This window comes from Lichenostomus cassidix, chromosome 3 (assembly GCF_008360975.1).
Source record: "Lichenostomus cassidix isolate B80296 chromosome 3, HeHo_3.0, whole genome shotgun sequence".
NCBI lineage: Eukaryota > Metazoa > Chordata > Aves > Passeriformes > Meliphagidae > Lichenostomus > Lichenostomus cassidix.
In genome coordinates, this window is record NC_139483.1 from 102,472,048 (window position 1) to 102,544,136 (window position 72,089).

Sequence of the window (72,089 nt, forward strand, 5' to 3'; positions counted from 1 at the left end):
GGTGGTAACATTCTGATCCATTTACCCCCTTAGATAAGGATGTGCCCCAGGTGTCAGGCTGAGTTGGGACTAATCTGTCTTGCTCAGTTTCTCCCTGGAACTTGGGTGACTCTTCACACATCCATCTTTCTTCACATGGAGACAAACAAGCATTCACTAAGCCATTAATAGCACCATTCCTATAAAAAGTCAGGATAGAAAAACATTAAAATTCCTCTGTCCTTCCCACACCTTTTCTTTAACACTCCCCCCCAGCCAGCAGTTTTTCATTGCAGTCAATATCAAAGAGTTTCAGCTACCTAATCTGTAAAGAGCAAGTTCCCTGGTTTTCCTTCTTGTCCAGGCCAATGGGGGTAGGTCAGGTGGAATATCCTGAAAAACTACATGAAAAACTACTACCAGCTTATTTAGGAATCAGCCATGGCTGTACCATGAGCATAAGCACTTTGCTGCTTTCCCCAGAGGCATCTCACTAGACTGACTCAGTTGTAATGTAGCTCCTGCTCCTCTGCACCAATCCACAGCAGTCCTGTACCTGGCACAGGTTATTTCCACTCCCATGGGCAGGCTCTGTTTTGCTGGCTGGGGCAGCATGGGAATCAGATGCAGAGCTCAGAGCAGTCCCACTTACACAGACCAGGATTAACACCACAGAAATTGTTCTACCCAGAATAATCAGCTGAAAGAAAGAGATGGATACTCCTTAAAAGAGAAAATTTCCAAGCCCTTTCTGCCTTAGTCATGTAGTGAATTCCAACCACTCTGAGTTTATAAGCATGATTCTTCCCCCAGCCTACTTTTGAATGTGGGAACACTGAAGAGACAATGTTCATACAATATTAAAGGCGTAATATTCAGAGTCATATTGCATTTGGGTATTTTTCATTGCATTCAATACCATTTATTCAATGACAGGTCTTCTACAGGTAGAGAATTGTTAAAGTTAATAGGGGTTTCTCCATGAAGATGTCTTCATCTTCACCATAAAAAAAAAAACAACCCTGAAATATTCATATAGAACCAAAATGCTGATATAGTAGTCTAGTACTATAGGCTATACAAATTTGATGTAATTCTGTACAGTGCATATGTTGTTAAACATAGCTAGGTTTAAATAACCTAACCTAATAAACCCTCCTAAATAACTGCATAAAATCATAATTAAATAAATACCACTTGATAGTTTAGCTTTTACATAGCTGACAACATGTTTGTGGGGAAGCAGCAGGCAAAATCTTAATTATAAAAGTATGATTGTTTTTAAATAGTTTACATAAAGAAGGTAAGTTTACAAAACTTTGCAGAAGTCACTAAAGCCACTATGGAAAAGAAAAAAGGGAAGAAAGGAAGAAAGAACTTAGCTAAAAATAAACATAACAGACTAAGTTTTGAAAATGCAGGGTAGTACATCTAAATCGTTGCACTGTAATTTGCAATTAGTTTTTGAACCTACTTTCTATCATCAAATGAAAAAAAATAAGCAAATAAAATAAGCAACGTAGATTTTTGGAAGATGAGAACACATCATATAGAAAGTCTGTGGGTGAAAATCTGGCTCCTCTGGAGCCAAAGGGAAAATTCCTATTGACTGTAGCACTGTTGGAGTTTTCTCTATACATGTAAACTCCCACTGACCTGGAGTACAGAAGCTAGCCTTTATTCCCTTTTCCCTTTCAGATTTTTTTCTTTCATAATGTTTGTCATTATTAGAACTTAGATTGTATGTTGAATGGTAACTTAGACAACACACACCAAAACAGTGTGCAACACATGAGTATTCAGCAGTTGACCAGCATTCACTGAGATGAAACAATCTCCTGCCAAGAGCTGCAACTGGGCAACTTCAAGGTTTGCTCATGTTTTGAGCAAGGAGAGAATTTGATCTTTATGCTGACACATCTTTATAACCTGGCAGAAGTAAAGAAAGGGAGTGCTAATCTGAACATGGGGCAAGGTATTTGAAGCATTTAGTTTGGCCTGGGATACTACTTAAATTATTTTGGCACTGCTGTTCAGTGCATCAGCGGAAGGAAATGGACTACTCGAGAGGTTTGAGTTAGATAGAGGTAGATGATTCAAGATACACAAGGTGACTACACCTACCCTGGACTTTCTCTGGGACCATAGATATGTCACTTAATGCTTTTGTGCTTCAATTACTCATTTGTAGATACTAATAGGGTTCTCTGCCCAAAGGGGAAGTTGGGTTGGTGTAAATGCAGCAAAATGTGTGAGGTTTTCAGAAAAAGGAAGGAAGGAAGGAAGGAAGGAAGGAAGGAAGGAAGGAAGGAAGGAAGGAAGGAAGGAAGGAAGGAAGGAAGGAAGGAAGGAAGGAAGGAAGGAAGGAAGGAAGGAAGGAAGGAAGGAAGGAAGGAAGGAAGATCAGAGAAGTACAAAATGCAAAGAAATCCCAGTCATATTGGTGGAGATATGCAAGAGTTCAATCCAGGGACAACCCCACGGGTTTGCAAAGCTCATCACTGCATTTATGCAGAGCTGCATCAAGAGAAAAAGCTCTCAAGCAGCTTAAAGAAGCATGGTCACAGCAAGGCATGAGTATGATTGTCCTCTTTATGGATTCCTGTCAATGTGTCTGCAGGGTGCTGATGCACACAGATACTTTACTCACTTCCATTTCCAGGAGCACAGGCATATTTGCTTCACTCCACTGCAAATGTTGACATGTTTCTAGGTTTAAGAAATGAGTGATCAGCGATTCTGGGTGTAAAGTACTGTGAAACAGAGGGCTTGAGAATTTTGGGGAGTACTTGTAAATACTGCAAGATGGGGTTTTTTCAGCTTCATTTTAAGTGCATTGTGACAAAAATCAACTTTCCTTTTCCTACAGCAGTAAGAGTTGACATAGGGCACAAATACAAAGCTTGGTTTGTTGTTATTTAAAGTTCTTTAATCCTGATTACTGGTGCTTTTGGAGAAGGGAGGCATAGTTGGAGAGAAGCCATACTTTTTCAAATTGATTAAAAACACCTTTTGAACAATAAATAACTTTAGCTGGCTGACCTCTAAAGCAAATGATACTGCAAAGCTCTGCAGTATAAAATAAGATTCCTTTTCCCAGCACTTTTAAATGTTGGCTTGTCAAGTATTCCTTTTGACAAGCTTCCGGCTAAAAGTTCTGTTGTCAAACAAGTATGATTTTACAGGTTAAAAATATTCAAGAGAAAACAACATATCTTTGCTCAGTGTGGGTAATTTCAGTGCTGTTTGATCACATATAGATAACAGTGGAGAAATTGCTGGCATTGTTTCATGTCATCTGATAAAACAAGGCAATAAATTTTACTGCAAGTTGGCAGCAGGAAGAGCTGCTGCAGGTCAGGTCTGAGGTGAGCACTGCTTTTATAAGTATTGAAGGAGACAGTGAAATTAAGTCAAATTGCAGGAGTTGGAGAAAGCAGAGAACATTAAGCCAAGGATTTGGACCCAGGTTTTTTTTCTTTCTTTTCTTTTGGTCTGTCATTTTTGGGGGTTTTTTGTTTTCTTCTGCAGAACTGACTGGCTTATAGACTGGTGCCATAGACATTCAATCCACAACATCTGTCAGTCATTTTAAAAAAATGTAAAAGCTCAGAAAAGCTCAAAAAAGTACACAGGGTAGCAAGAAAGTGACATAAATGAGCAAGGAAAAAGGCATCTGGTATGAAGATACATTAGTTTACCCTTTGAAAGGATCTCACTCTGCAGGGATCTCACTTGCTTGTAAAGCTTGGCTGCCTAAATGAGGAGTCTACAAATGAAAAATATTGTTATTTTCACAAATGTCACCAGGCTGCAAGTGCTTGCCTACTGTTAACCCAGCTGTCTACCCAGCTCTTCTTGCTTCTTTTTTTTTCCCCAGCTAAACATAAACTGATATAAAAGGTCTCCTCAGAAAAAAAAAAGATTTTATGTTATTTCCTCTCAGTCCTAATGTATCAAGTTTCTAACTGTTTTCCCCCAGGTCTGAGAGGACAGGATAGCTCAGCTCTTCTCCAGCAAAAAGTCTGCTGAAGCCTTTGTATTTCACTTTGGATACTCCTTTAGCAAACAGTTTCCACCATCAAATCCACTTCAATTTAGCGTGAAGGAAGGAAGGTCCATTTATGCTTTTTAATAATTTCACATTGCATATGAAAGCATCAATCTCAAGCTCTAAGTGTTGAGTTCATTGCAACCTCCTGTCTCTCAGCTATAGCTGAAAACTTTGGAGCTGCAAATGTCTTCCACGGGTTACCAGGTTCCATTGCAGCTTACAAAGAAAACACAAACATCATTAAAGCAAAGCATTTTCTTCAAAACTGTTTATTCAAGCTCCCAAGAGTCCTTTACAAGATGTGACAGAGAATCTAAATTTCAAAGTCGAAGCATATGAATTCTAACCTACGCATTCAAGTGCTGAAATAGGCCCATTGCTTCTCGTAAGAAATACTATTTCACAGATATTGGAAAGTTTATTTTGCCTTTTAAAAGGATGTAACCCTTATTAAAAGTCAGCTAGAATCCTAAATTTGGTGTCAGCTTTTCCTGTGATACATGAGGCAGTATTGAATCAAGTCCAGAATGCTTAAAAGATAATTCATTATTGCACAGATGCTGCATCTTCATATCTTGCAGTGAAAGAGATCATTTACAGAGAAAAACTAACTAAAAAGGAGGCATATCTGAAATTGTAACAAACTGTTTGAATTTATCTTCTTTTCATGATACCAGAGAATGAGTAACCTCAAGCAAATGTGATGCATCTTGGAGTGCTACACTTCAGAAACTTGGGCATCCTTTTACTTGCCTCTCATGTGGACACTGAAACTTTTCAATACTTGACATAAACACAAACTTCTTTTAAGTTATGTGACTTCTTTTGTAACAAAAGTCACTGTAGCATTTGAGATAGACACTTTGAAGACTTCTAACTGAATTAACAATTAATTTATTTTATTGTATTAATTGTAGTAAACTTTCAGCAGAACATAATTATCATCTACATAAAGTTTTATACCATCGTAGTAATTTTTAATAAACAGGTGAAAGTTCAAGAAGGTTTAAAAACCACCATGGTAACTCATAATTATATCTAACTTTACACAGGCTTCACATACCTCCCTCTTAATAGAATGCAAAAGACCAGGATCCTGGAGGTTCAGGTGTCCAGTTTATTACACTGAGAATATCCACTACTTAAGAACAGTCTTCTAAAAGTTTCCTACAACTACTTTAGATTTTGCAATATGAAAAGAAAGGAAAAGATAAAAATTAAAAAAAAAAAGTAAGATCTTACTAATTTTGTTTTTCATACAATGCTCAAAAAATTAAAGTAGGAATTATTTCTACTTTTTCAATATTATGATTTTTAGTGAATTCTCCGTTCTCTTTAAAGACTTACATTACAATCCACAACATTTAAATTCTTGACTTTAGTTTTAATTTCTTGGTTTCTTGGTTTTTTGTCACCAAAGCAAATTTCAGTGAAAAATAGGAAGACTTTTTGTTTTATTTTTTTTCTAAATTAAAACATTTCAGACCATTATTTCTAGAGTGTTTGTGTTTAGATAGAAATTCTGTGTCTCTAAAAAAGTGACATCTACTTGTGTCTGAACACTTGCAAAGCTAGTCAAAGTTCTGATATTGTGGCCAATTAAAAACTTTAATATAAAGGGATATTTTTTGGAAAATATCATATAAATCACGCTATTTCAGCCAATTTAAATGTGCTCTTCTTGAGCTAGAATCTGTTTCATAGTACAGGTGAAGTTATTCCTTCAGCCATGACTCATGTATCACCATCAGAATAAAACAAGTTCAGACATCATTTGAAGAAGCAAATCACTTTTCTTTATTCTTCAGTGTTAATTTCAGTTAGCTCTAATTTGAATGTGAGAAAAATAGTCATTGTAATAGCTACAGAGAGCATTCACATCCATCTCCACTAGTGTTGTCATGTACAAGGCCTGACAGAAGTAAACAAATTATTTATTAAGATGGGTTTATTCAGTGGTTTTGTCCCCTTTTCCATTTTCAAACTGTGACTCAGCCGCTTTAAAAAATGAGATTGGACTTTTTTTTCATAGTTAGTTTTAACGACTGGAGGTTGTTTGTGTAACCCTTGAGAAGCTGGCACTTTCAGGGTGATCAATCTGTTGTCCAGTGACCCCGCAGTGAAGCGTCAGCCCAAGGTCAGTGGGGACCAGGAGAGCTGCCAAGAGCTCTCAGCCATTTTCCATGGGATGTGGGAAGCATCCAGAGGCAGCCCAGCTTCTCAGCAGCAAAGACAGTAGAGTTTCCATCTTTGCCTCAGTGTTGTTTTAGTATTACCAACAGCAAGGAAAAAAGGGTTGCTTCAGTCTTTGGGGGTGTCGCTGCTCCCTGCTCAAAGGCTTTTCTGGGTGACACAGTGATGTTTTAGATGACACAAGAGGCACTCCTTTTCTGACTGATCTATAAGCACAAACTGTACCACTTTAGGACAGTGAAACTGACCTTTCTAGTTAAACAGAGTTCAACCTGTATAAAAATAATTATACTGAAAAAATTGTTATCAGCATATGGACTTTTCAATATTAAAACTGTAATTTTGTAAATGTATACTTTTTTCTTTTTAAGTATACTGCCCTCCCCCCAAAAAAACCAAAAAACACCTGCCTGAATTAGACAAATTCCCTAACTTCACCATTCTTTAAATATCAATAGCATGACTATTGTAACCAAAGATATAAAAAATAGAAATATTTACTTTCAGGAAGGAAGAAAGGAAGGAATTACACTTAATTAACACTTTAATTAACACTTTAAATTAGCTCCCAATGAAATTAAATTCTGTAGGCCAGTAACTATGCCTTCCAAACCAAAACTTTAAGAAGGCTTCATAATTAAAAAGAAATTTTGAAATAAGTAGCATCAAAAATATTTATATTCTTTTGGAAAATAACAAAATTAATGAGTTTGATCTTATCAAAATAGTTCTGTATATTTCCTTTAAAAGCAATTTCACTAAGACCTTCCCCGCTGTAGAAGAAGTTTTTTGTAAATCAGCAATTTACCAGTGAAAATAGATTCTGTGAGAAATCTCAAGAAAAGCTCTGGCAGTAAATATTATCAATTTTATGGTACCTGTCAAAATAGCAAGCAGTAAGTGAGAGTATATGTATAAAGACAAGTAATATACAACTTACTTGTCTTGCTTCAACCAGGATTTTGAGAGAAAATTATTTTGCTTTTTTTTTTTTTCTTCCTAGAGTATATGTGCTGAATTCATGTAGACTGTATTCTGTTATCTACTAACATTTTTACATACATCTATTTTTAATAAAAATTATTTATGCATTTCTGGGCCCCACATTCTGCTTATTGTTTATAAAATTTTTATCAAAATATTGGTCCACATTCCCTGTGTTATGAGGTTGGGACTCCTCTGTTCACACAAACATACACGTGCACAATGGTGAGTTCAGTAGTGAACCTCTGACAGCAAGTATAGAATGAGAACTGAAAGCACACTGAGGTTTACTTAGGCAAAGTTTTATGTGAGACCTAGCAGGAATCATAACAGTGTTGGTCAAAATAAACAGCCCACATGAAAAATAAATGGCTTGAAATGTATTTGCATGCCAATTCTTTTTTTTTTTTTGTAGTACCTTAGCCTGAAAAAAAGAAGCAATGCATCAAATTTTCCCACACACATTGACCATCCAATTACAAGAACACCACCACATTTCTTTCCAAAGACCCTTGTATGCCCTGCACAGAGCAGTGAGCAAATTCAGTTCTCTACCAAACTGGAAGTACCTGGCCAGCTCTCTCCCATACCTCCAGTCCCAGGAGATTTCTGGTGTCTCTATTTTCTCCATTTTGTAAATCCGTTAAACATAAAAATAGAAATGAGGAAACAAGCCTAAAGATTTCAGGAGAACACAGAGGGGAAGGGGGGTTTTACCAGGTTTTTGAGTCAGGCACATGTTAGCACATGGTTCACATTACAGGCAGTGCGTTCAGAGTAGACCACCACACCACGCAGGTGGAAGTGTGAGTCTGGGAGCCATTGAAGTTGGAACACTGAGAATTTTCCCAGTGTATCACAATTACAGAAACATCTGTGCTAAACAACTTTGTGCCAATCTGCTGTGAAAATTTGGTGTTCGACAGCCCCCAAGATTTCTAATTTCTTACTTGCTGTGGGGTGGTCTCATGTGACACATTTGATCACTGGATTCAGAGCTATGAAATGGGTCCTTTTTTCACACCTTCCTTTTATGTGTGTTCTTACCAATTCAGAAAGCCTTCTGTTTTCATACATAGCATGATGTGTACTTAAAGATAAGTAAAAATCAGATTTAAAAAATATATGGAAGGGAAAGGTCTTGTACTGGATTAAACTAGTTTTAGACCAGCTGAAAACATTAATTCCAGGGTTAGAAGCAAAAACGTAGTTCAAAGCTGATCTAGTATTGCCTAAGGAAGTGAATATGGGAATGAAGATAAAAACCAACCATTTTTTAAAGATAATATTCCTTATGTTATAAAAGATCGGAAAGTGGCCTCTTTGTCAGCTAGGGCACTTTTAGGTATACAATAATAACACTTATAGGACTGCATCAATTCCCATCTGGAATGAGGCAGAAATGAGAATAAAGTGTCTCTGAGACTCAGTATTCATAGAAGTTGCTCCAAAATGTGTGAAGCACACACAGCTCACTTGTCACCTCTCCCGTCTCACTCCTGTTAAGTGACATGGCCAAGTCTTGCTACTATTATAATTGAAAAAGGGTCATTCAATAAACTTCTGGATTCGAGCAATCAATTATGCCTGACTGTTGCTGATATTAGAGAATCTCTGGGATTTCCCTCATTGACTTTAGCATTTTAAGGGTTAGGTGCCTGCAATATATAAACATCTCTCCAAATCTCAGGGAATCAGAAAGACACCCTCAGAGGACAGTCTGTCTTGTATCACCACCATTGACTGAAAGCTGCGATGCATCACCATCCAAAAAGACTCCTATCTATTTCTCCATTGCCTACACAATGGACCATAGTGACCAATTCAAACCAAATGCCTAACATTTGAATGGTTAAACTCAGAGGATTTAGCTGTCAATAATGTTGAGTCAGAAGTTACCTTGGAGGTATTTTTCAGCTTTTCCTCCAAACCTGTTCTTTACAGCTAGTCCTTAGCTGACAGGTGGTTAACAAAGCCCACAATCTACTTTTGGGATTATCCCTCGTCTTTTCCTACTACAGACAACCAGTACAATTTTGTTCAATGATAGATGCGTGAAGGCAGGAACAGCTTTTCTAAAAAGCTTTATTTTTTTAAAATAAGAAATGCTGAGAATATATCTCGGGCAAAATCAAACTATTTGGCTTGCTTGCTTGACATTCCTTTCAAAAAGGGGATCTGATTATTTGCACTGTATTTACAATTACATATTCAGTCAAATTGAATCCAGATGTCAATAAATGGCCAAATATAGAGTAAAGAAGAAAAAGGTAGCAGAAGTGGAAAATTCTACTCATGCTGATCATTGATCATTCAATCAAGATTTAAGCTAAATTTCTGTTCTTAGTTTAGAGTATATGCAAAATCCATGTAACAATTAAACTCTGAAAGATCTAAAATGTGATATACTAAGACAAATTCATCCATTCTTTTCAGAAAGGTGTTTTATTTATGCTGGATGCTCTGTGCATGAAAGACTTGTTTACCTTACAAGTTTTGGGAAGGCAAAACATGTATTTAACCCAAATTTTTGAACTGTTTCTCACTCACTGCACAATTGGTTCCCTGAGTAACAGCTCATAGCTACATACAAGAAATATACTGCATGAAAACAGAGCTGAGTTGCCCAAGATTCCCACTCTGGTCAAAATGCAGCCAATGTTTACCAAAGCACTTCATCTCAAGAAAGGCCATTTCCATAGCAAGTTATGTGCCAGATTTTCTGCACATGAGAATGACCACATGTCCCATTTTTCCTATCGACATTTGCCCATTTATAACAACAAGGCTCTTCCTCCTCCTCCTCAAGCTATCTTAAAGAAGGCTGTTCTTAAAAGACAGACTTTTTTAGTTATTCTTTTTATGGGAAAAATAATAGCTTTGTGGGATTGTTTTGATTTTTGAGTTTCAGAGTTTTGTTATTCTCAAGAATTGCTGGAACATTTTTTTACATTGATTTTCACCCAAAAAAAATCACTTACAGACAGAAACTATGAATACAAATGTTGGGAATGGATAGTGATCAATTAAGAAAACTATGAGCGAATTAAAAAGAGGATAGAATAGAAGAGTTATGCAACTTTAATTATATTTGCCATTGCTCTTCCAGCTATCAGCATCACTATGTAAAAGTAAATTATGAATCCTTTTAACATTAATTTGTATTATTGCTTCACATTATTATTGTTTAACTCAATTATATAAATAATAAATACAGAAGAATCAGCTTTTGTTTGAAATATTGGTTATTTCAAACCAGCATATTACTAACCCAAGAATATTGGGCCAATAAGGAAATTAATTTGATATTTAGCATCATTAGATTCACAATATTCATTTCGGCTAATAAATATTCTGGAAATATTCTACAGGACTGTTAGGATACAAAATACAAAAGGGGACATAGCAGCATATTGAATGAATAATGGTAGGACGATGCACAAAAGGACAAATTAAATCTAACTATGCTTTAAGGCAAACTTTTCATCCCCTTGTATCTTACATTCTAATTTATAAGATTAACTTGAAGGAAAAAACCAGCATGAAATGCACATCCTCATATTCCCTGCCCATAGCAATGAGGTTGAAACTAGATGGTCTTTAAGGTCCATTCCAACCCAAAACATTCTCTAATTCAATGATTATGTGAAATGTAAATTCTAGATAGAAGAAAAGAAAAACTATTTTAAGAAATATGGAAGCAAAACAAATAATTATAAAGGAGATCAAAAAGACCAGGTTTTTTATCCTTTCCCTACATAAGAATATGGTTGGGTTTCTGTCTATAGTTTCAAGGACAGCAAGCGCTGTAGAGCACTGTAGGGTGTTCCCTCACCTTCCTCAGTGTAAGCACAGGGTCAGGAAAATTGCTGTAGGATAAAAACAGGGTTGTAAGCAGATGAGAAAGAACCAAAGCTGCAGAAAAAAATATTCATGCAACCTTCAGTGCAGAATCAGAGCTTAAAACAATAGTAATCCAAGTTGGTTTTGGGAAGGGAAAAAAGAAAAAAAAAAAAAGGAAGGGAAAAAGAAACTAATAAAAAAAGAAGGAAAAACAAGGAAAACAAAGAAAGAGAAGAAAAAGAAAAAAATAAAATGGGGGGAAAAAGGCAGATAATGTGATTGTATCTCCTCCAGTAAATACTGGAGGCCAGTGTGTGGCAGGAGGCCAAAGGGACGTGGCATGACTCACACTCTCACCACATCAGCATTGCTGCTGCCAGATCACTCAGGCAGCTCCCCAGACCCTGCCAGGCACCGTGCAGGAGCTGCTTGCTGGCCAGGGCCAAAACCATGCCCAAAACCGTGCCCAAAATTGTACTCACAATTTAACAGCACACCCTGGCCATGCTTCACTCAACAGCACTGACTGCCACAGGGAACTCATTTGAGGAGGAGTGTTGGAGGAAGGCTTGCACAGAGAAAACCAATGCTGTGACTGTATGGGGAGCTTTGCCTGTGAGTTTTTGTTATTCAGCTGAAAGGCCAACTTCCAGGGCAAAGCTGAACACATTTCAATAGAAGATCAAGTCTCACAAAGGGTTGCCCGAGTTCTTACTGTCTAATAAAGAGTCAGCAAATTTATGTTGTAGTAAAAACAATTGGGAGTAAAATTCCTTTAAAAAAATACTCCATTCATCTGACTACAAAGTGAGTTGCAATAAATACAGTATTGAGAAACAGAGCAGCTTAGCAGGGTTTTAAGTAGTCTCTGCATTCTCGCTGCTGCTCCCACACATGCACACACACCCAGGCTGCTGCACTCTCTCGTCGTGCTGCTAAAAGCAAACAGTGGATATGACAGACAAACACTGCAAGCACAGATGTGTCCATTATAACCAGCGTGAGCCATGCTCATGAGGAGCGCTGTCACTTCTGAAAATCCAAGTGTGTCCGGCTGCGAAAAAGCAGTGGGGTGTGAGAACAAAAGAAAGAGATGTTGTGATTAAGGCAGGGCTAATGGTTCATTAACAATATCCAAGGCCTGGCTCTACAGCTTAGAAGTTAAGGATATATTTCAAAATTACCTTTTTCCTTTCTTTTCTTGTTGATGCTGCTCATTTCTTTTCTCTGCCTTTTGAAAAGGATTTGTAGCTTCCTTTCTTGCCCTTTTGTCTGATGGCTCCTAAAATATGAAGCAAATGAAAACATAGCTCTAGTGAAAACAATATTTCTTTCTTTCTGATCTCTTTTCAACTCCCTCTGATGTGTGAGTCTAAGGCCAGAAGGAGGGGAGACACTGCATTCCTTGGTTCAGTGCTGGTCCTACCCCAGCTTTTGGGGGTCCTGCTTGGCAATCTGAGGGTTTGTGTCTATGCTGATAAATGAAGAAAGCCAGTGAGTGGGCTTTGGTGCAGTTCAGCTGCTGTCAGATGTCCAGGGACTGTTCACAAATTAGCACGTGCCAAAAACCTTTTGGCAACTAGGTTCTGGAATAAGTTGCCCAGACAAGTTGTGCAGTCTCCATTCTTGGGATTTTCAGTCCTATTGCAGAATCATAAAAGGATATGTATTGAAAGGGACCTTAAAGATCATCTCATTCCAAACCCCTGCTCTAGACAGGTACAACTTTCACTAGACCAGGTTGCTCAGAGCTCCATCCAACATGGCCTTGCACACTTCCAGGGATGGGGCATTCACAACTCCTCTGGGCACCCTGTCCCCATGCCTCACCATCCTCACAGAAAAGAATTTTTCCTAAAATATAAACTAAACCTGCCCTCTGTCAGTTATTACCCCCTGTCCAATCAGTTATTACCCCCTGTCCAATCATTATACATGCCTTTGTAAAAAGTCCCTCTCCAGACTTCTTGTAAGCCCCCTGTAGGTACTGGAAATTTATATAAGGTTTTCCTGGAGCTTTCTCTTCTTCAGACTGAACAACCCCAACTTCCTCAGCCTCTCTGCACAGCAGAGGTGCTCCATCCCTCTGATAATCTTCATGGACTCCTCTGCATTTGCTTCAACAGGTCCATGTTCTTCTCATGCTGAACTTAGTACTCTAGCTGGGGTCTCACAAGAGCAGAGCAGAGAGGAAGAATCATCTTCCTCTACCTACTGGCCACACTTCTTTCAATGCAGCACAGGACACAATGACCACACATTGCCAGGTCATGCTGAGCTTCTGGTCAACCAACACCCCCAAGTCCTTCTCCTCATGGCTGCTCTCACAGACTGCTCTCACATTCTCCACCCAGCCTGTGCTTGGGATTTGTGCTTGGGATTGGCCCAAACCAGGTACAGGACCTTGCACTTAGCCATGTTGAACCTCAGGGATAAACCCTGAACATCCTTGTCTGACCTCATAGCTTACCTTGCTGTGAGGAGACTGGACTAGAGACCTTATGATACTCTGTCTCATCTGAATTATCCCATAATCTGAAATTTGGATTTGTTGAACCTGTTTCATTGCAGGCTCTTCTCCAAGTGAAGCAGCTCTAAAGGATTATTCTCCTGACCTAACACCAATATCCAGCTAGAGCTGAGATGGCTTGCCTATGAAAGTTGCTTTTTTAATCCATAAATAGAAAAAGTCATTTAATGGACTACGAATAAATCACTAAAATTTGGTGAGAAGTATCCCAGTCCTGTATCCTGTCCTTTCTTTTGCCTACTGAGATTCAGACTTTCCAGTGATCACATCTTGGGATGCTCCTGCAAGCCAAGGGACATCCAGAGGATACCTCGTGCAGAGAGCTGTTACAAGATGCATGGGTAATGCTTGCATTAGCAAATAAAATGAGGAGAAAGTGCTAGCTAAAGCAGTGAACAGCAATTGCCTGTACTCTTTAGCTGTTAACACCCTCTCTGTCATGGCTGTAGCTCCTGCCAGATGCCACTTTCAGACATAAATCTTAGCAACATTTTGGGACTACCTTTTTTGGGCAAAGACAGAAAGCCAAACAGTGTGATTGCAAGCTGTGCTGTCCTACAGAGAGGAGACGATCTGTAACAGGCAGTCCTGCTGCCCCAGCCATAGCCATGGACAGTCCTGACAAAAAACTGGTAGGAGTGTAATCCTTTCATGATCACCACACTTCAGTTTATAAAACCTGTTTTATTTTCCTAATAACTAAATGACCTTCCTGTGTTAGCTTCATGACTGGAGATTAATACACTCTGGGATCACTGCCCAGTCACTTCTGCCAACACAGGAGCCATTCCAGGAGACATGTTCCTCTGACTCCCTGGTTAGATTTCAGTATATTTCAATTTTCCATTTGTAGATTATAATTTTTTCCAGCCCATGGTGTTCTGCTAACGTGTTAGATCTATTGGAAAGTAGAATCAGCAGCACTTTCCCATGCTAATTCATCTGCCACTGTGGCAGTATCCAAATGTCCACTTGAAATCTCCCTGGATAAATAAATCTTCCCCTATTGTAGTGAACTCTGCAGTAGTTTGTCCTTTACATCATCCTGCTTTAGATGTTGAGCAGTAAAGCTGATTATTAAGGAAAAAATTGCAGTGAAACTGTACAGTACATATTCAGCATCAAAAAACTGATCACAAATGTGAACAATGCATCATTATTAATCTGATCCTGCCAATTCTTCACGTATTTTCAACTTCAAGTTCCTGTGGGAATCCTACAAGTTTATTTTTAAGGCACAAATTAATAACAGATCCAGGCAGCAAATATACAGGCACTTCCCAGGCATGACTGGAAGCCACCACCACCCTCTCAGCTGAGCAATCCCTTTAAAGTGTGAAGATGGCACTGCTCAGCTTAAAGGAAGAAAACCACTAAGTGGTACCATAGGTTAGAATATCTCTAAGCTTGTCTGGATATGAGGTAGAGACTTTCTGAACATATTTCCCTACCCCTCTTCTACTCCAGATGCCTTTTTACTAAATATATGGATATCTGTATTGGTGGATCAGACAACTTTGGGATGCTAGTGGTATGGAAATTCTGCAAAATTAGGATCTTAATCAACAACTCAGAAACTATTCACTTCAATCATAAATAATGCTAATTATAACTAAATTATTCAAATAAGAGGCTCATCCATCATGATATGTGGACTTTTAATTTTTTTTTTTTTTGCCAGTGTTAGCATGCAGTTCTCCTTTCTGTTATATAAGTGCCTCACTGATCCTCTGGGAAAGTAGAACCTGCCAGAGTAAGGAGCTATGGCTGACACTGCCTTGGCATAGGAGCAAAGCCAGCAGTGACTCTCTGAGGCTGCTGGCACTGATGCACCATTCTAAAGCCTGCAAGAACTGCTCTTTTCAGACCAGCACTAGCACGGGTGTGCAGCAGGACAAGGCAAGGTGCGTGGGACAGGGACAGCAGCACTGGTCTGCACACCAGAGGGACATCAGGGTCCTGGGGTGGTTTGTCAGGATAGGTGCATAGAACTAAGCAAAGGAATATATGTGGGTTAGAGGCTTAAATGGGCTTGACAGAAAGATCAGGCAGGTGAGGGACACAAGATTGGATCCTTTGGGGACCATAAAGAAGACGTGGAGGTCAGAAGTCAGGAGACTGGGAGCTGCTTCTGAGGGCAGTCCTCAAACAAACTCAGTTTGAAAAACATCTGGTTTATTTCACAGACTTCCTCCCACCACTGGTAAGAAAACCATAACACCCATCCTGCTGATGCTCAGCTAACAATCAAGGAGAGATCTTGCTGCCAGAATGGGGACTGGCATTAAACATGTGCATACAGCTTGGGTGCTACTGTGGTATTCACAATAAATAATAACATGCATAAAACCAGAATTACCTTTTAGCAGTCATATCCCACCTATATTTATAGATCCACAGCCAAAAACAGTATAAATATAGCTGAAATTGTCCAATATATATTGAATGCAGATATTCCAGGATGTCATTAAACACAATGAAAAATATGAATTGATTACACAAGCAGCTTTTTTAATGAATGAGGTCTATAGATTTTATAGTATTCCTCTCTCTCAAATCTTGTAAAATACATGGAAGTCTTAATTATAGCTGAAGACATCTGAACTATGTTGGCCTTTGATTTTATAATACAATATGCAATTCCTGCTCACATAATAAACCAATAAATTCAGTATTTTTTATAAATGATTTTAAATTTATTAGACTATCAAAATAGCTCCTGGCTCCTGTTAATGTTTAGGAAACATTTCAGAAATGTTTCAGGTTCCTGGCTGATAGAATTGCCTCACTTTCTGCTGAGCTTCTGTTGATCAAAGTCTTGAAGTAATCAACAGTTATATGTACTATGTGAGTAACACACATGCAAATGTGTATGTAGGTAAGAGAAGTGCAGAAGGAATGGAAGGAAAACAGAAGTAGTAGTTTATATGTAAGTAATTCCTCCAGTAAGAGGTTTGGGTCCAAGAAGCCCATCCTGAGCCAGTTATAAATCACATTTTTCTTCAGAAGGAATGAAATAGATGGGCTACATTTCAAGCAGCATCCTCAGATGCTGGTAGGTCTTGGCCATGGACATTGAGTTTTCTAGTGCAGAGCCAGCTGGTGAAATTCATGCAGAGCCAAGGGTCACATGCTTGGCTTTGCTGTCTCATGTTGGGACTTCACCTCTTTCTTTTCAGTCAAGTTCAATCAGTACTCATGTGAAATTAGTTCCACTTCTCAGCCTGGAGATAATTAATGTCTGGGTCATATCAAAAGGAACTGAGAGTCAGGTGTTTGCTGAATATGGTTTAAAAATATTGTCTCTCATTCAATGACTTGGTGCTCCTTGACGTGGCTCCTGCAGCTGCAGAGAACCAAACCCATAGCTGGAAGAAAAGACAGTAAAAGGAGATGTGACTTGTTTGATTGTCTTATCAGGTGAAATATGTAAAAGGAAGAAGCATCTGATTCTACTTTTAAAACTCAAATTTAGAGCATGTACTAACATAGTCTGGTAATGTTATGTGACAGAAAACCAGTAAAATTTTCTTGTCAAAATAATAAATACCACAAAAAGCAGTTACAGATGCTGTATTTAGGTAGATTATCTAAAGCATGGCATAAACTGTAGTTCCTTGAAATTCTATCCCCAAGGCAAAACAAAAACATTCAATGGTTGGGGATTTTTGTTGTTGTTTTCCTCAACAAAAAAAGAACTTTAAAAATATCTCGCTTATAAAGTGTTATACCTTCTAAATTAGGCTGGCTTTTGGCTAGGTACATGCTTTCTGCTGAAGTTCACACCATAACCTGAGACATGTTAATTTAGGGCAGGCGTCTACTCAGTCAGCTGTTCAGAAGAACAATGTAGAAATATCCATTCAAGGCCTTTCATTCCCTGGAAGCCTGAGGAACATTTTGGATATTGCCTTTCAGCACTAAAGCTGGTCAGCTTATGGTAGCATTTTCTCATTTCAGTTTTTGCAGGTCCAAACCACAACGATCCACAAGGGGATTAAAGCATATATTAATGAGCTTTTTAGCCCCTGTAGATTTTTCCTTCTAATTTGCCAGAATTTTATGTACCCCTTTCCTGACCCTAGAAGTGATATTTTCTTCCATCTGGAATGATTGTTTCATGTTAATATGTTGGTTTAAATATAAAACATAAGAATGTTGGTTAGCACAAAAACTAATGAAGGCTCTGGGGTTTTTAGCTTTTTGGCTTTATTTATTTTTTTCCTTAAAGAAACATTGCTCATTTGTTCAGGCCAAGAATGTAAGGTTTCAGATGTTACTCATGCAAATCTAATGTAAAACACAAACATCAGGCAGTAAATCCATATTTAGGCACCTAAATGAACAACCTCATTTGACACATTAGCATTCTGGTAAAAGCCTATGTTTTATTTCCTGACCCCATCACCTGAATTCAGTCAGACTTATTAAGAATTCAATCTCCATCTCCTAGGAGGGAACAGTGTACTAACTGCTATAACCACCATTATGACAATTACACTGGAATAAGATCCCACAGTTAGAATTAGAATTGGACAAATAGACAACGTTTTATTTAGGTCTTTCATCTTCTAAATGACGATTGCAAAACGGAACCATACCTCCCACTGGATGGAAACCCAGCTCATCCAGTTACCCATGCAACTTATCCCATAGAGGGTCTGGTAGCTGAGTACATTTTTGAGGTCAGAGTTTTCTTGTAATGTTCTCTTGCTGAGAATTTCAATTTGTTCCGTTTTTGTTTGGTTTTTTGTTTGGTTGGGGTTTTTTGTTTTGTTTTCTTCCTTGTGCTCAACTTATTCCAAAACAAAACTGTGCATCTCCTCTTGATTTAATGTAAAATCAGTAATCATTGGGCCCACTGAATTTTTAACTAAGCAGCTCTGCAAGAACGAAAAGTGAAAAAAAAATACCCAAATGGTAAACACAAAAGTGCTGAAGTAGATCCCCATATACGGTAAAACATATGAGTTAAATACTAACATATTTGGCAGAAACACATGACAAGAATCCCTGTCCAGAGCCAAAGCCTCATAGACAAAGGGCAGAATTTACCACAAGTTTCCCTATCTCAGCTGCACGCAAAGCACGTTTTTTTTTTTTTTGATGCATCTGGACCATCATTCATTATGCATTCCATATGACACACATCTCAATGGGGTTTACTTCACCTGTTTTCATGAAATGAACCTTATTCTTCTTGCTCTCATGTAATAAGAAAATTTGCTACTGAATATTAAGATGTGTGCAACATGTGGCAGACATCTGTGGTGTGCTGCCATTGCACTTGACTTGCACAACAAAGTGAGCCATCTCACCTTCCAAAATCAACCCTGCCCCCCTTCAAAATACATCTCATTTCAGAAACACAGGTGCAGGGCAACACACCTCAGCAAACACTGAACACTTGAAGAGCTTCAAAGAGGTTTTGTTCCACTGCATTTTGCTTAGATGTGTCTTGAAACAGCACATATGTAGGAATCAGTTTTCCCTTGGTTTATTCCAGGAGTTTTCAGTCAGTTGGGCTTAGTTTTTTATTTTGTTCTGCTTTCACTCATTCTTTTTTCAGCAAAATTTAAAATTATCCTTAAGAATGCAGGCCACTGTTAGTGGAAGGCAGTTTTGCAGATCCACACCAATGTGATCCATCAGCCAAGTCATGGTCTTGACTGGATTCTTTAAACTCCAATGGGGAGAGCGAGGTGAAATGCATGATCTTCCTTTACCGTAAAAGGGATTTGAATTAATGCATCTCAATGCAGAGTTCCAATGTCTTAAGTGCATGCACAAACCAAAACTTTGTAGCTAATGTTCTTTTAGGAATCAAAGTAAGACAAATATAATTGAGATCCTTTCCTTTTACATGAGTTCCTGAAGCCTTTTAATTATCCTTACCTAATCCACTCCAACATCTGATTCGCACTGCCTCTCCTGAGCATCATTTTCTCATCAGGTTCTGGCTTGCAGATATGGAAAGTGGAAAATCTGCTGCTGCTCTTAGGCTGCACCCACAGAAGATGTATGTGCAAATGTCAAGCCTCTTGTGCCCAAATGTCAGCATGTGCTGCCTCCGTTCCCATAACTTGGAGTAATCATTTGCACCTGTGCTACATGAGTTCAAAACTCAGGGGTTTCACTTTTATTTATTATCTGGCAATATTCAGACTTGAAATTATGTATATTTTTAACATCACTCTAATAGACAAGGTAGTATAAGAGCGTATTAAAGTCCTCTTTCTCATCTATTACCTACCTCAGTGGTTGGTATACATTTACACTGGCTTTGTACTTGCCTGGTCACCAACCTGAAGTGCAGGAGCCTGACAAACTAAACCCATTTTATGCAGAAGCTGAACATTTGTCTTGTATTACTTTCTTGAGGTTTATTGCATCAGAAATTCTTCCCCTGATCAGTTATTAGCATGTAAATGAAAAGGTATTCAAAATTTGTTCATATTGCATTGGAATGAGAAAGATCACAGAAGAAATTCAAAACAGACAGGATTTTTGGAATAAGTTCAAAAAAATCAAAAGGAAACTAAAAATTTCCAACACAGAAGGAACTTCTACAAGAAGGTAATGGGTCATTCCCATCTGCTGTCTGCAGTGGATAACTTGGACAAACTCACTGGTCCAGGATAGCTGCAGCTACCACCTGACTGTAACCCTGTTACTGCAAGAGGAGGTGATGCTCTGAGTGTTCACAGACAGGAATAGGAGCCACCTGGGTGGGTGCTGTGTGCCATGAGGTCTGTTTCAGTACCAAAGTCCAATGCACGTAGACACATGTGCAGTAAAACACTTATCCTTTGAAAAGCTAGTGAAGGAATGTCTGGCATTCATCACTCTACCTGGCTCTGCAAGCTGTGCCATGGGTGTTGCACTTATGGAACACTTGCAATGGATCAAGAGAGCATATTACCATTATTAAATTATTACAGAAATTCAAATTTTGACCAAAAAGGCCTTCTTTTAATTCACAATTAGGGCTCTTCCATCACACTTGCAGCACAAAAATAACTTAAAATGGGTATAAGTAATCCAGTAGTCCTAATCAATCCCTCTCCAAGGGACATTTATGCTGTTTTAGAGCAAAAATGCAAATTTAAGCTGCTAAGAATTATGTGAGTAAAGCACTGGCTGTTTGGACCCATTGCTACTTTTTCTTTGATGGCAACACTTCAGGACAAAGTACAAAATCACAGCTTCACCCCATCAAATTCAATATAGAAATAGGGATATATTTCCTAGAGAAGTGGTTGATGCTCCATGCCTGTCGGTGTTTAGGAGACATTTGGGCAATGCCCTTAACAACATGTTTTAACTTTTGGTCATTCTTGTAGTTCTCAGGCAGTTGGACTAGATGATCATTGTAGGTCTCTTACAACTGAAATATTCTATTCTCTAACATGTAATAAAATAATAAATCAATGGAAGCTATATACAACCAGATCCAAATTAATGATACAGTAAACTTTTAAGATTACCTTAAAATCATGGTAGAAATCAGAACAAGTAGGGAAAAAATGCACAGAAAAATTAGTCTAGTCTAAAGAAACATCATGTATTTACTTTAAGATACTCTGAGGCCTTATGATGTCTAATACCACAGTATTGTCATGAGGGAACTATTCTCTGAAGGCTCAAGCCTGTGACTTCAGGCATCTTCACATTGTGTTTTCAGGAGAATCCTAAGTTTTTCTTGCCTCAGGTGCTGCAAACATTTGCACATCCTATGCTTGTCACAGTGTAAGCACAAAAGAACAGCACTTGGCTGTTTTCCCCTGCCAACCTGCACTGCTCTTTGCAGGGACCAGGCCAACAGAACACACACAGCCACAGGCTGTCACCAAGAATTTGTCTTGGTGGCTGTGAGTGGTGACATTAGGCCATAGAGCCACAGAGCAGCCCCCACATCACTCTGAGGTGTCTGCAGTTTGATGGGCACCAGGTGGGCATAGAACACAGCAGGTGTGTCCTGGTTTCCCTTGATGTACATACCAACCACAGAGAACCTCTCAGAAGCAGCATCCAGAGGCATGGGGGAGCTGCTACAGCACAGATTCAAACCCCAGCATGCCACCCACTAATCTGCTGCTTTAGGCAAACCCCTATTCCTCCTGCTCTATGAGGATAGTCTATTAGGAACTACTTAAGGCAAAGTCTTTTACTGGAAGTCAATTTGCCTTCTAAGTTCATAGAGTAGAATCACAGAATCATAGAACTGAAGGAACCTTAAAGATCATCCCATTACCACTATAGACAGGGAACCTACCACTAGACTAGGTAGCTCAAAACCTCATCCTATATGACCTTGAACACTTCCAGGGATGGGCCATCCACAGCTTCTCTGGGCAGCCTGTGCCAGTGTCAACTACCCTCATAGTAAAGGCATTTTTCCTAAACGGAAATTTATTTATTTTGGTTAAATCCAACAAAGAGTTTTATATAAATGCAGATATGGGTATCTAAGAGGAGGCATTGTGTAGACAGGGCATTTATATAAGTCCTTGTACCACCACACCACAGAGCTGAGCAAGGCAGGACAAGGTTTGGCAGGAAAGATGCTGTGGATGTTGGAAGTAGCAGAGCCGTGTTAGCACATTGCTGCACCTGAACTAATAATGTGGCACCTGAACTAACAGTGCCATGCTGAGGTGATCACATCCTGATGTGGGCAGAGTTAGATCTGTAGTTCTGCATTATACTTTGTAATATATTTGTGCCACAGGCTGTCCTTCCTCAGAAATGTCATCATAACATGGCCAGCTCCAAGCTTTAAAGGACACTTTGTCTGTTATTTGACTAAGCAAGGAAGATGCCATCTGTCTGTGCTGAAGGTACAGCTGTAGGTGGTGTTGCTTATGCCACATTAGGGAGGAATAGTTTCCCCAAAGACATCAGAGTAGGGCAGACTGAGAAATAGGGGAAGTGAGATGTGAATTCAGTTGCATTCATTTTTCCCTGTCCCCGCTGATGTGTGCACAGAGTGAATGATCCTTGGCAGCAGACCAGGATGAAGGATATTGAGATCAAAGGAGTAACCAGCACACTATTCTGTACTTCACAGGATAGTGTGTATTTGGCACAGAAACACCTCTGATAAGCATTAAAAATATCTTTTTAATGGATATTTTATTCTCCTGACAGAGACTATTTAGGTTTAAAAGTGACACAAAAGTAATTTATCCTCACTTGTAAAAATGCACTCTGCAGATAGAGATATCACATTAATTTTACTTATTCATGTAACACTCTGGAAACTAATGTTGGGTTCCTCCCTCAACACTGTGGAAAGAAAAAATTAATTGACTTGGGTACAAGGAAAGGTATTAATCTGCACTTGCTTCATTTTGAGATTCTACTTTCAAAGTAACAAACCTGGGTCATCTGCTAACAATAATTTGTTTTCTACTACAAATTATTCTTCATAATGTATTTTGTATGTAATTTACTTATTAGCACTTTTATTCATTAATTTCTATTTCACAGCACACTCTACAGTCCATCATGTTCTTAATCTTTTCAATTGTGTGCGCCATACAGTACAGAATGCAGCCATGGTTGTATTTTATATATTGACTTTCAACCAGAAGAATCCCAGAGCAGGTTCATAAACTATCTTCTATGAATAGGCTTATAAACAATGGTTTAGGACAAATGTAATTATGAATCTGTTACACCTTTGTATAAATTTTTCCTTTCCTATTTTAACTGGACATGCATTGCAGATCTGTCATAATATCGACCATTTAATACTTATTTTCCTTGCTAATCAGGAAGAAGATTCTCCTCTTCTTCACTTTGAACATTCTCTTGGTTACTTCTGGTGTTCTTATCAGAATTATGAGGCATGGAAAAATTTAGCAAGACATTGCAAAATAAGAAAAAATGACAGTGAAGGCTTCAAGAGAGAATACTGTGTGCTTTCTTTGCAAGACTTCATTGCACCAAAACAAAATGGAGGCCTGTGTTTGAAAACAGAGGCTTCCTTAACGTGAGTAAACTACAGTTCAGAGGTAACAAATGTAGAAAACTATAAGAATTGCATATCTCACATGAAGCAAATTTCAAGACCTATTTACACAGCCCTGTGAGTTACCTAAGGCTCATGGAGCAGAATGAGAAAACTGCGATGTGATGTGTTTCCTTGCCCTAAAGACAGACAGACCCAAAGCAGAAAACAGTGTTTTTTTCAGGCTCCAGAAAGGACAGATCTATCACATGGAGAAAAGACAACTTTGCTTTGAAGTGAGGTTAAAAACTTGAGGTCAGTGTTACATTCATCTATATATAAAGAAACCGAAGTAAGTACACTCCCTGTATTTTTGTGCAGGCATGTTTAAACATGGGACTGCTTTCTAGGGGAGTAGATCATACAAGATATATTCCCTCTGAAATGAATGGGAACATATTTTGGAGAGATGATTTCCCTTGGATAATATTAATGAAAACAAAATTTTTCATCTATTTTTTCAAGGAAATCTAGTAGAATCATAGAATCATAGAATATCCTGAGTTGAAAGGGACCCAGAAGAACCACCAAAGTTCAACTCCTGACCCTGCACAAGACATCCCAAGAATCTTAACATTTGCCTGAGTAAGTTGACCAAAACCTTCTTGAACTCCAGAGACAAAACAAAATTTTAGAAAACACTGCCTCTGAAATGGTTTTGGGGAGCTAAAAAACTTGCAGTTCTGATGTAAACTACCTTCCAGATCCTCAGGCTCCAAAACCAGGCTACGTTTTTAGGTGCTACCCTTATTTCCTTTGTTCAGTGAGCTGCTGTGTTGCCGTATGGGAGTATTTGTAGTTTTAAATGATGCCTTCACAATAATCCTCTCCCAGGGAAGAACAAATTCTTGAGACTCCCAGAAACACCTCAGTTATATTTAACAGTATATTTCTCTGTCTCCAGGGCTACTATTTAAACAAAAATCCATCCTGTTATAGGGAAAGCTGACATGTTCTTCTACAGGGCTACATTTAGGCACTAAAGGCTTGAAAATATTAGTCTGTGAGATTTTTGATGAACCATGCAGGCTGGTGAAGTTAGAACTAACCAAGGCTTTCTCTACTTAACTTTCAGACCTTTTCTCTGAGCCAATAAGTCATCCTACAGCTGGACACACACACTCCCTTTTCATTCCTAGTATCACCACCAGTGGATAGGCTGGATAAAGTCCTTGTCCATGAACTTGGACTGTATTCCTAATGAAACAGGGCTAGGTACAGGAGCAAGTCCTGTCCTGTGATTTTCCCCTACCTTGAATTCCTAAGGTTGTTCGAGGTATAGCTCTGGATGCAATGACTCACAGTGCACGAACACAGCTTGGAAAGAATACATACCAAGCAACATTCCCAACCAGCGGCCGGGACAGAGCCACCCTCTTCAAGGGGACTTGTGGACAGGAATCACCCTCTGTCACTTGGCTTCAGGGCCAAACAGCAGCCCTGGCTTATTTTATTTAAGAGTATGGATGTCCTAGTGGTTAGATGAATGATCACACAGGAGTATCTCCCCATATCTTGTGCTCTTCTGTTGAGATGTGAACATTCTTCAGCAAACACACAGTTGGAAAGTAGTATGAATTGACAGCCAAATGGCTGATGGTATTTTATGGCCTCCCAATAGTTTTCATGTTGCAGCTCGTAGTAATTACCCTGTGAGTCAGATAGATTTTAGAGTCTGGTAGATTTTTAGGTGGCAGGTTTTCATCCTCCATGATAGGCTACATGTATCCATTAGACATATTATATTGGTGGATGTGGATCTGCTGTTAACCCATTATAGAAATTCCAGGATCTTCATTTCATATTTTTAGCTGTGATGGTCCTCAGTTTAATCCACAGAGCATCTGCCAGCATCACAGCTGTCACTTTAATATTAATCTTGCACCACTATTAGTTTGTGAGATGGAGTGTCTTGGCTCTCTAATCTTACAAGGATCTGATTTGTCAATGAGCAGGTTATGAGATTTTCATATGAATGTTCTAAATAAAAGTAACACAAAACATTTTCTAATGACACTTTTACTTACTTGAAGTTATTTAGCTATTTTAGTCACTCTTAAATTACTTCATTGTGTATAAAAGTATCCTTTCTACACCAAAAAGTCCTGAAATGCAATAAAGGCATCTGTGCAGAGTAAGGTTAGATGAGATTCATCATTCATGCGTTGAATTCCATACACACATGCAAGGCTCACCATTTTCCATGGTATTTCAGTGAAACTTGAAACATTGCTTTAAGTCAAACTTGTTCTGCGTTGTTTTTCTGAGCTTTACATACATCCCCCATTGGTCTGCTGAACCAGCAATTCTAAGAGCAATTAGTATCAGCATTAAGACCCCCACCAAGACATGACACTGAAATTCAGCAAAGGCTGGATAAAATTGCAGCTTGCATTCTTTAAATATTTATACAGTACATCAAAACAAATGAAACTGGAGATTCCATTTCCAGCATGAGCTGCAACATTGCTCAAATGGGGTCTCCAGTGTCATGCCACTTATTTTCATTCCTTTGATTTTTTTTTTTATGACACTTCTACTGAATTACTAATCAGGGACAAGGGACAGAGTCATACTGTTTAAAATCTTCAGTATTCCTAAGAATAAACAGATATCCAGTGAAGCAAGTTAGAGAGAGCTTTAACTCTGAATTATTTTGAGAGCATGAAAGTCACTCACACAGATCAAGTTTATCACAGCACACAAGAGATGTGTTTGTAGTAAAATTTGAACACTCAAAAAAAAGGAAGGAAAATCTGCCCTTTTAAGAAAAATTCCTCATTTAGTTAATCAGGCCCGATATACACAGCAAGAATAATTTATCTATTACTTTATTTGTCTATTTTGGTGCAACGCGAATGCAGTAACATATCAGCTGTAGTATCAGTGACTTCCAAGTGAGTATGACACTTCCAAATATTTGATAAAGTATTAAAATAAAATGGAGAGTAATAAAGTCTACCCCTGCCATAGCGCTCTTTTACAAGGTCTTGAACACTGTGGTTACACAGAGTCCTGGAATCCAATCCAAAGCAATGGTCTGCATGGATAAAGTGCTGCACACACACATTTCTGCTGCTGTTGCTACTTTTCATATAAATTTTTTTTCATCACTTACATGACATACCTTTCTTTTACTAAATACAGAATGCAGTAGCAGAATAAGGTCTGATCCCAAATGTAAACTAGGACTCAGTGTACAAAATAAAACCCTGAAAGAAGGGCATAATAATATATTGCATCCAAGAAAGTGGGAACACGCTTTCTACTGAGGTTGAACTGAAGACCAAAAAAAAATAGAATCTGAAGTGTGGAAGATCCAAGTTGGGCCTTAGATAATCATATTCAAACAGAAGTAAAATATCTGGGGAAGTTGTAAACTCTCCATTATTGAGGGTCACTAAAATAGGTTAGAGTTACTTCTGTCAGAAATTACAGAAAATCAGCCCTTTAAGGCAGGAGAAATGTAGGTGGCTTCTTGAGATCATTCACAGCTCTGTGATTTTGTAAGCAGTTCATGTGCTGGTGCTTGGAGGAGGAAATGGGATGCTCTGAGTTTCCATCAGAATGATGCCTGTTAAGTTTATCCAGTTACATATTGTAGGAAATGTCATTACCATTTTTCTCATTAAAGAAAGCAACAAGATTTTGACCTCTTGGTATTTTTCTTCAGTTCCCTGAAATATAGGAGCAGAGCACTGCCATCCAGCTTTTTGAATAGTGATGATTTCTACATGAGGAAAAAACACAGAACTAAGTCAATAAAATCTTCAGCTGGGCCAGTATATGGACTCAAGTCATGACCAGTAGAAAGATGCCCATAGAAGAACAGAGAGCACAGTGAACCATCATTCCTTGTTACCTTTTTCCCTACTTCACAAGATTTTATAGATCTTTTCCAGTCCATTTGGTTTATTTCACTGTAATGCACCATACTGCCCCTGTTGAAATACATTTTGGGGAAGATGGACAGGGGAGAAGTGGACTCATCCTTTTTTGGTAGGACCTGAGCATTTTCAATGACAGTAAGACCATTAACTGCAGCGAGTTAACACACCTTGTTAAAGATTTTAAACATTTTACACTGAGACTCTGCAGCCCTGAATGTCATTCTTTCCTTTCATGGGGAGAGGAGCCTTAAATTCTGTCTGAATTAAACAGTTTATCTTTTAAAGGGAAGTCTAGAATTCATGATATGCCAGGAGGATGGTCTACCTTATAAACCTACCTTACAAATCCCATAGATGAGATGCCATATTTTAAAGCCTGTATTCAAGAAAGTTTAAACTTTTAGTCTCTTATGGCAGGGAAAGCAAGTTTCTCTTGCAATTTTGTTGATAAAGTTACAGTCCACACACAAACTACCCAGAACTGTGCTGAGGTGGAAACAAAATTTCAAAATAACCTTCCAAAATGTGTATTTTCCCAACAAGGCTCAGAGCCCCTCAGACCTCAGAGCCCCAAAACTAAAAGCTGTGAACCCCAGTGGCTGAACTCAACTCCAGTGTAATTGCCATCAAAATTAATTTGTGCCATTCCAACAACTTATGAACTTGTGCAGAATTTCTTCAAGCCCATGTTAGTTCAGCCATTTATAAGCCTCAGAGTTTTAAGTTTCAGAAGCCTCCCCCTCCAAAATCAGAACTAAACCAAATCCACCAGCTGAATCTCATCTGTTTAGGTATTTATTTTTGTATATGTATTGCTGATTTATTTACTGGTCCTACAATAGAAAGGGTATGAAATCCCCTGCCTGCTACTAGATTGTGTTAAACACCATCTGCTTGAGCCAGGCTTACTGAAAGAATTGCTAAGGCTCATGTTCTATCCCTTCTCAGTTCCTTACAGTAGTGGCCAAAGGCCATTTCTTTCTTTCTTTTCTCCATTTTCTCTCCCCAGACTCATAATAGCACATTACAGTGAACTTGCAGTTTCCCTCTGCCCATGATCTGAGCATGCTCATGAAGTTTTCAGCTCTCAAGTTCCTAAAGAAAATTCTGATTTGGCACAGCTTCAAGTTCTACTTTTAAACACAAACACTATCTTCCTTGCTTTGGCACTCTCCTTGTTTTTTCTGTCAGCCTTTTCCCCTCCCTTTCTCCTTGCTATGTCTGCCTTCCCCCTCTCTCTCACTCAATTCTTCAGCGAATAAAGCTAACACTCTCAGAAATAGCCATGTTTATATGGTGATTGTCTTAGCTTAGAGCAGTGCTACTGGGCAACATCATAAATAAAACACTTACAAGGCACTGTTAGACAATCCATATCTTGCTCTTTCCTAAACTTGTATGCATTTCTCTCATTTGGAAAATTGTTTTACTCCTTGTCAATGTTTCCAACGGTTCTAATTTTGTAGGTCTGGAATGATGCTGCTTAAGGCTTTGCCTCACTTTTGCACTGATTTTAGGGGAACTTTAGAATTCGAGACTGAACACTGCATTTTCCAGAAATTATAAAGGACTTTTGTATGGCCTAGAATTTTCTGTGGTAACTAGGTTCTCAGAAGAAACATCTGTATCAACATCAGGAGCATCAGTGCAGGCAGATCAGGAGCTGCTGATTGATGCCTGGAACATTCTACAGTATGTGCCAAATCTCCCAAGGAGCTCTGGATGAAGCTCTTGCATCTGGCTATTAGTGGGGAGGAACAAGTGATGTAACTGAACTTTACCAACCTGTTACACAAAAGTCCTGACAGAAGGAAGCTGGTTTACACTTTCCCAGTCTTTCTTAAGTGCACATGATGATGCATAAGGAAGTCACACCTAGTGAAAGAGGAATACTGAGGTCTTTGTGTAAAGAATCCTTGCCTGGTAAAATGAAGTCTGGCAAAAACTGCTGCTCTGATGGTTTCTGTGGTAATTTTGATAGTTTCTGTGGTAATTTTGCAATTGATCTCAACTGCGTGGGGATTTTCCTCTTTGGTTAAGATAAATGAGGTCTGCAGAAAGTTCTCTGAAGGTGACAAATATTTTATGGACAAAATAGAACTTGCAGACCATATTTGGTCTTTTCAGATATTTTTTTGACATGCAAACTAATTTACTAGATTAAACCATATTAAAAATAAATCTGCCTATATACATATTAACGTAAATTTTTAAATAGTATATTACCGTGTCTTCAATTACAAATATATCCTTCTTGTGTTTTTTTTTCTTTAGGGCCTACATCTACGACTTATGATGCTTTCTTTCATCTACATTTTTATTTTGCAACTTTCACAGGAGCAATTGATGGCTGCATTCATAGGGATTTATGTGCAAAGGGAAACATATTCATAATAAGCATATAATGAGAGCCCTGGAACATTAGTTTACATTTTGCTGGCAATCACAGTGACTTTGGCAGCAGATTTTAGATGACCTTGACATTCACATCTAAAACACATGTGATAGCCAGCCTCAGCCTTCACCCAACTGTTGATCTTTTAAAACAGTGAACATAAGATAAAGATCTGTTGTGGTTCTCTTCTCAGCTCTCCATAACATTTCATAAATAGGCCAGTTTTAGCATGTTTATATAAATTGATTCCCCTTCTGGGAGTGCTCGGCTGTGATAAACAGTTCTTTCCAATTAGTTTGGGGTTTTTTTTTAAAATAGTTAGGGATTACTATTACAGCTAAAAATATTTTGAATGTAAGTATCTGCTAAGTCAAGAAAATGTTTTCTGTCTGTTAGTGACAGATGAACTGCAAATGCCTGCTCCTGTTCACTTTAGAATCAATATTGCAGTCTCTATGCATGTGGACATCACCTTTTTGACAATACACAGCGAAATGAAGATCTAGTGGGCAACGCAGTGCCCACTGCCGTGAGCCATTTAAGCCATAAGAGAGGAATGATTGAGGCCAGTGAGGCTTCTTTGGTCTTTAACCCCTGAGTTTAACAGACATCAACAGGATCAACTCTGTTTTTTCATATTTGCTTTAGAAGTCATTCTGCTGGCTTACAGATTTGTACATTCCTTTAGACACCAGACATCCTTTTAATTCTCATTAATTACCAATTTTATTTGATTTTGTTATCAAGTCCATTTCTAGAAACAATTTGCACATCACGTCATGTGCAAAGTCATGTCAACTGGTGAATCAGACATCGAATAACTTTCATCAGCAATGAGTGGCACAGGATGAATCAGAAGAAGGTATGAGGAATGGTAAGAATTCATCACACAGGACACAGTGGACATCTAGCTTTTCAGCCATTATTACTCATCTTGATGATGGTATCTTTCTTCAGAATACTTAAGAGAAAGGTGGTGACAAATCTTGTGCCTTGGCTCCTACTTTATCATATCATTCATGCTTGAGGGGAGAGACAGAGGCTCTGACTGAGCCTAGCTCTGCCACTTTGTGGTAGGTTAGATCTGACAGCAGATGGAATCCCTGAGACATATCAATCTAATTTTAGGTTGTGTATCTAATGCACATGTTGCCAATTACAGTGGTGTTTGATGTCTTTCTAGGGAGGAGGTCTTTCCCTCTCCCACTGGGTGAAAATGCTAAGTATAAATTTTGCAAAAGTTTTTTTTTTTTTTAATCTGGGCTCAGTCATGTCTTAAAAGCCCACATGAATAGGGGAATATCATTCAAAGATTGTTTCTGACTCTAGAAACAAGGGATTCTACTCTCCCTCAACTCTTTTGTCCAGTCTCTTAACAGTAGTGCATTCAAACTCCCAGGGAACAGAGCAAAACCTCCAGGTTTCAGATGGACTTCAGTGTTTATGTGGTTGTACAGATTCAATCAAGCAAGGAACTTCAAACTTCATTTGCTACTGTCCCAGGACCACACTTAAAAGAAAATAAAAATCCCAAAAAGGGCTCTCAAATGATGGTTCAGATCCAAATTTGTGCTACCTAGCTCCTTGGTAGAGAAAAATACAGACGAGCCCAGTAGCTAAGATTAGCGTCCAAACCAATGTTAGATGCAGGACAGCTTCTGGCAGCACTTTTCCCTGGTAAGGAGGAGGAGGAGGAGGAGGAGGAGGAGGAGGAGGAGGAGGAGGAGGAGGAGGAGGAGGAGGAGGTCACCCTTTTCTAATCCAAATCTTCTAGCCCTTGGGAGCAGTGGAAGGAAGCTCTGCCTAGTGGAGTGAGGCAAATCCTTTTCCAGAAACCCTGTGGTGATTTTCTAACTGCTGGGTGATTTGTTTATTGAGCAAGTATCATACCTGTTGCTTATTTTATTTCTCTGCTCTTTGCCTGTTTTCCCATCACTTCTGGAAGCCTCCACTCCAGCACACTGTGTCTGCCTGGCTCCACAGCCACACCAAACTATCACAGATAAGACTTCCAATGAAATTTCCACCAGACTTCCTCTCAGCAGGAAGGTGTAAAAATCATTGCTCATCTTCCTAAGGAATATATTCACAATACAACACCAGTAACTCCCAACTTTAAACATTGTCCTACAGACATAACAAAAATTTTGAAATTATTGCATCCCTAAGATTGCTGGCTTTTTAATAGTGTGTGAGATAAGACATTTTTATTGTACAAACAAAGACTTTAATTGTTCATTTTAACTGTGTATTCATAAGTCTCAGAGACCAGTCCCTGATCCACTTGACAGGCTGGCACAGCTGTAGCTTCAGAAGTATGTTGCCTAAAGAGATGACAGCTGTGAGCAGTTTGGATGTTACCCTTAAGCCAAGACAAGACACTGAAGCTGGGCTTTCTAGCCCTCAAACCTACCATTTGACCTGTGCCATAGAGAAAAGCAATAAACTTATATGTGTGATGAATAACTCACACTCACGCCAGCCTACACGGGCATCGTGTCTACAGAACACCTACCAAAAATTGAGTAGAACAACTTGTATTTTCATATAATGTAGATGAAATTTTGAAAACATTTAAGTAAAAACTTATATTGAAAATTCCATCAATTTTAAAGTGTTTTATCCCTTATTTTCTAACTGATTTTTGCAACAAAAGCTTGGGTCTGGACACTGATTCAAAAATAAATTTGGAACATTCCAACTTGACTGTAAACCCTTCAGCATGATCATGATTTTTGCTTCTGAATACATGGATATTTGTTTGACCCTTGCAAGACACTACTCTGTGTCTGGAATTAAAGAAAAAAAGTAAGACATCTGGCTTCTGATTTGCTGACATGAGAGGAGCAACCAAGCACCATCCAGCCACCATATGAGTACAATAAGTTAAGCTTCACCTCTGTTGCAAAGTCTGACTCTAAATACTACACTTTCTCCTGCCAAATGACCCCTTTCTACAAGTTCCCAAGTTTCACAAGAAAAAGGGCAAGATGCAAACTATGTTCAAGTCCAACTTGAATCTGACCCAGTTGGAATAAGAGAAGAGAATAAACTGCCACCCACACACAGTTTGCAAGCAGGAAATAAAATTCAATTGTTTTATTTATGTATATTTATTTCTTTATAAGTATCTTCATTGTCTACTAGCAGAGAACGGGTGTCTGGGTGTTAGACTGGGGAAAACACTGCAATTCATTTTGTATAGAAATATCCTCTTGCTATTTTCATTAATTAATATCTTCTAGCCACAATTTCCATGAATTTTGCTGACATAATGGATTCAGACACCAGATTTAAAGGGCCCATTTGTTCCTATTTGTGGAATCCAGAACTGCAGAAATATTAATTGGGAATATTACTCATGCATCTAATCAAGAAAAAGGAATATTGCCAAGCAGCCAGTCCAACCAGTGACAGTTTGAAAAGCAAATATTGGCTGTTCACACACAATTTACGTAGCAAAGATCATTTGGACAAAATAAACACTTAAATACTCTCATATACTAAATATTTTTTCATTAATTTGACTAATTTTGTATTATTCTTCAAACAAACATTCTGAATATATTTTTACTTTCTCGACTTTTGCCAAAATTCTGTTACAGATTGGTGTATGTAAGTTATACACTTAAAGCTACATAGTTTGTGGCTTGATATGCTGTGTATATAGAAACATCAGTGCTAACTAAAAACAGTAGCTGGTTTGATTAAAGAGTTTTGATTAATTTTCTAATTCATCCTAGATCACAAATGCTGTTGATTTTGGTATCTCTTCAAGACACTCTATTTAAAACGTTGACTTCACCTGGGTGGTTATGGGACCGTTAAGTTGTCACTCTGAACTGTTTCCATGAAAAAGAGAATAAAACAAAAGACTACAAAAAAGAGTTCTCAATTTGAAATGTTATGAGGTGGTCTGTACTGTAAAGTGAATAGCAGATTTCTTTTTGGCAGATAAATCGTCACTTCACATCATCAGAAAAGGTGGAAGAGTTAAACCTAAGATTGCCTCCCTCAATTAGCTTGTCAGGATTTTGAGGAATTAATACTTCCCAAGATCCAAAAAGTCTTGAAATTCTCCCTGAAATAGCTGAAGAAAAACTGAAAGCTCTACCACCTACATTCACCACAGGTCAGAAATGATACATGGGAGCAGCCAAGGAGCCATGAGCCATGCATATACCTATTCATACATGCATATATTCAGGCAGGAATTAACTGCCCTCAGCAATGCCAGTTTTGAGAGTGGCACATATTCTCAACAGGACTTGGTAGCCCTTATTTCTGACACTAGCAACACACACAAGAAAAACCCCAAAACAATGAAAACCCTTAGTATGTCTTAACCACCTTTCAGTGTTCAATATTTTTTTTTAATCAAAAGTACTGGCTATAAATTCAGGATGAGTTGTTTTAAAAGTCTTTTTTGTGCATATAACACTAGGCAGAAGAAATACTACAGTATTCTAGATAGTGTTCAAATATCACCATAGAGTGAATAGTTACGCCCTAAATATATTTAAGCTATATTTCTGCTTTTTCATTTATGTGATGTATTTTTGTTGATATAAATACGCCAATTCTTCTTGCAAAAATGTTTCAACATTTGAACTTTTTGTAAACTGTTTACTTTCAAACTGCTACATAAAACTTCTTACCTGTGTTCCAAGAAGTTATTCTGCAACGAGTTTTTGAATCCAGATCAGGAAAACAGCCTTTGTTAGAATTAAACTTATTTATGGCTATATTAAGTCAAATGTGTTTATTTGAATTTTTTTTCTTTTTTATTTGACAGGAAAAAAAATGAGGGGTGACACTGAATTCCCCATGGAGATCTCCACCCAACACATGAGAAATAAAATATTATTTACATGAAGCACTATTATCAGTTTTTGGTCCACTGAGATGTTTGAAAACCAGTTTAACAGTTAATAAACCTTCCTTCCACAGAAAAAGAGCACATGGAGAAAACAACATCTCAGAACTTTCCTCAGATTTTGCAATGTTTCACAATTGATGTTCCTGAAGAGCACAAGCAAATACATTGGTATTGTAATGAGAGCAAGATACAAAACTTTCCACATCTCAGGCTGACCTCACAGTCTTTTGTCGGCATAAAATCCAAATGTAAGAACTTAAAATGCACTTCACATGACTTCTCTTACCCTGGCTAGAAATGGGCTAATTGATGTTTTGTGGCACTGCAGTTTGCTTTCTCCATAGCTGGGTTCTCATTACAGCAGTTGCTACTTTGGCTCATAGGGCTGAGTATCTGAATTAGGATTGGAGCCAAAGGCAGAGCTGCTGTGCCACAGCTCCCTCTGCAAAGCAGCAAATGATGCTGAATGCCTGGATATTCCAACATTTGTGAATCTATGGCATTCGTTTATTTATAGTAAGACTGTGCTGCTGACCTAGCTTGCTTGTTAAATTAATGGAAGTTGGAGAAACTAAAAAGAAAATCCTAGAGGGGTTTCATTGCTGTGCCTACTTGGTTGGATCAGTAATTCCTTTTATTTTCATTTCTTTTCTCCTGGCTGTATAACCACATGAATTTGTTTTAGATTATTTTCCTATTAACTAAAATTTCCCAGAGGTTCCTGGTATTTGCATTCAGTTATTTCAGTAGCAGATAAAACTTTGCACTGGATACACCATCTACTGAAACAATGAAGTTGTAAGGAAATCAGAGACATGTTCCCTACAGATGTTTGACCTAAAACATATTGGAGTTGCCAAATCCACCTTTGGGTCACACTCTTCTCCAGCTGGAGATCTACAAACACTGGACCAAATGCAAGGAGTGATTTATAAATAAACTGGGTACCCTACCAAAACTAGCAATCATGAATTTAAGTGTCAAAATCAATGCAGTGAGTGCTAAACACTTGCAGCCAACAAAGACTTTAGTTGGGACTTTCTGGCACTTTCTATCTCTGAAAATTGGCGTACCATGAGTTTGGTATTTACATGGCAATTTTAGAAGTTTGGCTTTGGAATTCTGACTTTCAAATCCCTGTTCACAACTGCAGGTTTAGCCAAGCTTCTCTTGATCTTTTTCTTCCATATTCTCCACAGCAGCAGGAATTGGTCTGAGAAATATGTCAGGGCCAGACAGGCTTGTATCCATCATTTCTGCTTCTTGGTTTGGCCATGGAATTGCCTAGAAGAGGGGCTTGTTCTCTCATTCACTGTTCAGTCCCTACTGATGCATCTCATTGCTCTCACAGGAGTGCCAGCAGCAGTGAGAGCTTTGTCCTTATGATCAGCTTTATCCAGGTTCATTCTGCTTTTGCAAGATCACTATTGAAGGGAACTTACCTGCAGGACAGTGTGTCCCATCCTCCCAGGGCTGAAATGCCTATCTTATTAAAATCGTGATAACTGTATAAAAGATATTTCTCACAAACTCAGAAGACACAAAATCCCCACGTGGTAGGGAATAGAAGACCTCAGTAAACAAGACAAAAAGTCTTAAACTTTGTGCCAGAGGAAAAGAGAAGGAGGCTTCGTGGATCACACAGATTCTGAGTAAATGGCACCAAGCACTGAGTCCTTCTCACTGACCTTTTTATACTGAGAGAAATCTTTGCAGGAACTTAATGTTGTTTCCATAATGTGATAAAGGAGCTGATACCAGTTCAGTGGAAAGGCTGTGTTCCAGAATATTAACAACTCCGTCTGATTTCCCCTTCTATTCTCTCCAGCAGAGGGAATTGCTTTTATTATCTTTCGTGTAGTTCATATACATGATCAGGTACATTGGAGAGTTAAGGAAACTGAGCCATTTATTTAAACATTTCCTTTGAGGTGCAGGAAAAAGGGAGTTTGGTGAAACACTGTGTCTCTGTGAATGCTCTTACTTCCCCACTTTGAAAATCTAGTTTTCATTTTTGCAGCACTTTGAAATAGACTTATTAATCCACTGAGGGAAATAAACAGCTGGAAATAAATATTTCCCAAATGCTGGAGAGACACTAACTGTTTCCTAAGACATATCCAAGTGGTCACCAAATAAAAGCATAAGGGAAAACCAATTCTTGGCCTGGCTCTATGTCTGTGCTAATGAAGAAATCAACCGTAGAGGGCTGGGTGAGTCATTTTTCTTTAAGGATCATTAAATATCCAGCTTCTTAATTATTTATTGGTTGCTAAGACCAGCAGCCAACACTGTGCTCAGAGCTGTTCAGGGCAGCCTTCACCACCCAGTCTAAATTTGGCATACCAGCAGTATCCAACAACTCACTGGATGTTCAGTAGACATCCAGCAATGCACTTGAGGGGTGGTGAAAGCCAGAGATGTTTGTAAAGTGTTAGAAAAGTTGTTTTCCAACAGAAGTGCATTTTAAGGAAGAACACAAAAAGAAGTACACAATAGGCACCAAAATAGTTGACTGACAATTCAAAGGGAAGTCGTGGAAAGTGGCACATTCTTGGTGGTCTGTGATTTCGCCTTTTGCCACAGATGCTGTTATTTCTCATGTCCCTTTCAAGAGCACTTACATAAACCCAGTTTCACATGTGCAAAGAAATAGACAGGGAAAGGAACCTGCATAAGCCTTGCCTCCAATACATTTTCATTCATAATACAAAATTTCCCATCTGAAGTGGGGAAAAAATCATCTTGGGTAAAATAAGAATTTTGGTAAAGTTCAGGTCAAAAAATTCCAAAACCAAAATTAATTATTAATTAATAAATGAATTAACAAAATTCCAAGACAAAAACAAGAGTGTGTAATTAGTTGTCCTATCACCATGCTCAGTTACAATGAAACACGCCCTACACGAAAAGAAACATCCTTCAAGCCTCACCCTTGAGCATGCTCAGGTGGGACCAGCAGAATGTCAGACTGGAAGAGGCACCAACATGAGGCTGCAGGTGCTCTGTGCATACAGCAGAGACATCCAGGAAAGAGGAAAACCTGCAGAACAGAGGTGGCTGAGCCTGGAACACTGAAGTGGCCTCAACAGCTTGTGTAAGTTTGGGAAGAAACATGGGGAACTATTCTTGAGGTTTGACAGTTCAATTAATAAGAGATGGAAGAGGCTGAAAGACACTTTTCCTGGGCAGAGGAAGAGTCCCACAGCCCTGTATGGCTGTGTGTTTCTGACATCCTGCTTTGTTCTCTGACATCAGTGTAGTCCTTCCTCTGGACCTGAGTCTGACCAGCCTCAAGGGCTATGGCAGGTGAGGAAGGACAGCAGGATTGGGAACACACTCATCAGCATGTAGTTATTCCCAAAGGGTACCACTGAGCACACAGGCCTCTCCTACCTACCTAATATAACTTTAGATGAGATCTGCTTTTACCTACTTTTATATTTCCTTACTGGGAACTTTTGTCCTCTGTTCTCTGAAAACATACCTGAGATTTTTTTTTTTTTTTTAGCCTAGTACTGAACTCCTGGAGAATGAATAGATAAAAAACAATCCTTGAAAGAATTTACAAGGCATGTATAAACTGAAATATCTTCACATACATTTGGAAAAAAGCCATGTTGTGTCTGGACAATCCTTGAAAGGATAAAAAAGTTGTTAAATAGATTCATCATTTACTCATAAGATATTATATGAGCAGCTCCAGTTTGAAACCAAAAGGCCAGAAAGAAAAAAGGCATCATGATGAGAGAAGGGTGGAAATTATACAGTTGCTTGAAACAAGTGATGAAAACAAGAGGATGAAGAGATTAATTAATTCAGAGACTTGGAAAAAGAAAGATTTGACGTGAATTTCATTCTGGAAGATACTAATTTGAGCTTGATGAAGAAAGCCAGAGAGTAGCAAATAAAAAAAGTCAGATTGAAATAAAGTCATCAGATCCAGTGAAGTGACCAACAAAAATTCAATTTCAGCAGTATGTAGGCAAATTAAAATGGAGCTGAATAAGAGGCAGAAACACAAAGTGAGATGGGCAGGGTAAGAATTCTATCAACACTGAGGAAGAAAAAAGATGACAGAAAGAAAAAATAACAGATGTCAATTTTTTTAAATGAAGCCATATTACCTGAGAAATAAAGATTGAAGAAGGAAAAAAAGAAAGAGAGAAACTGAGTCTCAAATCTCTAGAACAAGTCTATATATCCTGTTGAAAAGCTAGTAACAACTTCTTTTTTTTTTTCTCTCCTGTCTGAAATACAGACTAATAGGGACATAAAGCGGTAAATTAAAACTTAGGAAAACAAAAATAGACAAAAAAGTGATAGTGGGCCTTAAGAGTATGGATTTTGTGGCTGCAGCAAAACCATTACTAGGCCTAACTCACAACTTCTGCTGTAAAACTAGAATAGCTCCATTTCATTCAGTCAAGTTTCTGTGAAAGAGATGAACAAACCCATAAACTCAGATTTCATTAATCCACACATATAATGTAAAAATATTTAAAATTAAATTTTAGTTCCATCACTCAAAGATCTAGTAAAGACAGAAGGCACATTAGAAATCAGGAAAAGAGATGTGACCTTCATCCCTTGGGAAAGAGTTGTGGTGCCTCATATGACAAGAACACATATTATTCTACTCAGCAATAGAGTTCTCTGGCTCTTCAAGTTGATTTGTTCCTTAGAAGATGCAATAAGAATACAGAATGAACCAACCTTGTAAATAATTTAACTGATTAGTGGTGACAAACTTTTGGTAATCACTGGCACTGACCAAATTGTTGGTTTATTTTATTTTCCAATAACCACTGAGTCAGGAGCTATAATGCCTCTATGAACGTTTGTGTATGTTTGGTGCAATGTCAGACTGAAGTAAAGCACAGGAGTGAGGTGTAGGGGGAGTCATCACCAGTGGCCAAGTTGCAGGTGGAGACAGAAAGCACCTTTTTAGTGATTTGCCACATTCTCATCAGGTGTAGCAGGTGCTGGAATTACAGCCCCAGAGAGCAGCACAGAGGGAGATGTGAACTGGAAGTGGCAGAGATGTATGAGCATGACAGGGATCCTGGAACAGACAGGTCTGGTGCAGGGCAGAGGGAACAGCCCCAGCACAGCACTGTGCTGAAGCCACTGCTCTGCAGCACTGCTCTGCTTGCAGGCCTGCTGCCAGAGTTCCTGCAGGGCACTGCCCTCTGTCATGGAAACAAATCTGCTGGGAGTCTGTGGCACAGCACTGCACTGAGCTATGGACAAATACAGACTTCTGTCAAAAGCTAGGAATGTTTCAGAGCAGCTAGGTTGCTGTTTCTTTGAAGTTCTGCTGGATGCTAAGCACACTTCAGCTGCTTCTTGAGTTTAAATAAGGTAAATTTGACTGTGTAAAAAAAGTCAATGACTTTTCTTGTGTCTCCCAGACTGAGAAGTGATTCTTCCTAAGGCAAGGGGAGCTTCCCTCACTGCTGCAGCTCTCTGAGCAGCTATATATGCACGTGGCCAAACTTGGTCCTTGTAAAACCCAATTGACTTCATTCAAAAAACTCCTGTAAAGATGACTGATGTCATTGGAGTCCCACCAGGGATGGATTTGGCCCATGCCATTCCTCCTGTGTAGTCACTGGATAGGAATGTAGAGAAGAAAAGCATACTGGGCTCTAGGACTCCATCTCTCAACAAAACTGCCAGGGCTGGAAAAGAATTACACGTGAATATAAATTTGTCGTACACACTCCATTAGATCACCCTGATCAGCCTCTGCTTTCAGCTGCCCATGTTCGAATTGGAGTTTCTCATTTCAATACTGAGGGTTGAGCAGGAGTTTCTACATGAGTGTGCCAAGTCTCTTGGGAGCAAAATCAACAGTATTACCCCCAATTTGCAGATGAAGAAACCGAAACAGGGAGCTCAAGTGATTTGTTTCAGTTTACATGTGGTGACAGAGGTAGAAAAGGTATTGAAACTAAAGTACTTATGGCTCCTCGCCACTTAGGCCATGTATTCCTGTGATATATCTTTTTAATTTCCCTCTCCTTTTCCCATCTCCCTTCTCCCCTGCCCCCAACCCCATCCACATTGTCTCTAGCCACACAACTGGGAAGCTGGGATTAATCCATCCCTAGGGAAACTGGGATTAATATACAACTCATGCGGAACCTTTAAAAACCCAATGATTTGTGGTCCCCTTTTCAGAGGCGCATGCAATCCACAGCTGAAAAGTAACTGTTTGCTGTTCCAGTGCACATTCTGAGACAGCTTTTTGCTCTGTTTCATGAATGTACACTGAAGACCCCATCTGACAGGATTGCTCCCTGCATCCAACAAAAAAACAGGCTTAGTAAGCTGTGCAGAATCAGGCTCTTGTGGAGTACTAACAGTTTATGGGCAGAAAAAGAATGACTGGAATGCAAAGGGGGGGGAAGAGAGAGAGAGATGTGCCAACACATCTTTATGTTTTCCTTCTGTAACTGGAAATGGTTAAAAAAAAGAATTAAAATAAAAAAAATCTGTGTTTCCCTCATAAATCTTGCAGGAAGAGGCAACTAGAGTCAGGTGCCCATTTTTTTACTCTTGCAAACTCCCATTCAGTGATGTTTTTATGATGAAAATGCAAAATTTAAAGCAACTGTGAAAACAGAATCAGCTCTCGATTGGCAGACAGAGGCCTAAGTAAGTTTTACTCACTGCATGAATGTCAGATTAAAACACATGCAAAGACAGAAAAGAAAAAGAGAGAAAGGGAAGGCAATTAATCATTTAAATTATTTGTGATCGTGATTCAAAAGGCACATTTCCCATCTAATTCCTTTCATTTATTTTGGGGTTTAGTACAACTTATCTCTTCTGATTGTCATGATTTCATCTTTACTTTGCTTTCCTTGGAATTGCTGAACTGATACTGCCTAGCAAATTTCAAAATACTGGAGGGAATAGGCGAACTGTTCCCCAATGCAGCTGGGAGCATGACCAGATAGATAGCCTTTGTTAGCACGAGGGCAAAAGTGGCCTTTTGGGAGGAGGAAATACACACACACACGTGTAAGTGTAGTACAAGTGACATTAAGAGACTGCGTGTGCATCCTGTGCTCAGCATGCCCACGTAGTTTTAATACATATGTATTTCTAATTATGTCAGTTCTGGGGATTTTTTTCCTTTTTAATTGCACATAAAAATGCAGGTCCAGAGAAATTCTTGGCAGTCAGATAACCAAGCTTCAGTTTTTCAAATGAAACGCTTCTCATGCCCAGCTGGGAGGAGTGGTTTCTCCACCTTTGCGACCCCGCAGCTCTAATGGTTCCCAGGAACCAGTCACTGACACGCTTTCTTACCTCGCCACGGGTGTTTCAGTTTCCCGGCGTTAAGAAGACGGTGGAGCGACCGTGGGAAAGCCTCGGTGGAGTGACCTGAGTCCCTTCCTCCCTCCCTGTGGACACGACTCGGATTTCTGCCTCGTAGTTACGACCCCTGAAAACCTACTGGTTCCAAGCGACAGTGCCCTTTACTTTCTCCCTCCACGACATGATCCCGGTGCATCCCTGTTCCTTTGCGTGGTGCCAGGAGCGACGCAAGACCGACGGGGAAGTTCATCGGGGATTTCCTCTCTGAATCTCCGCTTAGAAGCGCACGGGAGAGGATAAGCCACCCAGCCTTCAGGCTGCCCCTCAGCGCCGTGTCAGTGCTCGGGGCTGCCGGTCCGCCCTCGGCGAGGCGCGGGATGCTGTCCCCCTGGCCAGGCAGCGGGGCACGCCGGGGCGGCTGGTGTGTCCCATGGAGCGCTCCGCAGCAGCGACCCACCGGGGGAAGGCGGCCGCTCCTGTGGGGTTTGCGCAAGGCAATCCCTCTAAACCCGCACGGAGGACCGGGGAGCGGCGGGGGAGACGACACCTTCAAATTGCCCCCGAGAAAAGCTGCGGAGCAAACAGCCGGGCCGGCTCGGCGCCGCGAAGGGAGGGATGCTGCTGCTCCAGCCGGGCTCCGCGCATGAGGCGCTGGCGGAGCGGTGCGCAGGGCTCCGCGCTCGTCCCGCCCTCCTCCCGCGCAGGGCCGGCCCGGGCTGCCTGCAGGTTACTGCGGGCTTCACCCCGCGCCCCTCGCTTGCTGCTTTGCAGATGCCAAAACCAAAAGTCTTCACGCGGTGTGAGAAGCGAGTGGCGGGAAGCAAAGCCAAAGCAAGCCGGCTTCAAACTCTGCCCATGCTCCCAGCCTCCGGAGCTGGATGCAGGCACAGGCGGCACTTCGCATCCCGAGCTCCTCGAGGTCCTTCCCATGCTGGAGATGGGTCCGCAGCCCATCCTGCAAGCTCCTTTTCTTTAGTTACGGTGCGCTCGAATGGGTGTCTTATAAAGAAGTGGGAGAGAGAGGTTTCTCCCCCAATCCCTTACATTAAATGAGTAGCAACCGCAACTTTTTCCCCGTCGTTGATAGGATTCTTTGACCAAATAAAGAAATAATTTCTAAAAGCGGCATGGGAAAGGGGGAAAGAGCCTCGCTGGACCGAGCAGCTGGCGTGGCGGTGAGCATCCGCGCCGCGGCCGCGCAGGAGCAGCCGGGCAGCTCCGAGGTCACCTCTGCCACATCGCTAATTTGCAAAAAGGAGGCTTCTCTTATCGCGGGAGGCACTGACTTGTGACAAGAGGAAGAAGGTTTAGGGTTTGCCGAGGGGACGAGAAAGGACGGCGGCAAGAGGCGCTTCAAAGGCTCAAGCGGATGCCCCAGCACTAAGCTCTCTCCCCCGTCTCGATCCAAAAAGGTTTCGCAGTGGAATAAACATCTCTGATCTAAGACAGCTGCCGGGAATCAAAGGCCGCCCCAATCAGCGCGGAACCGGCCGAAGATGTGACTGAAAAATGCCCGCTCCTGACAGGCGCAGGGATGGGGGTGCGAAGGCGATTCTCCTCGCAGTGCCTCCAGGCTCCGAGAGCAGCAGCAGTTCACCCATTACTCATCTGATTTGTTTTATAACACTTCTGACACCTAATCTTATCAGCTAATACCCACGATTTAGTTACCCGAGGCGATTTTTTTTTCTCACTAGCAGCAAAATTATTTGACTCTCTGCAGACCTGTTTACTTTTGTTAGCCTTAAAAAAAAAAAAAAAAAAAAAAAAAGGGAATTAAAAGGGTGAAAGCTAATGCATAAAGAAAAGATCCAGACTTTCCAAGACTGGTAGAAACAACCACTGAGGAAATATCAATTTAACTAAGAAAAAAAAAATCAAAAAAGAAATAGATTGTGAATATTGACAAAAGGGATTTACTAGGGAAGAGATCAGAAACCAAATGAACGCATATGTAGTTCATGCAGACTTGCCTGTAAAATAACAATTTATTTTAATACTTAAAAACCACACACAATCCAGTGATAAATGTCAATTACCAATAATCAGCATAAAGTGCCAAACAGCCATACAACTTTTTTTTTTTTTAATAAACAGAACTTATTGGAATGTCTCTTAATTTGAATACACTGTTCAGAAAGCCAGCATTTAAAAAAATACGCTCTCAAGTTGAGATTTGTTCTCTCACACCAGGACACATGAAGACTTTTAAGTACCACTAAAACCACGTTGTGCATACCGTCAGTTTGACGTATTGCCATCTTTCTTTCCTCTGGGTTTTTTAAATAAGTCCAGAAATCACAAACTTCCTCACAGCACATTAGACCACAAGGTAATAAAAAAGGTCTCCATGTCCCATGAACACTGATCTGTCCCAATACCAGGAACCCGTGGGTCTGAGATCTGGTTGTGTTTTCTAACACATGATAGGACTCCCCACTTGAGAGACTTAGGTCATTTCCAAACATTAATTTTCTTCTCCTTTTCTGAAAACAAGCTAGCAAATGAGATTTGCAAGTTGCCCCTCTCCTTGTCTTAATGGTGCTGTGATGAAAAAACACCATTTCAGTTCTTAATCGTCTTCTGGAATTCTCTGTATTTCCTGAAGTGTGAAAATAAGAAGCTTTATACAGTCAAAAAAAAAGTATAAAATAAGAGTTTGGATTTTCTTAAGTAATACTTTTGGAAGTTACGATTTTGGTTTGGGTTTTTTTTGGGGGGGTGGGGGGTGGGGTTGGTCGGGGGTATCTTGTGGGTTTTTTTTTGGTTTTAGAGAGATTCCTGTCCAACACGTGAGCACCACCTTTTGGCATAAAGTTTATCAAAGCCACACAAGTCAGCTAGCACTCTCTGTATCATTCATGCATATTTCAAATGCAAAATAATCTTTTCACCCACGATTTAGGAAGTTAATTTCTTGGATGGGGGATTGAAGGGGTGCGGATTTTGCCCTTTTTAAAGTAGAAACAAAAACAAAGCACAAAGTCCAGTGCTCCCGTCCTGAATGTTTTGTTTCTCCTATAGTTTTGGCGTAAAGTCTGAAGGGGAGGAAAAGTTCACAGAGGTTGGAGATTCAACACTTAAGTTTGGCAGGTTTCAGTTCCTTTACTTGCGTGTGCAGTGTCTTGTGGACCGCTAGTGTTCTGGACTGGCAAAATCCTTTCCCGCATTCTTGACACTTAAAAGGCTTTTCTTTAGAATGGATATATCTAGAGAGAGAAAAACAATTGAGATGTGAGAAATAAGTGGCCTAAACTCAGCAGTGAGCTACCTGAGGGAGAACATGCTGGAGATTTCTTACACCTACTGCTGAGACTGAGAGAGCTGGAGTGAGGCGCTCGGGTAATTGTCTGTAAGCGTGTGTGCAAGAGAGGGCGGTGTCAGAGGCCTATAGGGTGCCTTTCTTAGGCATAAAGAGCTTGTCTCTTGCTTTGGGGTCACCAGGCTGCATGTCCTCTGAATGATCATAGAGGCAGAGGACACTAGATGATGCAAAAGGAGGGTGAAAACATCTGTGGAAGCTAAAAAGGAGGCTGTGAAAGTAGGGAGTGAGTGAGGTATGTCTTCCACAGTGGCTGGGCTTTTCCACCAGCAGTAAGCAGAGGAAAAACTAGAGAGAGCACTGTTGGCTGGACAGGTACTTTGCTTTTCTTACAAAAATCTTCCTGCGTGTAGATGGATAACCGGGAGAGTACGAATACACAAGGGAAGAACAGGAGAAGAGAAATACTTACCTGTGATCCCTCAGGTGATCCTGTCTTCTGAAGGCCTTGTGACAAATGTCACATGTGTAGGGCCGTTCATCGGTGTGGGTTCTTTCATGGATCAAAAGGTTGTAGGACTTGGTGAAGTGCCTGCCACAGAATTTACACACAAACTCCTTCTTGGTTTTGGATGGTAGCCTTCCCCGTGTGGGTTTCTTTTCTGGAGAGAGTTTAGTCACCTCAAGCAAAGACCCCAGCCCTGCAGGTGAGCCCTGACTGTCTGCCTGTCCCAGTTTAGAGTGGTCCTCTTGCGTGGCAGCCACCGCTAAGTTGGCAAAGTCAAAGCGGGGTTTGGCTTTGAGGGTCATGTTGGCAGCCTCTTGCTTGGGCTGGATGACATGCGGGAAGAGCGGGAAGGTGGGCAGCTGGAACCGCGCGTCCACCAGGCTCGAGACACTGGGCACTTTGGAGAAGGAGGAGCGGGGCAGATGCATGGCCGGGTAGCCCAGAGTCCACTGGTGCAGGTGCACGGCGTGCAGGGCACTGAAGCCGTAGAGGTTGGAGAGGTGGTCAGAGGGCACGGCGGGCAGCCCGTTGAATGCTTGCAGGAAGGAGTAGTTGGTAAGCTGCAGAGAAGGATGAATAGGCACTGGGGCCGGCAGGGTTTTACTTCCCATGGTGGCCGCTCGGGAGGAGGATCTTGGGAGCAGGGGAGGAAAATATCTGGAAAATAAAGATGGATGGGGAAAGAGGAAGAGGTAGATTTATATAAAAACAAAAGTAAAAGGAATTTCTTGCCTCACCCCTCATAAATGTCCTTCTCCAAAGCCACAGGAGGAGGCTGCATTGGACTTAGAGAGGCCTGACCAGCTCTTTTCTGCAAGTGCATCCCCAGATTTGCCCTGTCCCCATCTCTCTCTTGCACACAAACTTTGTATGCCATCCACAATCATTCACTTCCCAAGAGCATCTGCTGTTAGGAGACTTCCAGTGATCTTCTACATGGGGATAGCCAAGAGATGCCATTTTGATCCACTAAGCTCAGGCATCTCCCAGTAATTTAAAATCCCTTCCAGGGTGACCTCAACCTTCAGAAAATAGTGAGATACTGCCCACTACATCTGTCCACAGAAACTGCATTTAGCCCTGACTCTTGAGGTGACACAGGGAAAGGTGCAGAGCTTGCTGCCCCTGGGTTGCTCAGCTCCCTGTGGTGTAGTCTCAGCCAAGTCCCTGAGGCGATGGAGGCACTTGGGTGCTCAGAATTGAATGTTCCCCCTCATTCAAAAAAAGAAAATCATTTGGAGAAAAAAAACAACATGGGGGGAAATACCAACAAAAGCCCTTCCTCTTGTGTACTGCAAAAAGAAATGGGAAAATGCTGAATTTGGGTGACGAATCTAAAGAGCCATTTGCTCTTCCCAGGGAGAAGTGCCTGGCTTCAAGCCCACATCCTAATCTAGGCAATTGCTTAATTAGAACCCTTCAAAAGGCAAAAAGATGAGGGCTGGCAAGACCCTTCCCGTGGGGCACCCAGAAAAGCAGCTGCAGGGCCACAGCCTTTCCCTGGGCTGGGTGCCACCACTTTGGTCTGTGTTTCAGGGTCCTGCCAAGCCCCTAGCCTCTCTTCTGGACCAGATCTCTACCAGTCCCACCCCACAAGGCAGAGGGGAAAATGCTACAAGGCAGCAACATTGAGGCACATCTGGCCCAGTCTGAAAATTCAGCCCCGGCTGCTGTCAACCATTTGGCAGGAGATGCCTCCCAAGGGTTTTTGGTGGGGATGCAGCTTCCTCCCTTTGTGGGTGTGAGAGAGCACCCATGGCTTTTGGGAGCATGACATCCCTGTAGCCTGGAGAGCCTCCTCCTTACTCCACACTCCTCACTTATACTCACTTTTCCCTCAGTGAGCCCTGGGATTTGCCTTCAGTGGGGCCAGAACCCCCACAGGTTTGCTGCAGGGCTCCCACAGGATCCACATAGGGTCTTCATAAGATCCTTATAGGGTTCCTGCTGAGTCACTGCAGGTTCCCCCAAAAGATCCCCACAAGGGACTCAGGCAAGATCCTTGCAGTATTCGGACTAGAATTCATCCCCATGTGAAGAGTAAAGCCACTTTGGAGAAATGGAGGCAGCAAAGTACAGCAGTGCAGTAACTGTCCCTCTGAGCTGGAAGTCTGGGGGTGTGGAAACTCGTGGTGGAAGAGGTCTAAAGACCAGGGAAACAAATCTGATTTATATTGTGTGCTGTTGGCTGGACAGAGGAGCTGTGGCTGGGAGGGTGTGAGAGGGAGAAGCTTGCTCTGAGCAGCTCTGTGCTCCAGGCCCACCTTTCACTCTGCTTTACATAAATCAGCAGCAGGAAGAGAGACTCAAACCTTAGAGGAATTCCACTGCAATGACCCAGAATAAGAGATTGTGACATTTTTCGTTTTTCAATTGGATACATTTCAGATAGTGACTGATTGAAAAATGCACACATTATATTCTTTACTCTACTCCCTTTCCTTTTTTTTTTTTTTTTGTAAACTCTGTAGGGCTGTTGAACCAACCAGACTGTTTTGTTGCTCTACTGGGGATATACTTTTATTTAGTTAGTGCTGCCTATACACTAAACATGTCCACATTGCAGCACAAATGCCTCAGTTGGTGACCCCAAGAACAAAGTGCAGAGAAAACACTTTTGTCCTCTCATCTGGGTACCTGAAAATATCTGTTTCTGTCTGTCACAGGGCTCCGTGTCTGTTTCCATGTCTAGGTAGCTCTAGACCTCTCAAACATGAAAAAGGCCATTGCAAATGAAGTTTATTCCTCTTTCTTTGTATCCTTAGAAAACATTAATATGGAATATAGAAATCTACTATGTCAGTGTGGGTAAATTCTTGCTCGATAACATTTAAAAAATTCTCTTTCGATTTCCCCAATAAAGAACAAGGCACACACCAGGGAGAAATACAATCAGGTCATAACAGCATCGATTGCACCCGCAGTTTTTTGGGTTTTGCTAGAGCAGTTCTGTTAAATTAAAAAGAAATTTAATTTTTTTAAAAGGATGGAAAAGCAAAAGGCAACAAGGGGGGGAGGAAATTAGAGGAGAAGAAAATCAGAAGAAAAGAGGAGGTGGGAGCAGAGTGTTCACGTTACTACAAGTTTCTTGGCACTTTTCCAGAAATGTAAGCTACACTTTTGCTCTGTACGACCGGGATAGTCAAAAATATAGATGAAGAGCAGGATATTTCATAAAGTCCCCTCACTCCGGGACATCAAAGCGAACGTGTTTCACAGTGCCGTAACTCTCTGGTCTCCCGCTTGCCGGCAGAGAGATCAACGTTTCTTTGATTTCGGTGTCACCTCTACCTTTAATTCTGCTTCATGTAAACAGATCGTTATCGGGTCTTCTTTTATTTCTTTTTCTTTTTTTTTTTTTTTTTTTTTTTTTTTTTTTTTACAGAAGACCCCGCGTGTTCTCTGCTTGAATTCCCCCCTTGCAATAAAGCTGTGCGGGGCTTTCTTTTTTAACACAAAGTAGCTCGGTGAGTAATTAAGAACAAACTTGTGTTCTGACTGAAACAAAACCCACTCATGCCAAGATAAATTTACCCTGCAAAATAGGATCATAAACTTGAAAGACTACATCTGTCTCCAGCTTTCTTACCCTTTGTCCTGAGTGAAGATACGGTAATGCTATTGTCCAGTTGCCACTGTTTTAAGACCATTGCAATCTTAACCTTCCAGATTAAATTCTACCTGCTCTATATGCAAAAAAAAAAAAAAATCTACTAGTCTTTATGCTGGTAGCAATGCAAGGGGCGAAATTAAATGGATTTTAAGTAATTTTGTGGCTAGTCAGTATTTTTCCCTTTCTACATTGAATTATCAATTTCCGTTGTGTCCTTTGAAAGGGATATTTGTTACATTAAATACCTGACTCATAAATAATGAGGTTTGCTAATTAGTTCCACATGGAAGAATGGAGGAGGTAAATTACCCTGAGAATGTTGCTTATTTTTACAAACATGATAAAGTAGCGGGCATAAAATGATGCATTCTTGCGACAGCCTCAAACTACAGGCATCAGGCTCATCTGTCAAAAAAAGTTCCCCATTTTTGCCTGAATTTTCTAAAGTCTGATAGCCACGTCCTTTCGTCTGCACACAATCGGTGTGCATGCAGCATTTTGCCACCAGGTCCGCTATTTATTTTGTCCCCTTTGAAGGGACGAAATTTTCCCTTCCAAAAGTTAAAGCTAGGAAATGGAGCTTACAAGTTATCTGTGTTTGGGAGTATAAGCGGAAAGGGAATAAAACTACCCTTTCGCTCAGCATTATTCGAGCGTAGTGCTCTTGAGGAATAAAGTGCATTGTTCAGCACAGATTTATTCAAAGTATTAATGAAGTGTGCAGAATCTATTAAAGCAGGTTTATTCGGGGCTAATTGAGCGTGAAAGAGTTAATTGCTAACATTAATGAGGACTGGAAGGACTCAGTCAGCATGTGCCTTGGATATCTCCGCTCAATCCTTATAAAATCATCATTCACATTTTATCACGAAATCGGTGTTGACAAGTCTCCCCAGACCACCACTGCGAGCGCGGGTGAATGAGATGGGCTTTAGGCTCTCAAATAATAATAATAAATAATAACCGGGGGCCGAGCGCACCAGCGATGGCTACTCTGCCCGGGGCAGCCTTTATCCCAAACAGCAAAAATCCCCGCGTTCGGCCCCTGGAGGGACAGCGGCTGCGAGGCCACGGGCGGAGCGCAGCCCCACGGCGAGCGTGGGTGGGTGCCGCGGGACGACCGCCGGGGTCAAGCTCCTCCACCTTCTCCCTGCACAAGTTTTTTAGGCCGTTTTGGGGGTACTGTGTGTGAACTTTTGCAATCCCCTCAGGTGTTGAAAGGCGCCCAGGACAAGATTCACCCTCGCTTTCTCCCTAGAGAAATGTCCCGTGCCTCCCCTGCACACGAACAAATCGTCCTTCCTCTCTCCCGGCCACAGAGAGGGTTTTTTTGCCTCTCTACTCCTCTCTTCCCACGGTCACAGCACGCACAGCCGCTGGTGGGGGGCAAAGCGCTGCGGTGACATCCCCGGGGGCAGCAGGGCACGGCGGCTCATCCCCGGGCCCTGCCAGCCGCAGCCGGGCTCGTCGCGGAGCTGCAGCCCCAGGGTGCCGAGCCCGGCGCTGCCTGAGGGGTCAGGCCTCTTTCTCAGCTGACTCCGGACTTTCTGAACTGGACCTTCTGTGCACCTGTCCGGGACTCGACCCTCACCTTCCTGCCTGCCTCGCGATTTATCGAACAATTCCTGCCGTGCTGCGACAATCTTCAAAATGCTCTATTTTTATAGCTCCCCTCCCAAAAGCCAGCTATAACAACCATACCCTAATCCTCGACTTTGCACTGACACTTTAGAGGCTCGGCCTGGAGAGAAACTTAGTCTCTCCCTGCGCTGAACTTGTTTCGATCCACTCAGACAAATATAAACATCAGGTTCATTTCTGTTATGGCCTTGGGAGGGAACAGCAAAACTTCTCGGATTCTAAAACACTGGAGTTACAAGAAAAGGGGAAAAAATAAAACAAAAAGAAAGAAGAAACCTCACAGAAATAAAGAAAGAAAAAGAAAGAGAAAGAAAAGCCAGTAATAGAAAGGAGAAAAGCTGGAAGTTCAAGTCTGTAAAGGACATGCAGGCTTCTGTTTTGCTCATATGTGTCATTTTTAGCTCGGGTTAAAAACACTGCTTCTCCGCAAGGGGGGAGACACAGCTTTGAAAGGGGAGGATAAATCTTTAAATAGCATCAAAATATCCGAGACCCATGTGAAGGCTTACCCCAGCCCTCCGCCCGCCCCAAAGAGAACAGTCCTTCTCACGTGAACCACAATTTCCACGCTTCTGCACCATCCAGAGGGTGGTGGGAGGGGATGGGAGCAAAGAAAGAAAGGAGGTAGAGTAAAGGAAGTGTTTGAATCGATATCCCCAACCCCCGAGGCTTGGCAAAACAAAAACCAAACAGAATGAGTTGTTCTTTTTATTTACCTAATCCCGATCTGTGCTCCACCGCTGGCAGCAGTTAAAAGATCCTGGGCTAAATTGGAGCTGGCAAAATAAAATAATGGAAAAAAAAAATAGGGGGAAAAAAAGAAAAAAAAAAAAAAAAGAGGTTGGGCTAGGTCAGTGTCTGTGCTGGCCCTGGGGGGCACAGCTCACCCCACCCACCCCACTGCTCCTCCAGCGGGTACAGGCAGATCCGAGCGGGGCCAGGTGTCCAGGTGCTCCGGCCGGTGGCGCCGGAGGTGCTCTCCCTGCTCCTGCTCCCGGAGGCGGCTGCGTGCGCTGGAGAGCGAACGCGCCCGGGAGCAGTCGCGCTCAGACTGAACCGATCCCTTCCCTCCTGCCTCCTCCTTATTTCAACCCCCCCTCCCAGCTCCCCCCTCAACCTCCCACCGCACTCCGGGCATGCGCACGCAGGGAGAAAGTTTCTGGCTGGGAAGAACCAACTTTTCAACCCGCTTCTCCTGGAGGCGCAGCAGCCCGGGGCTCGCAGCCCGCAAACCTCTCATCTCGCCCCCCCGCCCCGCTCCCGCAGCCTCCCCCGGAGCATCTCCCCAGGGCCCGCTGCTCTGGCCCCCCCGGCGGAACGTCCTCCGGGAGGCTCGGGGGTTCCCCGCGCAGCTCCGCTGCGGACGGGAAGCTCCCCCGGCGCCTCTGCGCGGCCGCGCTGCCTGCGCCGACCCGGCCCGCCGCTCCGCACCGCTCCGTTCTGCTCCGAACAGCGCCGACCCGCAGCGCTCCCGCCCGCCGCGCTGCGCCCCCTCCCCGCCGAGCAGAGCCGCGGGACAGGACTCACCGGGACCTGCCCAGAGGGCAGGAGGGGGACAAAGGCAGAAAGAATGGAAAAAGTGGAGGGAGGATGGAGGGAGGAATCTGCTCTCGCTGGACGGGCTTAGAGATCCCAAGTTGTTCTGCCTCTCTGAGATCCTCCGAGGGGATCCCGAGAGCCGCTTACCTGTGAGGGGTCCACCCCCTGGTTAGAGCCTCTTCCTCCGCCCGCCCCATCATCCCTCCGGATCCCCACTTTCCGCCCCAGCACCCCTGACCTCGGTGCCTTCCTCCTATCCTTCCTCCCATCCTTCCTCCCACGGGCCGGGAGGGTCTCTCCCTGCGCCCCGGAGGGGCTCCACGGCGTGCGAAACTCCGCGGATTCCCCGTGGATCGGAAGCCGCAGAGCTTCGCTTAGGTCCGGGGGCGACAATCAGGGCGAAACAGGAAAAAGCAAAATAACCCTCGAAAGAAAAAGGTTAAACGTGCTTTATAATTAATCCTGAGGCCGTAATCTCCTCGGTTATTTGTTTTTCTATTCATCCATCCATTCACACTCCTTTAGATCCGTGAAGGGGGAAAAATTGCTTGGGTGTATTACATTGTCCCGAGCAGACAGGGTAATATAATACGCGAGCGAAGACAGATCCGTCAGGATAACACGGTACCGTGCTCAGGAACACGCATGTGTTTTTTTATTGTTCATGTCACTCCCATTATTACGCCTATTTTTTTTTAACCATCTCCGAAGGAAAAACAAATAAAACCAAAATCAACAAAATAGCAACAAGAAAACACTACTTTATCCTACAGAATAAGTGTTCATGAACATGACAGTAGCGTGGCGAAGCAAGCCAAGCAATGCCATTTCAACCCCAAATCCCCTCTATTTTTATGAACAGTTTGGGGTCCAACATTGCACTCTGCTTCAGGCAGGCGAAAAGATTTTCGTTCCCTCTTTTTGTAAACGAGTGGCATTTTTATGAGGCAGAGGTAAAGCAAAGACGTTCCCAGTTCTTCTTCAGTTCTCTCGCATTTCGTGCTGTTATTTTCTTTCTCATTCTTTATTATCCACACACAGACTCAGGGAAAAAAAAAAACCCAAACAAAAAAACAAACACCTCCCCAAAACCCCCACCAAAAATACACACACACACGCACATACCGACACAGACACACAAACACACAAACACATAAACAAACCCCAAACTAGCCCAACCAACCAAACAATCACAAAAAAGCCCTTTAAAACCCAAACCCCTAAACCTCGCATTTTCATTCCTGTCGAGAATGCGATTTTGTGCCCGGTGCTGTAAACTGACTTCTTTGAATAACTTTGCCTTTTCAATTATAGTTTTCAAGTCCAGTTGTCAGAACATGAATGTAAGATTCCGAAGTGTCCCCAGACAAAGATACAGACCGCAGATAGGCTCTTCTAGCTGGAGATGTATCTTTTCCCATAGAAAATATCTTGTTAGAGCTGAGGGTGGATGCGTGCACTAATAAAAACAAAAATCGCAATTCTCTTTAGAGTAATAGTGGATTAGTTGAGACAGTAAACACAGAACAGCAATGATACCTGCACGTGCTGCCTTTGAGGGAACAAAATAAAAACCATGAACCTCCAGATAAAAACCTCATCATTCCGAAATAAATGCTTAAACATCGAAATAAATGGCAGTAAATGATCTCATTGTCTATGGGGGAGGGAGACACAAAAAAAATTATTCTCAAGCAAAAATATTTTATACTCAAATCATTCTATTCCAGGGTATTCCTGGAGGCTGCAGCTGAAAGCTGCCTGGATAACGCGTCGTCTGATAGTTATGTATTTGTTAAAAATTAAAAAATATTTGGACTTGTCAACCCCTTGGCGGTAGAACTGAAGCTTCAGGTTATCTGTCTTGTAAAGTGCATTTGTTTTAAATATCTGGTGTTTAAGGTATGAAGGGTATGTTGTTCCAAAACCTTTATTCTCGGATGGATTTTTATGATGTCCCTTGCTAATTTGCATTATGTCAACTTGCAGCGGTGGGGAACCTAATACCGGGAACGGGGTACAAAACCACTATTAGTACTGACACGCAAGGAATATGCTGCGCTTTTCCACAGCAAAGATCTGCTGTCGATTAGGAATGTTACAACTTCAAGAGAATTATGAAAAGTGAAGGCAATTGCTCCCAAAGCTAGCCACGTTTGTAGGATTTAGAAGTGACAGTGAAACCCAATTCGTTTCAAGAGAAATCTGGGGGGTGACTGGGGAGTCCAGAGCCCCCACTCCTTTTTCCTTCCTTTATCCCCTTCCCAAAGTCATTCCCATCCCTATCCTTCCCCACGAATCTGCAAGTCAAAGGCTCCCTGTGCTATGCACCCCATTTTCAGGGAGCAGCATCCGGACACCCCCGGCGCCCAGCACACCCGGACTGCCAGCCCGCTGCGCTCCCGCGGCGCCGGAGTGGCCGTCGGGCGCTGCCGCCTCGCCCCGGTGCCGTCGGTGCCGCTGCTGGTGCCCGGACTGGGGGGAACGGCTTAGTGACCCTGGCGGAGCAGACTCGGGGGACAAGGGGAGAACAGCTGAGGGCATTTCGCCGTCCCTCGTGTGGGGAGCTTGTTGTGCTTGTCACCTCCTCCCTAACGAGTTCTGGGTTCAAGGGCTAACCCTGCGCAGCGCGGGCATTGGGGTTCGCTCCTCCTCTGGTTTAAGCTGCTGTGGATGCCGATCATCCCTGGATGCACCTACAGGCGTGCTGGGAGAGGGCTGCACAGCCTGACTGATGTTCCTCTTCCCTCCTGCAGCTGGGATACCCAGCTTCACCCACTCAAGCTTTGCAAGAAAAACGATTCCCGGCCCCATTCCATAGACACGCGAGGGGTAAAACTCCCTTTTGCTTCCGTGGGACTTTCTCCCCGCCAGGGAGCTGCGCTTGTCCCTTAAAAATTCTTTCACTGAGAAGAAACAGCCGTGCTACTCGCGAAGCATCATCCGCGGGCTGGGGCTGGGGGGAGCAGCGGGTTTTGCGGGGCAGGGGGAGGTTGGTGTGCTCGGCGAGCCCAGGGGCGATGGAGCCCCTGGAGTCTGGCGAAGGCAGCGGTGGTGGGTGGGGGATGGCTGGGCAAAGCCGCCTCCGCTCGGCAGCCCTGCAGCTCCCGACGCTCCCGGGGAAAGGAAGCGGGAGCAGGACTGAGCAGCCGGCAGCGCTCGGCGGAGGTTGCAAAGTTTCTTCGCTGCCGGAGCTTTACCGGGAGGGTGGAGCAGCCCCAGCGGCAGACGCGCATGGGAGAGCAGGCACAAGTGCACTCAGCGTTCTCCTCCTTGTCCTCACGCCTCCCCAGGCAAGGTGGAACGACCCGGTTATCTGTGGCACCTGGGACACACACATATGTGTGTAAATATATATATTCTGCTTTGCTTCTCTTTGCCTGATTTCTCCTCTTCCCCTGATTTTGCTGATGACCGCGGTGGAGGATTAGACTGTGCGGACTCTGCCGTCCCTGGAATGGGCCGGACTGAGACGAGCAGGGAGAGCCAGAAAGGGGCAGGAAGGGCCACGAAGCCCCGGAGGCCGAGCGCGGAGTGTGGCCGGGAGCTGCGGGCGGCGATGAGCGCAGGCAGGGCCCGGAGGCAGCGCGGGCGCTCCCGCACCCCCTTTCCCAAACTGATCTCCCACTCCCTCCCGACCCCAGTTCTCTCCTCAGGTTCCATGTAGCCTTAGTGTTTTAATAGTTGCTAATGACAAGAAAGGGAAGAATAGCGGCAAACAACGCGGGTAGAAACTGCTCCCGCGGTGCGAGTAAACGCTCTTCAAATAGCAACTCCCGCCTCCATCCCCCGAACACAAAATAGGTGCAGAGATGGATACAAGGCTGTTCTGCCAACTTTTGAGGTTTGGTTGGCTTTTTTTTTGTTTGTTTGTTTTCAAAATTCTAGGGTTCCCTGAAAATAAGAGCCAAACTTTGGAACATCTCCATTTTGTTAGCAAGAGGGAAATCATTTTTGCTCGATTGCGATGCTCAGATGTTATTGACGCCCTTCTCCAGAGAGTTACTGCGGCGGGGGAGAGATCCGAGGGCGCGTAAGTCCCGTTTGCCCCCCCGCGCCCCGCGCAGCCGGCGGGGACAGCGCTCTGCCAGCAACTTCTGCGGGGCGGGAAAGAAAACCCAGAGCACGGAACAGAGCGATAGGGGATTTGTCTTCTTCAAGAATCACAATGGATTTTGCAAGCACTAATTAAGTGCAAGATCTCCCCCCACCCCCAGTCCCCGGCCCCACACACCCCTTGTTTGCAAAGCGGTGTGAAGTCGGTTGTGTAAATGATTCCACTTTAACTTCCAGCCCCTTTAGATCACCAATAGTGCCGTGGTGGTGCTGCTCACACTGGTGCGGTGAGAGTCAGCATTTCCATTATAATTTCCTATTTTCAGGAGTTTTTACAGTGGTCATAAAAATTCAATCCAGGCTCAAACTTGGCATCCCAGGGCTCCTCCCAGGAGTCATTTCTTTTTGTTGTATTTGAAAGAGGAAACCATTTATCTGTTTTTACATTGCGAGAGAGTAACAAAAGGAAGCAAAAGCAGGGTTTGCAGAATATTTTTGTATTTTATATCGCTTGCTTTTCCTCAGCTTTACAGTATCTGCCATAGATGTTAAAGGAGTACGGTACACAGTAATTAATAACACATGAAAAACCATCAGGTTATAGAGAAACCAGAGTCTGCAATCAGAATTGATCATAGAAAATATCCTCCATCATTCTGAAATCCTTTGCTTTTCTAAACTAATAATTTATTAGCAAGACATCCAAAATGTAATTTGATGCTGGGGGTCACTTTGGTTTAAAATGAACTGATCATTTTGGAAATCTGAGAAAGTTTTCATATGTGCTCATTTTTAAGATAAATTTTGTAAAAGTACAGATGTTTTCACTGCAGATTTGAGGAGTCTATCCTCCAGCCCCCTTTAAGCAAGTATATGTACAACAGTCAAATAATCTTTGGATTTAGGCGTCCCTAAGTATTCATTTATATGATGGATTGTAATGGCTATATGGCTCCCTTGAAACCATTATATTCTATCAGGTCAAAACCAGCTTCTTAAAAAAGTTCATTTAATACAAGGGTGGCTGGAATGATTTGTGTACATTACATTTGCTCACATACAATTCCCATATCTGCTAGAAATTGAGTAAGGATTTAATGATCCCAGGGGAACTGAAGGCTTTGGTGACATGAGTCCTGAAGGGGCCTGTGAGACAAAGACCAGTGTGAATTGGGACACTGAAGTAGAATGCCAGCGAAGCCTGGACATCACATCATTTTGCTGTGGATTATGTCTATGCCACATGTTTTAAAGAGAAAGCCTTTTTCTATTGCTATAGAATATACATTTCTGCTGGCCTGGAAACTCACTAGGGGTATCTTCCAACTCATCCAGCTCCAGTTTATCTAGGAAAAAGGATCACCAAGAACAATATCTCAGATGTGAAAGAGTTACTTCTTGGTGGTACCAAAAGGTGTGTATGGAATTAGAATTACATATGTATGCATGTAAATACATGTACACTAGGAAAGGAAAGAACCTATGTAGGTATATTGAGACACAGAGGGAGATTAACACAGACAGCATGACAGGATGCACAGTGGAAGTAGGGGGATATGAATATTGAATCAAGGAATGTCAGTGACCTTTATATTTTTAACTTTTTGAAATGACATGTAATTTGATAAGGCTCATATTTACTATAGTTAAAGGAGGACTCCATAACTTTCAGTGAATAAAGGCAACATTTGCTTGCCATGGGGTGTCAGTCACAGGACTGGAACCAGAATTCCACCAGATTTATCTTCCATGGAGTGATTTCATCACAGTGACATTAGACTAGTAACCCCCAGTGGATCCAGCACTTCCTGAAAGCAGGGAACTTCCTGTTGAAATCATTCTAGAGAAACCTTTCCCTCTTTTTGACTGGCACATACACAGAGCCAGTGGTTCCTATTTTAGGTATCTCAATCCAGAGCCTGAAGGCTAGGGGGTGGATGTAAGTCTTTTCTATTTCTACATTTTTATCAGGCTTTATCTTCAGGAGTTGATAATGTACATATCTGCAGTAGTTGACAGGTCACACACCTATGTGACAAGAATATTGTTATAAATGAAAACAGTGAAACATTTTCTGCACAAGTGGTTAGAAAAGCTTTTCCTAGGACTTAATTACAGCATTTCATGACAACCATTCAGCATCTCTTTTGGGATTACCAGCTTTGGAGATAGCAATACAAACGGACAGGACTCCCCATTTGATATCCCAATTATCTGAGATCTTGTTTTGGCTTTGTCCATTGCATAAGTAATAAAATCAGGCTCTGAGTTCAGTCAGTTGCCAATACTCCTATCCCTTCATCCCAACAGACCAGACACTGGAGCCCAAAGGCCCATTCAATCCATGTGCAGCAGCATGAGGGGAGATTGGACCATCATTTGTGCCATGAAATTCCAACAATTTGTCCAGAATTGTGAGCTTTGACACAACAGCTGCCATGCCTGCCTGGCGCAGCAAACAGGGAGAAGTGCTGAAGATTGGGAAGATCCTGTGCAAAGCTGTTCCACAGACTTGGACAGGCTCCAGGGGTAGATCTGCTGGGTCAGGTCTGTGGAGTAGGAGTCACAGCCTACAGCTCAGAAATGTGGTTGTTGTTTTAAATATCCAGGGCCTGAATCTTGGAAAGACACCCAAGGAGGGCAGAACCTGGAGCAGTAGCCCATGGGAGTCAACTTTAAAATCAGGTTTGGGTCCTTCACTGTTTGAGCAAATATTTGAAACTACCTCTATTTCATGTCCTGTAGAGCGATGGGAATCTACTACAGGACTGAGAGGCTCCTGCACTGGGGTCACCTGTCCTGCTCCAGACAAATGTGTTGTCCATAGCTGCTGGTCCCATCACTGCTGCCCGTTCCCTTGGCCACAAGCTCATTGACCAGTGCTGCTGGCAGACACAGTGACAGCACTCCACGGGGGACAAGGACATTTTAAATTCAATTACATCAGCTCTTGGTCATCTAAACCACATCTGTGTCCCCTCTCTTCTATGATATGACGATTGCCAGAGGCCAGTTGATCCTGAGTCATATGTACACTCCTGACATGACATTGAAGCAGCCACGGAGTCCCAGGACTCTATCTCCCACAGAAAACTATATGATTTTTTTATGATTGACTTCAGCGACATTAATATCTAAGAACTGCAGCATTGTGTCCCTGCAGATTCAATTTCTTGACTTTCACTCAGTGGAAAGGTGTTATTTTAACACAAAGTGTTGTTTTTAATAATACAGAACTAGTGCCTGGCTAAAATATGTAGAAATACTGATCTGGTGACAATTTTATTATTTAGAACAACTGTATAATGATGTTTATTTAGGATAATATATAAGAAATTAGAATTTTAGTTGTATAGTCACTCACAATGGCTTTCCTGTTTTTAGCCATTTCTAAATATGTAGCAGCACTATAGAAAAAAATAGACTTTGTGTGTGTGTGTGTGTGTGTGTGTGTGTGTGTGTGTGTGTGTGTTAACTTTCAAAAAGGATATAAATTCCCTTTGAAACTACATGGAAATAAACCTGAGGGGCCAACTAAAAGTCACAAAAGCAAAGGAAGTTGAGAGTCAAGTCGGAAAGACAATTTTCTGTCATACACAGTCATGCTGAAGTGTTAGAGATAAAGGTCACCTAACAGGGGGGGCTTTGTGCCATCAGGTGATCCTAAATACCAAATAAGCTGCAATACACCGGCCCAAGGGGAAGATTAAGCAGTGACAGAGTTTCAGCTCTAACTGAGAACTTCCTGCTATTCGTGGTTTGAGGTCAGGCCTTTAAGGTTATTTTGAGACAGAGTTTTGCGTGTAAAGCTGTATGAACAATACATTCAGGGCATCACTGAACAGACAGGACCATAAAAATCTTTTCTTTCAGTGCAATCCTGAAGAAAACTCGCCACCTGCTGGCCGAGCGCCTCCTCGTGCTGTCCTTCTCCAGCCAGCGTTTGCTAAAGTTGGTTTTACCAGCTCACAGCAGCTGAAATAATCCACAGTTCATGCTCTCGCCAGTTAAAGCCCTCATTTTGGGACCTTCTGTCTCAAAGCAAAAAATAATTTTAATCTGATATCTCTGTATGACACTATTTTGCAATGATGTTTGAAAATACTGCGAATCAAATATTTCAGCATGAATAATAGTCTCTCAAGGCTTAAATATTTTTGTACGAGTGAGTTTTGTTAAATGTATTTTTAAATGTCTATATCCTCTTTCTTTCCCTTATGATTACATCAGGAATCTTTGTGGTTCCTTTTGTGATATTTGTGTTGCCACAGGGTCTATTTGCTGTTACTGCTTTTATTTACTGTTACTAAATAGTAACTGGAGATTTTGACATCTCATTAGAAACAGTTCTCATTCCTGTTATGGGAAAGGGAACACCTCTCAATGCTAAAGCTTACCATCTTATTTTTTGTTTTGCTGACATTTTAGTAAGCAACTCTAGACTATTTAGTAGAGATAACAGAATGTTTTGTCAATTGAATAAGTCAGGCATGTTATGTTGCCTTTTTTCATTACTGTCTGCTCTACACTCAGCTAAATTAGATGGCAGATCCCATTGATTCCAATCAACATTGGGCAGACCATTACAAAATTACCCAAAACACGATGTGAACATACTTCAGAGCTAATATTGGGATTTCAGTCTCTTGATGAGGATTGTGAATGCCCAAGCCACAGGAAAAAAGAGAATTCACAGCCAGCAGGTTCTGGATACAGCAAGGGAGAAGGGAGTGAAGGCTGAGTTCATCCAGACTCAGTGACCAAGTGTCCCATGGAAGGGGGCAGCAGTCAGTGTGAGGATGGCATGTAGCAAGGTAAAGGAATTCATCTATCAATACAGCCAACAAAGTGGAGAAGGAAAATAAAACATGGGTAGCTTTCCAAATTGGAAGAGTGCAATAGAGAAACGGGTGAGACTTAAATCCTGTTTATTCCAATTCATATTGCATTTGAATTTCAATTCAATACTCTGCATCAAAAAAATGACAAAGATGCTGAAGTTAAAAAGCAAATGTAGGAAGCAGGAACAGTGGAAGAATAAAAAAAAAACAAACCATCAGGTATATAACATAAATGTAAGCATAATACTGAGAAACCAAGATAGAAATATTGGCTAGAAGAGCCAAAAGAATAAAAAATGGGCAATTATTTTGAGTCATTAACCATTAAGAATTCAGTCTCTCACAACTTAAGAATAATTTCTTCTCAGTGTGTGGTAATAAGGATGATCAGGGAATGGTAGCAGAATAAACAAATGCAAGTGAAGCAACTAAGGAGAGGATGTCCCTGCTGCAATGGTGAACATGAATCCTAAAACCATGCTTTGCTACCCAAGAAAGGGGCAAAAGGGACAAAAAAGCAGCTACAAATGAAGAGGTATAGGATTACATCAATTGATTCAACCAAAATCATCTATAGCTTTGTTCAAAACATTTGATCAATTTTCTGCTCTGGTATATACACCTGTAAAAGGTGGGTAAAAATGCTCACCTAACTGCCAGGGATTGAGTAAAGAAAAATATTAGATATCATATTTCACAGAGGCAAAAATAGCTGCTGGCAATCTGCATTTTCTTCAACTTGGCCTTGTCTCAGCTACTGTTGTATTTTGTCCTAGTTTAGTCACAATGCAATTTTTAAGCAATTTGGAGAGTATTTGTTTGGAACTTTCAACTTGCCAAAATTACTTCCTCAATTGTCAATGTTTTCACAAAAAGTTGCTCATATAAAGCAGTGGTAAGCATCTAAACTCCTAGTCTCTCTTTGGGGGCAGATTTAGGGCAGGACCAGAGTCATGGATTTCTGAATTCAAGCATAAATAAATGAGGCAAAATAACTGAGACAAAGCAGAAGTCTCATGTCAAGCTGAATGGAGTAATCTGTCTTGAGCAGGTGGCAGTGCTGCCCAGAGAACAGGGATGGCTGGCAGGGATAGCTGGCTGTGGCTTAATGTCCTTCCACATTCGAACAAACTCCAGCAGGGCCCTGAACTAAAGTGTCTCAGGGTCTGGTTGAGAAGATAAGACAGAAATCAGTTGTTGTGGCACCAGCTGAGTTGTGCTCTGCTCCATAATTGCTCTGTGGCAATTGCTTACATGCCTTAATTTGCTGCATAGGTAAAATTTAACTTTGGTTTCTGATTTCAATGTTTTCACTTGCAGAATACCCATCTATGTCATGGAGCACGAGGATGGCAATATGCTGGAGCAGAGCTACAAAGCAGCAGAAGCTACTGCAAGCTCATATCCTGGAGGTAACTTATCCATATCTTCATCCCATTTACATTCAAGTGCTAGAGAAAGAAATCCAAGAATAAACATTAATATGGATGCTGTAATATTTGTAGTTGGCCAAGAAAGATTTTGATAAATTCAGTCAAAATGAAATGAATAAGAGTAACTTGCTCTACTCTTTCTGACTCTGATGGAAAACACCTACCTGAGTACATTATATATGTCTTAGAGATAGGAGTGGAGCCTCAAAATCAAACCTTACCTCTCCCACAACAGCTGTTCTCTGGTCAAACATCATAACTTCTAACTAGTTACCTCCTCTGTTCCTTACCATCCCCTCCCAAAAAGGAATGGCAAAGCTGAAACCAGATAATGCCATTTTTCTCACCTGTGGATAGTTATCTAAGAGAGAGGTCTATACTTACATTTGTTGATCTTCTTAAAAAGTTGCATAGGCTGCCTTTTGAGTCATGACTCTTAGCATAATCCTAAGAGAAGGAAAAGAACATAAAAATACACCTCAGACCTTTAGTTACAGGAAAATATTAAGGCTAGAAACTGAACTGGAAAGGTTTTTCTGAGTCAAGGCAGTTTGGTCTCTGCTCTCTGGACATCCAGTTTCATGCTTTTGCCATGATTTGGCCCCAGCCAGCAACTCAGACCCCCACAGCAGCTCACTCACTTCCCATCAGTGGAATGGGGGAGGGGGGAGGAATTGGAAGGGTTAAAGTGAGAAAAATCATGGGTTGAGATAAAGACAGCTTAATAAGTAAACTAAAAACAACAAACTCACAAACAACAGGTGCACCAGTAAAGTAAAACAAGGAATTGTTTCCCCAGGTCCCAAGGGGAAGCAGGTGTTCAGCCATCCCCAGCAAAGCTGGCCTGCATCACATGTGATGGTGATTCAGAAGATAAAACACCATCACTCTGAATGTTCCCCTTCTTGCTTTTTCTTCCCTCCACTTTATACACTGAGCATGATGCCATATGCTATGGGACATTCCTTGGGCCAGTTGGAGTTAACTGTCACAGCTGTGTCCACTCCCAGCTCCTTGTGCACCCCCAGCCTCCTCACTGGTGGGGTGGGGTGAGGACCAGAAAAGGCCTTAAGTCTGTTTAAGAGCTGCTCTGCAAGAATGAAAACATCTTTGCATCATCAACAGTGTTTCCAGCACAAATCCAAAACACAGACACTTACTAGCTGCTGTGAAGAAAATTAACTCTGTCCCAGTCAAAATCAGCACAATTGTCTTCTTATTAATTTCTTGCACATAACTGTAAAGTTGCTAAGAATTATTTGGGGGGTTTGTTAATATTTTTATCTCTATTGGAAAGCTATTTCAGATTCTAACATCCCACATCTTACATCTTATGGGCAGTTTATTTTACCCATATGTTTTGTGTTACTTTAAACTGTTTATCTCCATTGATGCTCCTCTTCCTTGGCTTTAGTATCATAAGGTAAACAAATCCTATTCAGAAAGATGGGTGCTTCATGTCAAACTTCCTTTTGATGAACTTTCTCTGCATCTCCTTCATTTTGAATTAGTGGTCTTAATGGTGGCTTCTACAGCAATTTGAGTTCCAAAGGTACTTGGTATCCAAGATATATGGTTATGCAAAGTTTGAATCTATCATCACATTCAATTAATAAGCTTGATTAACATACACTGTCTGAAATATAGCCCCCTTTGAAGTAAGACTGCGCTATTCACAAACATGAGAGTTGTACAATTTAGGTGTTTTTCCAGCCCAGTTGACCTGAGCAGTGTTGGTTACAAATCTCCTCTCTGAACAGATACATCCTGTCTGTACACACCTCAGTCCCTGCAGCCTTGCTGTATGCAGGCCAGCTGAGTCTCTTTCCCTTCCTTTTCCATCTTCTTGAGGCTCTCTCATCTCTCTCTTGGCTCAAGGGAGAGTGTTTACTGAGGAAAGAGAGTATGGCAAAGGTTATGGTTTTCAAAGATGAGATCCTTACTGTGTCTGACCATACCCAAACACCATTTCTCCTGCTGAAATCCAGACAGTCCTGTCCACTGCGTTGGGACTGGTCATGTTTCCCTCTGGGGCTGTTAGCCTCTTCCAGTAATGCCTGCCGTGAGCACTGTAAGGCTAATTCAAACCAAGAAGACAACTGCACCTGCTTCCTCTCATCCAGCAGGGCAGCTGAGCATCCAGATGTTTGTAGTTGTGGTTGGGTTCAGATAGTTTTCGTCTACTTCTCACAGGAACTAGCAGTATTGATTTCCACTGACCATACATTCCTGACTTCCTGTCTTAGAGGACTGTAGTATCCTTTCCACCTTTTTTGTCATTGTCAAAGATCTTCCCTTTATATATATTTCTTTTAAATAAAGATTGTATCTGTACTTTTCTTGGTTCTTACTTAGTACTTTAGATTTTTAAACCAGTGTTTAAGTCAACTATTTCTACATTTAGTGTAGCTGCTGTATTGCTAAAGAAGATGCTTGGGAATAAATGACGGAGATTAACTTTTCAGATCAGATGAAACTTTTATATTTCACACTTCATGACACTTTACTTATGGATTCTGAATGGAAGCTCTTCCTAATCTGGCTTTATTTTACATTATTTGATGGATAGCATATTGAATTTTTCATTTGGCAATGAATTGCTCACAAGCTGTTAGCAATGGAGACTACTTTGTGTTTTCACATGCTCATTAATTTTGTGATCATATATTATTGTTCTACTTTGACTCAACACATCGTGTAGAGCTCTCAACATGGGCATGTGAGCTGTAAACATTTCCATAGAGGCCCAACTTTCCCCAGATCTCCATGGAAACAGAACTTCACTCTAAGACCTTCTTACCAAAAATCATGACCAAAAAATGAGTAAGAATTTGTAGTGGATGCTGCTTCTCAGATTATATTATTGCATAATTTGCACAGCAAATATATATATCTTTTTTTAGTTTATATTTACTTGGTTGATTTCTTTCTCATCTTCAGTGACCAAGAGAGTGATCACTGGTAGTCACTAGTAATTATAACTGAAATAATTCTGTTTTCTGGGGAGGAAGTGTGAAAAGCAGCAGAGAAGGGCACTGTCTTATTCAGTTCTAGAAATCTGCATTGTAGAAGTTTGCCTCTGGAGTAAGGTGCCTTGGAATCAGTGGGAAGAAGAAGGCAATCACAGAGTGCTATTCATCTAACCTGTTTTAAGCCCCATTCTTTTAGCACCTGCTTCACACAAACACTCCTGCTATATTTGGCACAGAATCACTTTCTCATATTGCTTGTGGCCTTCAGGCCTTCAGGATACAAGATGGTAAAAAGGATAGCCCTCCTTATTTGGTCCATAACTCCTCTGATGATGCTTCCAGCAAGCCCAGCCAAGTTATACCAGTGGTAGGGTGCAGCCTTTGAAATGCACAATCCAGTCTGGTAAGACTTGGCCTGGACTCACCAAATCTGTTGATTCATATTTAATTAAGTGAAGGTGACATTATGACTCAATTACTTCTGTTAACCATATTTTTCCAAATAATGCTTGAATAGGCCTGAACCTTTAAAGTTTATTAAAGATTAATTATTTGAAGGGTTTTGGTTTTTTTTCTAGAAAAGATCACCACACCATTCCTTTGTCATGAAAACCAAACTAATCAGTGTAAGGGCAGAACATGAAGAATTCATTCTTGAAAAGGGTGTGTGCTAGGGGTGGGAGGAAAAACAGTTAACTTTCTTTGCCAGCTCTCATAACCAAGTAGAAAAGATGTCCAAGTTCAATTTTCTTCCTCTGCCATCTGTTCATTGATTATGCCATTGCCTTTTAAGCAGGTAGACATTTTTTGGCAGGATGGAGTTAGAGGTTCTCTCAATAAGAGAAATTAATCCCTATGTCCTACTCCCTGATGTAGGATGTAGGTGTTTCTCACATCACAAAAGCAGTGAGAACATGAGTTTGGCCACCACCACATCACAGGAAAGGAAACAAGGTGTCAGAGGGAAGGGGAATCTCTTGCTGTGTCCATGACAGGTGAGAACAGTCCGAATGGATAGACTGTTTATAGCCATGGCTGAGGTTTGGAGCTGAGCCTTTGCCTACACTGCTTTCACTAGCCCTTCATTCAGTGCAAATATCTTCCATCCTGGTACCATGCCATTCACTTATGAGCTGTGTGTACTCCTGTTTGAGGTCAAAGGATTACATTTCTTACAAATATTAGGGGAAAAGGACCAAAAGGAGGGATTTCCACAGTTCTCAGGGAGTAGTTCCAATACCTGGTTTCACAATCAAGCACCATTTGTGGGTGCACAGAGGTGTGTGTGTGTGTGCCCAGCAGAGGAGCACACTTTGCCTTCTTTCATTGGCAGCCTTTGGGTGCTTTCACAAGGGTGGGAGCAGGAACTCCAGACATCTCCAGGCTGGGGTTGGTCTGAACCAGCGTCCCATATACAAGCAACATAATAAAAGATGCTTGTCTCGTTCCCATCTATTTTTTGAGAAAACCTCTGTGCAATGAGTATAAGTATGCTCAGGTTATCTCCCCTGAATCTTTAGACATAGGCAGAAACAGTCACCTGACTCTCTGTCTTCACTTGTTGCAGGAAAAAGGAGGAAAAAGCTTTTCCCTCATCAATTCTAGGTCTGTTCAGACTTGTATCAGTTTTGTTCTTTCTTCCCTTCCTGTTTCTTTTTGCACTGACACACTTCCTACCTCACAACAGCTATTTTGTTTCTCAGCACTTGCCTTCAGTGGACTATTTTTGGCAGAAGGTTTCTGCTGAGGCGATGAGACATATGGACATAGGGAGGAGGTCTGTCTGTGGTGGAAGCAGGGTTAAAGGTGATTAACAGGGCAGTTTGTGTAGAGATTTGAAAGCCAAGTTTTGACAGTAAAAGAGTAAAAGTGTTTACAAGGTGAATTGTCTCTATCAGGCAAGGGAGTAGCTCCCCACAAAACTGTGCATGTGCTAGAGAGAAAGCGAGGGATTTTTTCAGTGTTTAGACTGGACAAAAATTATCATACCCACCAGGGCTGAGGAGTGTGGGGACAAATTGTGATTCTTTTCTCTTGCAACCTGGTTGGACAGGACATGGAATAGAGGGTGGCCTATACACATATATTGTGTCATGGCTGAGGAGTTTATAAATACAGCATAGCCAAAACCCTTGATCTAAGAACACAGGTTCAGTGAAAAGCTCTTCATCTGCCAGCACTAAAGTTTATAGGTTTCTATTTCTTGGGTCAGTGGCTTTATTAAGACCTGAAATACTGCAGGGTGAGTATTCTTTAACTTACTTCCAGCTGCTGGGATATGCTTATTTGTTACATACTGGTTTTCCAGTAAAAGGGGAAGTTCAATGAGAAATTGTGAGGAAAAAAGTGACGAATTATCCAGACAACACTTAGAAATCTAACTGAAACTTCAGACGCCTAAATCTAGCATGACTCCAAGGTGCCTTTTTGGATTAATCTAGGAAATATGCAGCGTTTATCCACTGTGTCAATGCTTCCATACATACAATGTGAGTAAAATGTGTCTTCTGCACAAATACACAACTCCCAGCCATTCTTTTTAAATATTTTTCCGGTATAGAGCCCAGCTTTTTCAACTTAATACACAGGCTACAACCCAAACCAGAACTTTTTACCAAGCAAGCTAAAGAGAGCATCAGCCTTCATTCACCTACAGAGCAAAGGTGCCTCCTCCCTGGAGTGAAATACTGTGATTCAGATGCCTGTTATAAATCAGGAAAGGAAGAATACATGGGGCTCTCACACATCAAAAAAATTCTCCAATTTCTGCCCTTCAGATCATAAGAATATTGGGTTATTCCTTCTGAGAAAGACAAAATCTGGGCCAGACCCACAGCTTCAGGAGAGCACTGACTTTAAAGCCAGATATTGACTTAATCTACAGATGGAGGAGGGCAGAAGCCAAAAGCTGGAAACTGATAAAAACTCCATGTTCACTCTACTTGCTTTGTCTATGGCGTACCATATTGTGATACAAGCTGTATTTCCCCACCCCTTTTCTTCCTTATATGTCCTCCCCTCCCACATGGTCCTGGCCACTCCATCAGGTTTTCCCTATTGGTTCCTGTTCCCTAACTTCACCCATGTACTGCCCCTGTACCCAGAGATCACTGGGCCAATGTGCTGTCCCTGCCCCTCTGTCTCTCTAGAAAACTCCTGACCCTTCGCCATGATGTGTCTTTGCGTGTGGATGTCTTTGCATCCACGAGGTCTTTGCATGAGGTCTTCTGCCTCTGTGGTGACCATGCGAATAACCAGCTTCTGTGGTCACTATGCATAGATCCTTCTCGCATAGACCTCCATTACCATCACCAGTTGCAAAGAGCAGACAAAACCAGAGCTGCCTTATGGCTCCCCAGCCAGGTAAAACTCAGTGTCCAGCCCTGAGACAGAGGGTTTGGTGCACTGAGGCGCTGAACCGGGCTGGGCAGAGACACTCTCCAGTAAGGTCTGCAAATTGCCATACCATGGCAAAAACTAACAACCACAACAATACCACAGCCACTGGGCTATTTTATTCCCTCTGTTTTATGTCCAATTCCCTTTATCTCCTTCCTGAGCAGAGCAGCCCATTTTTGTCTGTGAAATGACACCTCTGATTTGAAATAAACTTCTGATAAGTCTCAGATTGATGTTGTGATATGGAGGGAGGCTGTCACTCTCTGAAAGGACAGAGGGAGAATCCAATGTCTTATTAGTTAGTCTGAGATTTTTTGCTATTCCAGGCAGTTATAAACAAAACCCCGGTATTTTCTTAGTCACTTATGTTTAGAACCACTTGGCATTTTTTTCTGGGGTTAAGGGTTCCACTGAAAAGGAAATTACTTATGGTTAAGGTGGTACAGTGCAAGAAATGCTGTTCATGATACATAAAAACCTAAGTAATAATGAAATTAATTAATCAGTACTTGGACACAGGATTCTTGGAAGACCAGTGAATGTGCTTTTGTGATATATCATTTGTTATCTTAACTCAGCAGCTGAGGAAAACACTTAGAAGTTGTAGGGCCTGAGGAATGTAAAACATTGAACTTCTATGTGCAAGGCATTAAATGAATTGTAAATAAGTATATGAATTGTACATGAATTTGAGACTGAAGGAAGTGCAGATCACATTCAGGTTCTTTTAAAAGCCAGACTGATTTTTGAAAAGTTTCTTCCAGACACCTGCTTATTTTCTCAGCTGTTCATTAAGTGGTATTTAATATAGTTGTTTTGAAGGACATGTCTAATATATTAATTCTTCTCAGAGTAAGATCAAGTTGAATTAAGGCTGTTTAGACCAGATGGAAAAACTGGACAAAAGCTGAAGTGCGTAGATCATATATAAACAGCATTCCCTGTGCTGGAACATGGTACCAGCACTACTTCTTTGCCCTATTTTTCTTCTCCAGAGACTGAGATATTCCTGGTGCTTGTTTCTCCTATTCTGCTAACACAAATAAGGTTCTCAGCCTTCTTGCTTCTCTTGCTGTAAGCTCCTCAACTTCCTGAAATGGGAGTTTAGCTCAAAGTGCTCCAACAAGAAGTCACATTCTCTGTTGACTTCTTTTGTAACATTTTTGGCTTTAGCCTTTCTGTCTCTTAGTTTCCTCTGCTGTAAAACAAAGGTAATAAAGTTTAGGGTTTTTTCTCCCTAAGACTATTTTGAGGTCTGTAGTAATTCACAAAAAAATTCGAGTTCCCCCAAGCTACAAATATTTTGGCTAAAAGGGATGTGTGATTTTCAGAGGTACTTGCCCAACAATTTCTCCATCTTGGACTCCTGTGAGGTGTGTCGTGTTAAGCAGCACAACATGGACACATACTGTCATGCAAAACTTGTGAACACTGCTGCTTTTGTTCTTCCTGCTTGGTGTTCTAAAAGAAGATCTATCCAAATCAGTTAAAAGTAGCAATCTTCTCTATAAAAGAGAAATATGTATTTCCATAATAATAGTATGTGGCTAGCACAGGTTTTTCCCATGAGAAATTTTCTTGTGTTTTATAAATAAAGATAAAGTTTGGATGTTGTTGGAACAGTGTCCCAGAACTTGGACAGTGCAGGCCTGGCCAATCGGGCCTGGGGGAAGGCTTCTGACTGACCAATCTGGGTGACTTTTGAGAACTCTATATATGTGATGAAATCAAAACAATAAAGGTCATTCCTTCTTGCCACTGAGAACTGATGCATTCATTACTCTGCTAGCTGCTCAACAGCGACAATAGTAATCTCCCATTTTTCTGATATGGAACACTTATTTTTTAAATTGACAAATCCTCTGCAAAATAAAATTTATGCTCATATACATTAGCATTATATGCTTCCCTTCATAATACATAAATTACATGTGCTGCCAATAATATCAGTAAGATATTGTTTTAACTGAATACACCCTGGGAGGGAGAAACCTCCATTAATAACCAACAAGTAAGAATCACCCATATAGGAAATGGTTAAAAGAGGCAGAAGTGCTGTAAGACAGAATCAGGGAACACACATAATCCCAGCTTGATGCAATTACTCTAACATGAATTTAAAATAAAATTAAAGTTAACAGTTTAAACTGATGTTTGAGGGGTTTTAAAAAGATTTAGTTTCCCTTGGAACCACTATGTTATTTGAGCCACTTATAATCTCAGAGCACAGTGCTCATAACTTCTCTCAAGCACTGTTACTACTAGATTATGCCCACAGGTTAAGTTACAAATGTCTAAAAACCTTAAAATTATTAAACCTAGATTAAAGTGTTCAGAGAATATGATGTTATTTTAGTCTCCTGCCATATCCTACATTTACTATAAAGCTGTTATATTGGCATTCTAATGAAATGTCATAAAGCAAGTATGTAAGGAGGTGTTTTGGGTTTGTTGCAGTCCGATGGAAGCCAAGTTAACATGGCAACCAAAATGTGTAACAGAAACACTTAAATGTTTTTCATAAACTGCAAACCTTGTAAGAGCCTAAGAGAATGTTGACTACTGGGCAGTGCATGATGAAGATTACTGCCATATATTCTTGATGCTTCATCTTAAATTACTTTTATACAACTCAGTTTTCTCAAGTCAATAACCTTCGTTCTTTCAATCACACTCTTGCCCACTGGAGTCCTTTGACTCCAGCAGCCATATTTAAAAAAAGAAGAAATTA

General features: G+C 41.3%; 1 protein-coding gene across 1 annotated transcript; it reads right to left on the reverse strand.

Annotated features, from left to right (window-relative positions):
- Positions 1-44,063: 44,063 nt before the first annotated feature.
- On the reverse strand, positions 44,064-52,169 carry OSR1 (odd-skipped related transcription factor 1). Its single transcript, XM_085056925.1, has 3 exons — positions 51,835-52,169; positions 45,829-46,521; positions 44,064-45,303 (listed from the first exon to the last, which is right to left on the reverse strand). Exons 2-3 carry the CDS (start codon positions 46,473-46,475, stop codon positions 45,168-45,170), a joined length of 783 nt encoding a protein of 260 aa, XP_084913051.1. The 5' UTR covers positions 46,476-46,521; positions 51,835-52,169; the 3' UTR covers positions 44,064-45,167.
- Between the last annotated feature and the right edge of the window lie 19,920 nt (positions 52,170-72,089).

Excerpts from the sequence above, each read along its gene's own strand:
- OSR1 (XM_085056925.1), bottom strand. The coding sequence starts at position 46,475 with ATGGGAAGTAAAACCCTGCCGGCCCCAGTGCCTATTCATCCTTCTCTG. Across the intron at positions 45,304-45,828 it reads GATCACCTGAGGGATCACAG|ATATATCCATTCTAAAGAAA; the intron begins GTAAGTATTTCT and ends TTCTCTCTCTAG.